The 67,016-nt window shown below is 58.4% G+C and overlaps 5 protein-coding genes across 10 annotated transcripts in view; 1 reads left to right on the top strand and 4 right to left on the bottom strand.

The window, feature by feature from the left end:
• The window catches only part of NSUN4 (NOP2/Sun RNA methyltransferase 4), a 6,473-nt gene extending 2,751 nt beyond the window's left edge, over positions 1-3,722 (bottom strand). For all 4 annotated transcript variants that reach the window (XM_039914693.1, XM_039914692.1, XM_039914694.1 and 1 more), the window contains exons 1-2: positions 3,580-3,722; positions 1,111-1,451 (exon numbers count right to left, since the gene is read on the bottom strand). In XM_039914693.1, coding sequence (XP_039770627.1) covers positions 1,111-1,451; positions 3,580-3,705 — 467 coding nt within the window. In that variant the 5' untranslated portion in view covers positions 3,706-3,722. The remainder of the gene's footprint in view (positions 1-1,110; positions 1,452-3,579) is intronic.
• A 2,698-nt stretch (positions 3,723-6,420) lies between these two features.
• On the bottom strand, positions 6,421-11,095 carry LOC114818207 (cytochrome b-c1 complex subunit 6, mitochondrial). Its single transcript, XM_029083020.2, has 4 exons — positions 10,951-11,095; positions 8,414-8,440; positions 7,532-7,693; positions 6,421-6,656 (listed from the first exon to the last, which is right to left on the bottom strand). Exons 1-4 carry the CDS (start codon positions 11,002-11,004, stop codon positions 6,624-6,626), a joined length of 276 nt encoding a protein of 91 aa, XP_028938853.1. The 5' UTR covers positions 11,005-11,095; the 3' UTR covers positions 6,421-6,623.
• A 3,800-nt stretch (positions 11,096-14,895) lies between these two features.
• On the top strand, positions 14,896-23,428 carry LRRC41 (leucine rich repeat containing 41). 2 transcript variants are annotated; one of them, XM_029083464.1, is made up of 10 exons: positions 14,896-15,160; positions 17,563-17,649; positions 17,772-17,842; positions 18,008-19,256; positions 19,526-19,783; positions 19,884-20,048; positions 20,611-20,709; positions 22,157-22,279; positions 22,548-22,623; positions 23,087-23,171. In XM_029083464.1, exons 1-10 carry the CDS (start codon positions 14,935-14,937, stop codon positions 23,112-23,114), a joined length of 2,382 nt encoding a protein of 793 aa, XP_028939297.1. In that variant the 5' UTR covers positions 14,896-14,934; the 3' UTR covers positions 23,115-23,171. The 2 variants fall into 2 exon arrangements, with proteins under 2 accessions (XP_028939297.1, XP_028939296.1); XM_029083463.2 differs by having other exon boundaries at positions 14,904-15,160; positions 23,134-23,428.
• A 575-nt stretch (positions 23,429-24,003) lies between these two features.
• Positions 24,004-39,959, bottom strand: RAD54L (RAD54 like). 2 transcript variants are annotated; one of them, XM_029083465.2, is made up of 18 exons: positions 39,850-39,959; positions 34,375-34,464; positions 33,009-33,128; positions 31,449-31,509; positions 30,704-30,839; positions 29,624-29,693; positions 29,252-29,540; positions 28,961-29,085; positions 28,103-28,253; positions 27,707-27,833; positions 27,332-27,406; positions 26,791-26,921; positions 26,432-26,542; positions 26,160-26,283; positions 25,358-25,436; positions 25,050-25,229; positions 24,801-24,964; positions 24,004-24,508 (listed from the first exon to the last, which is right to left on the bottom strand). In XM_029083465.2, exons 1-18 carry the CDS (start codon positions 39,877-39,879, stop codon positions 24,304-24,306), a joined length of 2,268 nt encoding a protein of 755 aa, XP_028939298.1. In that variant the 5' UTR covers positions 39,880-39,959; the 3' UTR covers positions 24,004-24,303. The 2 variants fall into 2 exon arrangements, with proteins under 2 accessions (XP_028939298.1, XP_028939299.1); XM_029083466.2 differs by lacking the exon at positions 39,850-39,959 and adding an exon at positions 35,431-35,452.
• A 15,449-nt stretch (positions 39,960-55,408) lies between these two features.
• LURAP1 (leucine rich adaptor protein 1) lies at positions 55,409-65,702 on the bottom strand. Its single transcript, XM_029046646.1, has 2 exons — positions 65,188-65,702; positions 55,409-57,605 (listed from the first exon to the last, which is right to left on the bottom strand). The coding sequence occupies exons 1-2, from the start codon at positions 65,398-65,400 to the stop codon at positions 56,997-56,999; spliced, it is 822 nt and encodes a 273-aa protein (XP_028902479.1). The 5' UTR covers positions 65,401-65,702; the 3' UTR covers positions 55,409-56,996.
• Positions 65,703-67,016: the final 1,314 nt, after the last annotated feature.

Here is a 67,016-nt window from a genome sequence, read left to right as displayed (position 1 = left end):
CGGTGGAAAGGCCGCTGCCCTGCTGGGTGGCCTTGGGCGAGTCATTCGACCTCTGCGGGCCTGAGTCCTCGGCTGCTTCTCCCCTACCCCGGCTCCAGTGGAGAAACCGATAGGGAAATGCTGGGAGAACATCATACAAACAAACCCAAGCACCTATTAAGGAGTCTGATCTGCTCAACATTACCCCGCTCCGGGGTGGGGATCGATAAGGCCCTTTGGGAGGGGCTCTAGCTCCCTCGGACCCCTTGGGGAAACTGTGGCCTTGGCCAAGTCACATTACCTTTCTGTGCCTCGGTTACCTCCTCTGCAAAATGGGGACGAAGGCCGTGAGCCCCACGGGGGACAGGGATTGGGTCCCATCCCATAAACTCGCCTCTGCCCCAGCTCTTCGAACGGTTCTGGACGTATGGCTTCAATACCGTTTTTTTAAAAAGTGGAGGCGCTGGAGGTTCATCAGGGAAGGCCTCCCGGAGGAGGTGTCATTCCGCATCCCGGGGAGTCCGATAACTTCTAGGCGGAGCAAGGAAGTCAGCGGGAGGGGTTACTGCTGCCAGAGAGAGACAGACCTGGAGCCCTGGCCATCATTCTGGTATTTAAGTGCCTACGCCGTGCCAAGCACTGGGCTGAGCGCTGGGGGAGACATAGGATCATCGGGTCCCACGAGGAGCACACGTTCTAAGTAATAATAATGTTGGTATCCGTTAAGCGCTCGCTACGTGCCGAGCACCGTTCTAAGCGCTGGGGTAGACACAGGGGAATCAGGTTGTCCCAGATGAGGCTCCCAGTCTTCATCCCCATTTTCCAGATGAGGTAACTTGAGGCCCAGAGAAGTGAAGTGACTCGCCCCCAGTCACACAGCTGACGAGCGGTAGAGCCGGGATCCGAACCCACGACCTCTGACTCCCAAGCCCGGGTTCTTTCCACCGAGCCCCGCTGCTTCTTTAGGAGGGAGGCCAGGTTTGGGACCCCCATTTTGCAGACGGGGGAGCCGACGGCCAGAGAAGGGACTCGTCCAAGGTCCCGGAGCGGACGGGTGGCGGAGCCGGGATCGGAACCCAGGTCCTCCGGACCCCGGCTCTCCCCACTAGGCCACCCCGCTTGGCTCCCGACCTGGCTGGAGGGAACCGGCTGACGTCTCCTCTGCGGAACGTGTAGCACAGGAGGTTGGGGAGGCCGGGACGGTCTGCCCCGACAGGGGAGACTTGGGGGTCGCCGGTTTCACGCTGGGCCGCGCGCTGGGCCTCGCCCACAAAGTCCTCGGCGTCGAGACGCTCCATCTGCAGGGCGACGCGGGCCCCGGAGGCAAAGGGGTTGACGAGCGCGCCGTACTTCTGCTCGGAGAGGAGGCCGACGCGGATGGAAGGCCACAGGTCCCCAAACTGGACGCTGTAATTCACGTCGAAGTTCTGGAGCGCCAGCTTGGTGGAGGGGAATCTGAAATCCGTCGTCGCCTGCGGAGAGGAGAGGGTTATCGAGGTCGGGGGGAGGTGCCGGGCACGACGACCTCCCCTTCCACTCAACGGTATCAGTGAGCGCTTACTATGTGCAGGACGCTTGGAATAGAATAATAATAACGTTGGTATTTGTTAAGCGCTCACTACGTGCCGAGCACCGTTCTAAGCGCTGGGGTCGACACAGGGGCATCAGGTTGTCCCACGTGGGGCTCCCAGTCTTCATCCCCATTTTCCAGATGAGGTCACTGAGGCCCAGAGAAGTGAAGTGACTCGGCCACAGTCACACAGCTAAGTGGCAGAGCCGGCATGCGAACTCATGACCCCTGACTCCAAAGCCCGTGCCCTTTCCACTGAGCCAGGCTGCTTCTCTATACGATTAGGCAACAGATAGAGACAGCGCCTGCCCACTGACGGGTTCACGGTCTAATCTAAGAGAAGCAGCGCGGCTCAGTGGAAGGAGCCCGGGCTTTGGAGTCAGAGGTCATGAGTTCGAATCCCGGCTCTGCCACTCGTCGGCTGGGGGACTGTGGGCGAGTCACTTCACTTCTCCGGGCCTCAGTTCCCTCCTCTGTAAAATGGGGATGAAGACTGGGAGCCCCACGTGGGACAACCTGATTCCCCTGTGTCGACCCCAGCGCTTAGAACGGTGCTCGGCACGTAGTGAGCGCTTAACAAATACCGACGTTATTATTAATCGGGGGACCTGGGCGGCGGCCGCCCTCCTCCCCCTCGCCTTGAGAAGTGGAAAGAGCCCGGGCCTAGGAGTCAGAGGTCATGGGTTCTAATCCCGGCTCGGCCCCTTGTCGGCTGTGTGACTGTGGGCGAGTCACTTCACTTCTCTGGGCTGCAGTTCCCTCCTCTGTAAAAGTGGATGAAGACTGTGAGCCTCACCCTGCATCTCCCCCAGCGCTCAGCACAGTGCTCAGCACGTAGTAAGCGCTTTACAAATACCAACATTATTATTATTCTCCGGGCCTCAGCTCCCTCCTCTGTAAAATGGGGATTTAGACTGTGAGCCTCACGTGGGACGACCTGATCACTCTGTGTCTACCCCAGCGCTTAGAACAGTGCTCTGCACATAGTAAACGCTTAACAAATACCAACTTTCTTCTTCTTTTCCGGGCCTCAGTTCCCTCCTCTGTAAAATGGGGATGTAGACTGTGAGCCTCACGTGGGACCACCTGATGACCCTGCATCTCCCCCAGCGCTTAGCACAGTGCTCGGCACGTAGTAAGCGCTTTACAAATACCAACATTATTATCATTCTCCGGGCCTCAAATCCCTCCTCCGTAAAATGGGGATAATAATAATAATAATAATGTTGGTATTTGTTAAGCGCTTACTATGTGCCGAGCACTGTTCTAAGCGCTGGGGTAGACACAGGGGAATCAGGTTGTCCCACGTGGGGCTCACAGTCTTAATCCCCATTTTACAGATGAGGTAACTGAGGCACCGAGAAGTTAAGTGACTTGCCCAAAGTCACTTTGTAGACTGTGAGCCTCCCGTGGGACAACCTGATGACCCTGTATCTGCCCCAGCGCTTAGAACAGTGCTCTGCACATAGTAAACGCTTAACAAATACCAACTTTCTTCTTCTTCTTCTCTGGGCCTCAGTTCCCTCCTCCGTAAAATGGGGATGTAGACTGTGAGCCTCACGTGGGACGACCTGATGACCTTGTGTCTCCCCCAGCGCTTAGCCCAGTGCTCAGCACATAGTAAACACTTAACAAATACCAACTTTACTATTATTACTCTTCTCTGGGCCTCAGTTCCCTCCTCTGTACAATGGGGATGTAGACTGTGAGCCTCACGTGGGACGACCTGATGACTCTGTGTCTACCCCAGCGCTTAGCACAGTGCTCTGCACATAGTAAACGCTTAACAAATACCAACTTTCTTCTTCTTCTTCTCCGGGCCTCAGTTCCCTCCTCCGTAAAATGGGGATGGAGACTGTGAGCCTCACGTGGGACGACCTGATGACTTTGTGTCTACCCCAGCGCTTAGCCCAGCGCTCTGCACCGAGTAAGCGCTTAACAAATACCAAGATGAGGATTATTATTGTGGGGAGGAGGAGGGTGGAGGGTGTCTCCTGGGGGAGGGGGAGGCCGGCGGGGCCGCTCCTCACCCACTTCTTCTTGTGCCGGAGCCTGCGCGGGGTCGGGGTCCGGCCCGGCCCCGCCGGCCTCAGCCAGGCCCGCGCTCGCCCCGTCCCGGCCGCCGCCATCGCCGCCATGGCCGCCATGGCCGCCATCGCCGCTCCTGGCGGAAGAGGACGGACCCAAGTCCGCCCGCCAGGAACGTCCGCCCCGGAAACCCCGCACCCACCCCGGACGTTCCGGCGCTCCGAGTTCCGGGGGGGGAAGGGTGAGGGCGACGGACCGGAAGGGGAGCGCAGGCCCACAGCGGGGGGCGGGGCCAAACCATCATTCATTCATTCATTCATTACTCACTCATTCACTCACTCTCATTCACTCACTCACTCCTCACTCCCTCTCACTCACTCACTCACTCATTCACTCACTCATTCACTCACTCCTCACTCACTCATTCATTCACTCACTCATTCACTCACTCACTCCTCACTCCCTCACTCACTCTCACTCCTCACTCACTCATTCACTCACTCCTCACTTATTCACTCACTCCTCACTCATTCATTCACTCATTCATTCACTCACTCCTCACTCCCTCACTCTCACTCCTCACTCACTCATTCACTCACTCATTCACTCACTCCTCACTCACTCATTCACCCACTCATTCACTCACTCATTCACCCACTCACCCCTCACTCACTCCTCACTCACTCACTCATTCATTCACTCACTCCTCACACATTCACTCACTCACTCCTCACTCATTCACTCACTCCTCACTCACACTCATTCACTCACTCCTCACTCACACTCATTCACTCACTCCTCACTCATTCACACACTCACTCCTCACTCACTCACTACTCACTCTCATTCACTCACTCATTCCCCACTCACTCCTCACTCACTCTCATTCATTCACTCATTCACTCATTCCTCACTCACTCTCATTCATTCACTCACTTCTCACTCATTCACTCCCTCACTCCTCACTCACTCATTCACTCCCTCCCTCACTCTTTCACTCACTCACTCCTCACTCATTCAGCCACATTTCTTGAGCGCTTTCTAATCATCATAATAACGGTGCCATTTCCGAAGGACTTACTGTGCGTTAGACTGTGAGCCCGTCATTGGGCAGGGATTAATGACGATAATAATAATAATGTTGGTATTAGTTAAGCTGGGCTCACAGTCATCATCCCCCATTTGACAGATGAGGTCACTGAGGCCCAGAGAAGTGATTAGCCCCAAGTCACACAGCTGATAAGTGGCACAGCCGGGATTAGAACTCACAACCTCTGAGTCCCAAGCCCGGGCTCTTTCCACCAGGCCACGCTCTGCGCAGAGCTCTGTACTAAGCGCTTGGAAAGTACAATTCGGCAACAAATAGACAATCCCTACCCCACAACGGGCTCACAGTCTAGAATAATAATCATAGTACTTGTTAAGCACTTACTATGCGCCAAACACTTTTCTAAGCACTGGGGTAGCTAGAAGGTAGTCAGGTTGGACCCAGTTCCCATCCCACATAGGGCTCAGTCTTGATCCCCATTTCGCAGATGAGGTAACCGAGGCCCAGAGAAGTGAAGTGGCTTGGTCGAGGTCACCCAGCAGACAAGTGGCGGGGCCGGGATTAGAACCCATGACCTTCCGGCTCCCAAGCCCATGCTCTATCCACTAAGTCACGCTGTTTCTCAACCCTGTTTCCCGTGTCCGGGGGGCTGTTTCTAATTCTAGCTCCACCACTTGACTCCTGTGTGACCTAGGGCCACTCACTTCACTTCTCTGGGCCTCAGTCGCCTCATCTGTAAAATGGGGATTGTGACTGTCAGTCCCAGGCGGCCCGGGGACTCTGCCCAACTTTAATAATAATAATAACAATGTTGGTATTTGTTAAGCGCTTACTATGTGCCGAGCACTCTTCTGAGCGCTGGGGTAGACACAGGGGAATCAGGATGTCCCACGTGGGGCTCACAGTCTTAATCCCCATTTTACAGATGAGGTAACTGAGGCACCGAGAAGTGAAGTGACTCGCCCACAGTCACACAGCTGACAAGTGGCAGAGCCGGGATCCGAACTCATGACCTCTGACTCCAAAGCCCGGGCTCTTTCCACTGAGCCACGCTGCTTCTTACCCCAGAACTTAGCACAGTGTCTGGCACATGGCAAGGACTTCAACAGCATAAAAAACAGATTAGACCGTAAGCCCGTCGTAGGGCGGGGACTGTCTCTATCTGTTACCGATTTGTCCATTCCAAGCGCTTAGTACAGTGCTCCGCACATAGTAAGCGCTCAATTAATACCATTGAAAGAATGAATGAATAAAAAAAGAAGTCTCCAGCTGCCCGCGTTGAGTCTGAATTCAAATTGGATTTTTGTGGGATGGGTGCAATCTCAGCCCTCCTCCTGCTGCTCCTCCCAGGTAGAGAAGCGGCGCGGCTCAGTGGAAAGAGCACGGGATTGGGAGTCAGGGGTCATGGGTTCGAATGCCGGCTCTGCCACTTGTCAGCTGTGTGACTGTGGGTGAGTCACTTCTCTGGGCCTCGGCGACCTCATCTGTAAAATGGGGATGAAGACTGTGAGCCTCACGTGGGACAACCTGATTCCCGTGTGTCTACCCCAGCGCTTAGAACGGTGCTGAACAAATACCAACATTATTGATCTTCTAGCCACCGCCCCCGGAGTTGAAAGTCACGCCCTTCCTCGCTCCCTGGCCCCCTCAACGCCGCCGAGGCTCGCCGTCTCTGGCCTCCCCGGCAAAAAGCTGCCTTTCTCTGGCTCCGAGGCGTCCCCCGAGCCCGCCCGTGCCCCCTGTTCTAAACATCCTCCCGCAGGTGCAACGAGAATCCAGACCAGCACACAAAACAGGCATTTCCACAGGCGGCTGAGCTTTATTAAGAGGCATCAGTTGCTGGAACACAAGTCACGCACGGGCCGGCCCCGAGGTCTTCACGGGTGGTAAGCGAATGGACGCGGAGCCCACGGAAGGCGCGGGGCGGGCGGGGGGGGGCTGCCCAATCCCGTGGGGGGGGGGGTGTCGTGGGGAGGGGGCTGGGACCCCGGACCTCCTCTATTTCACGCTGTTGAAGAGTTTGTGTGCCACCTGCAGAGGAAGCGGAGAACCCCAGCGGATCAGTACAACCTCTCGGGGACAGACGGGCCCTACTTCGACTCTACATTCAATCATCGATCGTGTTATTGAGCACTTGGTCCGTGCAGAGCACCGTCTGGGAGAGTACGATAATGCAACAATAAGCAGACACGTTCCCTGCCCACAGCGAGCTTGCAGTCCAGAGGGGGAGACGGACGTTAATGGAAATAAACGACGGATACGGACACGGTGCCGTGGGGACGAATGAAGGGAGCGAGTCAGGGCGACACAGGAGGGGGTGGGAGAAGAGGACGTGATGGCTCAGGGAAGACTTCCAATAAGGCTTTGAAGCCGGGGGGGGAGAGTCACTGTCTGGGAACCAAGGTTCGCGACGATTCCCGGGGGCCGAAACCCCAACGGCCCTGCCCCCTCCCCGACGTGCGACGGGACATCGGCCGCCCACCCCGTCCCGACAGAGCCGCGTCGCCCCCCTCTTCGACGACACCCCGGAACGAGCCGAAGGGAGGGATTTGGACCCTCTAGACTGTAAGCTCGCCGTGTCCGTTGCATTACTCTCCTAAGCCGTTAGTACGGTGCGCTACTCCCAGTAAGCGCTCAATAAATAGGACCGAATGACTAGTGTGCCCCTCCCAGACAGGAAGCTCCGCCAGGGCGGGAGGGAGCCTGGGCCCCACAGCACCCGCGTCCACATCTCTAATTTATTTATATTAATGGGTCTCCCCGCCCTTTAGACTGTAAACTCGCTGCGGGCGGGGAACGTGCCTGCCAACGGTGCTCTCTCAAGCGCTCGGTACAGTGCTCGGCACGCAGCAAGCGCTCGGTAAATACGAACGGCCGAGGGACGGATCGGGCCCACTCGGACTCACGCAGTGGTCCCGGGCGTGCAAGAAGTCGAAGAGCTCCTCGGTGCAGTCCTCCTCCGTGTGCGAGCGGGACGCCACGCGGGCGTCACACAGCTCCAGGCGCTCCCGGGCCTTCACGCATTTCTCCAGCTGCTCGCAGTGCTCCCGCACGGTCGTCAGAGGGTCCTGAGCGCGAAAGCCGAGACCCGGTTGGGCGGGGGGGGGCGGAACCACGGCTCCTCCCAACGGCTGAACGCCACACCGCTGCCCCCTCTAAGACTGTCGGCTCGTCGAGGGCAGGGAATGGCGGACCGTCCTCTCCCGAGCGCTCGGTACAGTGCTTGGCACACAGTGAGCGCTCCGTGAGTAAGACCGAATGGAGGGATGGATGTCCCAGGGGCGGGAGACCCCTCCCAGCCCCCGTCCCGCCCTCCTGCACCCTCGGCGATGCCGGTCCTCGGCCGCTCCGAGTCCTACGGAGTGGACCGTCACCCTGCCCCGCACGCAGCGAGCGCTCAATAGATACTATTGAACGAACCCCAGCGGCAGCTCTCCGGAGGGTCTCGGGGTCCCTCTGGGGTCAGACATCCCCACCCTGAGGGTGGGGGAAAACCGGGGGACCACGGGACGGGGCTGGGAGGGGCGGCCAGGGCACACGGACCCACGGTCCGGCTGAGGTCGGCTGCTCCCCCGAGCCTCTGGGGTCGGTCCTTTCGGATCCGAACCGGGAAAGAGACACTGGAATTCGCCGGGAATCTCCTCGTCCACCCTCCCCTTCCCGGGCCCCAGCTCCCCCGTCTTCCCGCCCTCCATCCTCCTCTAGCTCTCCCGGGGGAACCCGTGCGGCCGAGTGACTTTTGAGCGCGGATCGACCACGGCCCCGTCGCGGCAGAAATGGACTCTTACCACCATCTCCTCCTCCTCCTCTTCCTCCTGCCAAAAAATAAAAAACGGAGGCAGTGAGGGAAAGAGCCTTCGCTGACTTGCAGCACTCCCGCTCGCACGGACGTCACTTCGCCTACCAACGCTTGCACTGTGTGACTTTTAAGGCAAGTCACTTCACTTCTCTGGGCCTCAGTTACCTCATCTGCAAAATGGGGATGAAGATTGTGAGCCCCATGAGGGACAACCTGATCACCTTGTAATCCTCCCAGCGCTTAGAACAGTGCTTTGCACATAGTAAGCGCTTAACAAATACCAACATTATTATTTCATGTAGGCCCCGGCAGACTTTGAGAAGGTTTTCTCCCAGCCCAGTGGGGAGTGGGAACGCAGACTGGAAGCTCCTCGAGGGTGTGGATGGTGCCTACTTAGTAAGCGCTCACCAAACACCATCATCATTATTATTATTATCACCGTCCCCTGCCGAGCGCTCAGTACAATGCTCGGCACACACCGGGCGTTCAGTAAATACTCCTGATGGAGCCCCTACTCCAGCGGCAAGAAGATGGTGCCAAGCTCCTGGAGAGGTGCCCGGGTCCTCCATGTTGACTTCTCGAGCCGACGCCTCCCCGACCCCTCCGGGCCCCGCACACTACATATCAAACGCCAACTGGACGATCCCACCCTGGACCGGGAAAGGCCGCCGAAGCAGCTCCCCTCCCAACCCTTCCGGAGACGCGGCACGGCGTAGCGGACGGAGCACGGGTCTGGGAGTCGGAAAGTGGCGGATTCTAATTCCGGCTCCACTACTTGTCCGCTTGTCTTGGGCAAGTCGCTTGACCTTTCTGTGCCTCAGTTACCTCATCTGTAAACCGGGGCGTGAGCCCCACGTAGGACAGGGACTGTGTCCGCTCTGATAAGCGCTTAGTACAGTGTCCGGCACAAAGCGATTAACAGATAATAATTTTATTATTACAGGCTCACGGGGGGCGGGGGACGGAGGGGAGACCATCACTCCCTCTCCTCCAGAATTCAGGGCTCCAACCTCAGCGGAGCAGCTGCTTCACTGGGTCATTTTTATCGCCCTTGGAGGAAGCGAGGGATGGGGGGCTGGGGCGAACGCCTGACCGACCTGAGGATCAGGGAAGAGCCCCTGAGGTCTAACGCCGGGGTCCAACTGCCTTTGCATAAATGGTATTTATTAAGCCGCTCGCTATGTGCCCAACACTGTACTTCACGCTGAGGCGGACCCAAGCTAATAATAATAATGATGGTATTTGTTAAGCGCTTACTAAGTCCCGAGCACTGTTTTAAGCGCTGGGGTAATCAGGTCGTCCCACGGGGGGCTCCTACTTTTAATCCCCATTTTAGAGACGAGGTAAGTGCGGCACAGGGAAGTTAAGTGACTCACCCCAGGTCACCCAGCAGACAAACGACGGAGGCGGCATTAGGACCGACGTCCTCCGACTCCCAAGCCCTGGCTCTTTCCACTAATCAGGTTGGACACAGTCCCACACGGGGCTCCCCGGCTTCATCCCCGTTTTCCAGATGGGGCAACTGAGGCCCAGGGAAGCTCAGTGACTTGTCCAAGCAGACGGTCTCCCGAGCCCGGGCTGTTTCACCTAATCAGATGGGGCAAGTGAGGCCCAGGGAAGCTAAGTGACTTGTCCAAGGTCACCCGCAGACGAGTGACGGGCTCCCGACCCCGGGGGTGTCTCCCCTAGTCAGACTGGACCCAGTCCGTGCCCCCCATGGGGCTCCCAGTCTTCACCCCCGTTTTCCAGATGGGGCAACTGAGGCCCAGGGAAGCTAAATGACTTGTCCAAGCAGATAAGTGACGCACTCCCAAGCCCGGGCTCTTTCCACTAATCAGGTTGGACACAGTCCCACATGGGGGGGGGGGGTCCCAGTCTTCACCCCCGTTTTCCAGATGGGCCAACTGAGGCCCAGGGAAGCTAAGTGACTTGTCCAAGCAGACAAGTGATGACGGACTCCCAAGCCCGGGCTCTTTCCACTAATCAGGTTGGACACAGTCCCACATGGGGGGGGGGGTGTCCCAGTCTTCACCCCCGTTTTCCAGATGGGCCAACTGAGGCCCAGGGAAGCTAAGTGACTTGTCCAAGCAGACAAGTGATGACGGACTCCCAAGCCCGGGCTCTTTCCACTAATCAGGTTGGACACAGTCCCACATGGGGGGGGGGGGGGTCCCAGTCTTCACCCCCGTTTTCCAGATGGGCCAACTGAGGCCCAGGGAAGCTAAGTGTCTTGTCCAAGCAGACAAATGGGGCAACTGAGGTCCAGGGAAGCCAAGTGACCGAGCAGGCAAGTGACGGTGGGGCAACTGAGGCCCAAGGTCACAGGGCAGGCAGGTGGGGGGGGGGAGAGGGAAAAGGGGGTGCGGGGGGGGTGGCATGGGGCAGAGGAGGGGTCATGGGCTGCAGGGAGGGGTCGTGGGCTGCAGGACCCCCCTCTTCGGCCCCCGGGGGGGTTTGGGGGGGCTGTTCCTGGCTCGGCCTGGCCCTGCTCCACCTGGGGGGGGTCTCCTCCTCCTCCTCGCTCACCTCTTTGGGGTCCCCGGCCCCCGCCAGCATCCTCCTCTCGTCCTCCAGCCCCATGCCTCCTGCCCGGGGGAGAGGTGGCCCACCAGCACGACTTGCAAGGGTCACCCGCCGGATATCCGTCGGGGACACCGGGACGGTCGCCCCGCCCCAGGCGGGAACAGCCCAACTCGTCTCACTGGAGGGAGAAGTGGGAGGCGCCGTCCTCCTCCTCATCACCGGGGTATTTCTCAGACGCTCGCTGGGTGCCGGGCACTGTGCTAAGCGCTGGGGAAGAGCGGTAATAATGATGGCATCTGCTAAGCGCTTAACTACGTGCCAGGCACTGTGCTAAGCGCTGGGGAAGAGCGGTACTAATGATGGCATCTGCTACGTGCCAGGCACTGTGCTAAGCGCTGGGGAAGAGCGGTAATAATGATGGCATCTGTCGGCTGTGTGACTGTGGGCGAGTCACTTAACTTCTCTGTGCCTCAGTGACCTCATCTGGAAAATGGGGATGAAGACTGTGAGCCCCACGTGGAACAACCTGATCCACCTGTGTCTACCCCAGCGCTTAGAACAGTGCTCTGCGTATAGGAAGCGCTTAACAAATACCAACATTATTATTATTATTAAGCGCTTAACTACGTGCCAGGCCCTGTACGAAGCGCTGGGGAAGAGCGGTAATAATGATGGTATCTGTTAAGCGCTTAACTACGGGCCAGGCCCTGTACTAAGCGCTGGGGAAGATTGGTAATAATTATGGTGTTTGCTAAGCGCTTAACTACGTGCCAGGCCCTGTACTAAGCGCTGGGGAAGAGCGGTAATAATTATGGTGTTTGCTAAGCGCTTAACTACGTGCCAGGCACTGTACTAAGCGCTGGGGAAGAGCGGTAATAATGATGGCATCTGTTAAGCGCCTAACTACGTGCCAGGCCCTGTACTAAGCGCTGGGGAAGAGCGGTAATAATGATGGTATCTGCTAAGTGCTAAACTATGTGCCAGGCACTGTACTAAGCGCTGGGGTGGACGCAGCGTGGCTCAGTGGAAGGAGCCCGGGCTTGGGAGGCAGAGGTCGTGGGTTCTAATCCCTGCCCTGCCACTTGTCAGCTGTGTGACTTTGGGCAAGTCACCTCACCTCTCGGAGCCTCAGTGACCTCATCTGGAAAATGGGGATTAAAACCGTGAGCCCCACGTGGGACAAGCTGATCACCTCGTATCCCCCCCAGCGCTTAGGACGGTGCTTCGCACATAGTAAGCGCTTAACAAATACCATTATTATTATTATTACAAGCAGATCGGATCGGACACAGGCCCTGTCCCACCTGGGGCTCCCAGTCTCCACCCCCATTTTCCAGGTGAGGTGACCGAGGCCCAAAGAAATAAAGTGACTTGTCCAAAGTCACACAGCTGACAAGTGGTGGAGCAGGAATTAGAACCCACGACCTCTGACTCCCAGGCCCAGACTCTTTAATAATAATAATATTGATCGTATTTGTTAAGCGCTTATTATGTGCCAGGCACTGTTCTAAGCGGTGGGGGTAGATCCAAGGTCATCAGGTTGTCCCACAGTCTTCATCCCCATTTTCCAGATGAGGTGACTGAGGCCCAGAGAAGTGAAGTGACTTGCCCCAAGTCACACAGCCGGCAAGCGGCAGAGGCGGGATTAGAACCCACGTCCTCTGACTCCCAGGCCCCTTTCCACTAAGCCTCGCCGGTTCTCAGCCTCCTGGTGGCAATCATTCATTTGTTCGTATTTATTGAGCGCTTATTGTGTGCAGAGCACTGTACTAAGCGCTTGGAAAGTACAATTCAGCAGCAGAGAGAGACAATCCCTGCCCACGCTGGGTTTACATCTCTAAGGGGGAGGATGGACATCAAAACGAGTCAACAGGCATCAATATAAATAAATAGGATTATAGCTGTATTCACATCAAAACAGATTCATATGTAAATTGAATAATATATGATATAAAGTGATATAAATAAATAGAATTATAGGTATGTACATCTATACACAAGTGCTGTGGGGCAGGGAGAAGGGGTAGAGCAAAGGGAGGGAGTCGGGGTGACGGGGAAGGGAGTGGGAGCTGAGGAAACGGGGGGCTTAGTCTGGAAAGGCCTCCGAGGAAGGCTATGAATTTGTTTTCTCTCCTAGCAATAAAGAATAATAAAATGAACTTGATGAATATCCTGAAATGCACTGTCTTCTAACTGTAGCGTGGCTGAGCGGAAAGAGCATGGGTTTGGGAGTCCGAGGACGTGGGTTCTAATCCTGATTCTGCACTTGTCTGCTGGGTGACCTTGGGCAAAGCACTTCATTTCTCTGGGCCTCAGTTACCTCATCTATAAAATGGGGATTAATAATAATAATAATAATAATAATAATGATGATGACGGTATTTGTTAAGCGCCTATTATGGGCCAACGACTGTTCTGAGAGCTGGGGTAGGTAGAAGGTAATCAGGTTGTCCCACTTGGGGCTTCTAGTTTTCACTCCCATTTTACTTTCCACTACTCCAGGCTGCTTCTCGAGGTCCTGGGTTCTAATCCCCACTCTGCCACTTGTCAGCTGTGTGCCTTGGGGAAAGAACCTGGGCTTGGGAGTCAGAGGACATGGGTTCGAATCCCGGATCTGCCACTTGTCAGCTGGGTGACGGCGGGCGAGTCACTTCTCTGTGCCTCAGTGACCTCATCTGTCAAATGGGGATTAACTGGGAGCCCCACGTGGGACCACCTGATGACCCTGCATCTCCCCCAGCGCTTCGAACAGTGCTCTGCACATAGTAAGCGCTTAACAAATACCAACATTATTCCAAAGTCACTTCACTTTCCTGCCCCTCAGTTCCCTCATCTGCAAAACAGCGTGGCTCACTGGAAAGAGCCCGGGCTTGGGAGTCAGAGGTCATGGGTTCTAATCCCGCCTCCGCCACTTCTCAGCTGTGTGACCTTGAGCAAGTCACTTCACTTCTCTGTGCCCCAGTTCCCTCATCTGTAAAATGGGGATGAAGACTGTGGGCCCCACGTGGGACAACCTGATTACCTCGTATCTCCCCCAGCGCTTAGAACAGTGCTTGGCACATAGTAAGCGCTTAACAAATTCCAACAAAAAAAAATGGGGGTGAAGACTGGGAGCCCCAAGGGGGCCAAACTGGTGACCTTGGAGCCACCCCCAGATCTTAGAACAGTGCCTGGCCCCTAGGAGAAGTAGCGTGGCTCAGTGGAAAGAGCACGGGCTTTGGAGCCAGAGGTCATGGGTTTGAATCCCGGCTCGGCCACTTGTCATGACTATGGGCAAGTCACTTCACTTCTCGGTGCCTCAGTTACCTCGTCTGTAAAATGGGGATGAAGACTGTGAGCCTCACGTGGGACAACCTGATGACCCTGTATCTCCCCCAGCGCTTAGAACAGTGCTCTGCACATAGGAAACGCTTAACAAATATCAACATTATTATTGTCTGTGCCTCAGTGACCTCATCTGTCAAATGGGGATTAACTGGGAGCCCCACGTGGGACAACCTGGTGACCCTGCATCTCCCCCAGCGCTTCGAACAGTGCTCTGCACATAGGAAGCGCTTAACAAATACCACCATTATTCCCAAGTCACTGCACTTTCAAGTCACTTCACTTCTCGGTGCCTCAGTGACCTCATCTGTAAAATGGGGATTAACTGTGAGCCCCACGAGGGACAACCTGATTCCCCTGTGGCCACCCCAGCGCTCAGAACAGTGCCCTGCACATAGGAAGCGCTTAACAAATACCAACGCTGTTCACTTTCCTGCCCCTCAGTTCCCTCCTCTGCAAAATGAAGACTGGGAGCCCCAAGGGGGCCAACCTGCTGACCTTGGAGCCACCCCCAGATCTTAGGACAGCGCTTGGCCCATAGGAGGAGCTTAATAAACACCACGGCGATGCTGATTATTGTGATTTTTATTATTTTAGGGTGGGAAGGGAGACACCCCCTCGCGGATCAGTAATGGATCCGTCCCAACGGTCGACCTTCTCAAGATGGCGGCGGTTGGGGCCTCGCCTAAGATGGCGGCCATTGGGGCCTCCCCTAAGATGGCGGCCAGCGGGACCGGCCTCAGGGGGGGTTGTCGGCTCTGTGAGGCCAAGGAGGCGGCCTCGTCTGAGGGGGCGATGGCCACCAACGCCTGCGGGCCCCCCTCGTTGTCCTTGCTGTGCGGCCGGGCCGTCAGCGCCCACATGGGCGCCCTGGAGGACGAGGTGTGGGGTAAGTTTCCAGGGCCCAGGGACTGGAAGCTCCTCGCGGGCAGGAAACCATCACCATCATAATAATGTTGGTATTTATCAAGCGCTTACTATGTGCCGAGCACCGTTCTAAGCGCTGGGGGAGACCCAGGGGAATCAGGTGGTCCCACGTGGGGCTCCCGGGCTTCCTCCCCATTTTCCAGATGAAGTCACTGAGGCCCAGGGAAGTGAAGTGACTGGCCCCCAGTCACCCAGCTGACAAGGGGCAGAGCCGGGATTCGAACTCATGACCCCTGACTCCAAAGCCCGGGCTCTTTCCACTGAGCCACGCTGCTTCTCATCATCATGGTGCTTGCCAAGCGCTTACACTAGGCCAAGCACTGGTCTAAGCGCTGGGGGAGATGCAAGGTCAGCAGGTTGTCCCAAGTGGGGCTCTTAACTTCTCTGGGCCTCAGTTCCCTCATCTGTAAAATGGGGATTAACTGGGAGCCTCACGTGGGACACCCTGATGACCCTGTATCTCCCCCAGCGCTTAGAACCGTGCTCTGCACAGAGTAAGCGCTTAACAAATACCGACATTATTATCTTACAGAGGAGGGAACTGAGGCACAGAGAAGTTGAGTGACTTGCCCCAAGTCACACAGCTGAGAAGTGGGATCATAATGATGGTATTTGTTCAGCGCTTACAGGTGCCGAGCACTGTTGTAAGCGCTGGGGGAGATACAAGCTCAGCAGGTTGTCCCAAGTCGGGCTCCCAGGCTCCATCTTACAGAGGAGGGAACTGAGGCACAGAGGAGTTGAGTGACTTGCCCCAAGCCACACAGCTGAGAAGTGGGATAATAATAATAATGATGGTATTGGTTAAGCACTTACTATGTGCTGAGCACTGTTCTGAGCGCTGGGGGGGGATACAGGGTCAGCAGGTTGTCCCACATGGGACTCACAGTCGTCATCCCCATTTTACAGAGGAGGGAACTGAGGCACAGAGAAGATGAGTGACTTGCCCCAAGCCACACAGCTGAGAAGCGGGATAATAATAATGATGGTATTTGTTAAGCGCTTACTATGTGCCGGGAGCGAGTCACTCCCTTGGTTAATGTTTCATCTTATTTTCCACATCCGGTAGTAAATGTCTTATTTACTCCATCCATGAGTAAATGTTGGATTGGAAGAGCTGGGGGAGTGGGCTGCTCCTAATAATAATAATAATTGTGGTATTTGCTAAGCGCTATATACCAAGCACTGTGCTAAGCACCGGAGCGGATACAGATGAATCAGGCCGGACTCGGTCCCTGTCCCACGTGGGACTCGCAGTCTCAATTCCCGTTTTACGGATGAGATAATTGAGGCACAGAGGAGGGGAAGTGACTTAAGCAAGGCCACAAGACAAGTGGCGGAGCGGGGATTAGAACCCATGACCTTCTGACTCCCAGGCCTGGGCTCTGTCCACTACGCCGTGCCGCTCCTACCGGAAGAGCTGTGGGGGGCTACTGCTCAATCAGTGGTATCTGTTGAACGCTTACTAGGTGCAGAACACTGTACTAAACCATTAGGAGAGTACAGAACAACATCACTTGACTTCTCCGTGCCTCGCTCCCCTCATCTGTAAAATGGGGATCAAGAGTGTGAGACGGGGAACGAATCCAACGTGATTTGCCTGTATCTAGCGACTTGTCCTCTTTAAACAATCAGCGGTATCTATTGAACGCTCACTGTGGCCGGGAGCACTCTCCTAAGCCCTTGGGAAGGTATAAAACAACGGAGTCGAGATGCGTCTTCCGCCCACAGCCTACGGGGAAAGACTTCAGAGAGGGGAAATAGAGTAGCACGATATTGCCGTAAGTACTGGGGGGGGTTCCCAGGCTCTCCTCCCGGCTGCCCCCCACGCTCGACTCTCCCGCCTTCCCCCGCACTCCTCACTCACCGTGTCCCCCCCGAGCTGAGATCAGTGAATCTGGAGTCCCGCTGGGGCCCTCGGTGAAGCTTCTCTGCCACGTTGGGACTCTCCTGGGGAATCTCGGAGAAGCGGCGTGGCTCAGTGGAAAGAGCCTGGGCTTCGGGGTCAGAGGTCATGGGTTCGACTCCCGGCTCTGCCACTTGGCAGCCGTGTGACTGTGGGCGAGTCGCTTCACTTCTCTGGGCCTCAGTTACCTCATCTGTAAAATGGGGATTAAGTGCGAGCCTCCCGCGGGACGACCTGATGACCCTCTATCTACCCCAGCGCTTAGAACAGTGCTCTGCACACAGTAAGAGCTTAACAAATACCAACATTATTATTGTTATTATTATTATTGGTTATCTCGGTTTGCTAAGCCCGGCGGGCCGCCGGGAAAGATCCAGGATTCCGTGGAGCCGGGGGAGGCGTCCGCCCCGCGGCCTTTCCCGTTCCCGGCGTTGACCCGCGGCCCTCTCTCGTCCCTCCAGTTCTCCCCGGTCCCATTTTGCAAGGCATCTTGCCTCTGCTCAACATCTACTACCTGGAGAGGATCGAGGAGACTGCGGCGAAGAAAGGTGAGCGGAGCCCTCCGTCCCCTATTCCTCCCCCACCGTCCGCCCCCGCCCCCCGCCCCGGGGAGGGTCGGTCTCGGCGGCCGAGGGACCGGCGGGGGCTGACCGTTGTCTCTCCCCGTCAGGCCTCTCCACCCAGGCCATCTGGCACCGCCTCTGGGACGACGTGATGAAGACTCGGCCCACCGGCGCGGAGGTGAGCGAGGTGGGCGGGTAGCTCTGGGGTCGGCCCCGTCGGCGCGGGGCACCGGCTGCGGCCTCCAGCCCCGGGGGTCCGGCCGCCCGTTCCCGGGCTTGAGCGATCCCGGGGCACCTCCCGCGGCCCGGTGCGGCACGAGCCCCGTCGGTCCTTCCGTTTCAGAGCGTGGCATGCTGGCGGACCAAGTTCCTGGAGGCCTTCTTCGCCCACGTCCTGCGCGGGACCCTCGACCTGGCCTCGGACCGGCGCCTCCACGACAGGCGTTTCTCCCCGCTGCTGCTGGGCTCCCGCTACGTCACCCAGCTGACCGTGTGCAACATGCTGCAGGGCGTGGCCGAGCTGGTGGCCCCGTCCAACCGCAGGGTGCTGGACAACCTGGCCGGCTCCCTGCGCACCCTCAAGTTCCGCCACCTGCTCTTCTCCGACCTGGCGGCCCAGCGCGGCCTCCGCCTCCTGCTCCACCGGCTGATCCACCACGGCGCCGTCGGCCGGGTGGCCATGTACTCCTGGCCGGTGCCCGAGACCTCCCTCTTCCTGCTCATCCTGACCGTGAGCGCCGGCTTCTGGCAGCCGGAGCGGGGCCCCGGGGCCCCCGACGTCCCCTGCGGCCTCTGCGAGGCGAGCGCCCGGGCCGCCGCGGAGGGGGGCCCCGGCCCGACCGTCAGACCCGTGCCTCCCGGTGCCTGCCGGTATTCCCCGGGGAACTCGGACGGGCCCCCCGTCGGCGCCCGGCGGGACGGCGAGGACGGGAGGAACCCGGGCCTGTCCGGCGGCGCCTTCCCGGGCTCCTCCTTGGGCATCTTCCCGGGTACCTCGGGAGCCTCCTCCGTCGGCACCTCCACCGGCCCGCGGGCGTCCGGTGCCCGCGTTCTCCCGGGGCGGTCCGAGAGCCGAGAAGAACCCCCGCTGCCGGCCGGGAGAGACGCCGTGAGGGGCCCAGCCTCCGCCAGCGGGAGGAGCCCCCCGGCACCCCCCACCCAACCGCCCTCCTGCAAGAGGTCCTCGGCTGTCTCGGCCCTCCTGTCCAAGCCACGCAAGCGCTTCAAGCCGGCCTCCGGGCACGGGTGCCCGAGCCCGCGGGTGGACCCGGAGTCTAACGACCTGTACGACTTTGTCTTCATCGTCGGCAAGGAGGAGGAGGGGAGGAAAGAAAGGGAGGAAGAGAAGGGGGAGGAGGAAGAAGAAGAGGAGGAGGACTGTGTCCCGCTCGCCCCCGCGAGGGGCAAGGAGGGCCGGCCCGACCGGCCCCCGACCCGGCCGGCGGGGCCCGGCCTGGGGTCCCCGTGCTGTTTCCGCAGCGTGTCCGCCCTGGAGCTGTTCACGGTCCCTCTGTCCACCGAGTCCTCCCTGACGCTGTGCCGCCTGCTGGGCTCCTGGGTGACCCTGGAGACCCTGACCCTCTCTTACAACGGTGAGCGTCTGCTTCCCCTCCCGCTGGCCTCTCTGGCCTCCTTTCCTCATCCCCCGGAGGGACGGGCTGGCCACCCGTCCCACACCCGAGCCCGTCTGGGCAGAGGGGCGAGCTCGGGGACGGGCGTCGTGGGCGGGATCGGAGGGGGCGGCGGGCTTCAGAAAGCGAACGGGCCAGGAGGCCGGCAGCCTTGGTCGGAAACCTGGGGTGGGTCGGACCGGAGCGGGAGACCGGGTCTCTGCCTCACCTCCCCGCCCCCACCACGCCAGGCCTGGGCTCTAACATCTTCCACCTCCTGGACGGGCTCCGGGCCCTGTCGCGCCGGGCCGACTGTCGGCTCCACACCTTCCACCTGAGCGACCTGTTCTCGCCCCTTCCGGTCCTGGAGCTGGTGAGCTGCATCTTGCGGGTCCTCCCGCGGCTCCGCGCCCTCTCCGTCCGCGTCGACCACCCCAGCCAGTGGGACGGCCCCAGGGAGGAGGAGGAGGAGGACCCCGGCGTCCCGGCCCGGAAGGCGGAGACCCCAGGTAAGAGGAGGGGGCCCGGGGCAGGGAGGCGCGTGATTTGGGTGGGGAGGGGGCGCCCCCACGCCAGCCGGCTGACCCTCCCTCCTCCCGTCTACCACAGAGAACTCCTTGCAGCAGCTGGAAGTGGGGTTTCCGCGGGGGAGGCTGCAGGGCCCGCTCCTGCGCTCCGTGTTCAGAGTCTCCCGCTCCCTGCAGCGGCTCTCGCTCGACAGCGCCGTCTTCCAGTCGACTCAGGAGTTCCGGCTCACCCTGCAGACCCTCCGAGGTGCGGCCGCCCAGACGGGGCGGGCGGGCCGGGCGGAAACCGGCGGCGGCCGAGACGCTGGACGGACCCGACGGCGGGGGGGTGGCGGGCTCAGTCGGTGGTACTGGGCGCTCACTGTATGCAGAGCACCATACCGAGCGCTTGGGCGAGCACAGTACGACAGTATTCCCAGCCCACGGCGGACTTACGGTAGGGAATCCTGGGTGGGATCGCTTGGGTCCTCGTCCCCGTCTCGCCTCGACAGCGCTCCGGCTCCCAGGATCGAGGGAGCGGACCGTGGCGACTGGCTTGGGTCGACCCCAGTGTGTAGTACGGTGCCCGGCACAGAGTAGGCGCTTAACATATACCATCCTTATCGTGCCAGAGGGAGGGAGGAGTCGGGGGGGGTGGGGGGGAGGAGATCCCAGCCCTCCCGTTGGCCCCGGGTATCCGTGTCCCGTTCGATGCCTGGCCCCGCCGACCTTCCGTCTATCGTGTACTCTCCCGACCTCGTAGGATGGTGCTGGGCACACAGTGAGCGCTCGGTAGATACGACTGACTGGCTGCCTGTCCGTCCTTGCAGAGTGGAACCCCAGGCTGAAGTCACTGAGCCTTCATGACATGAACCTGTCCGACTGCCAGAAGGAAGTGCTCTTCCTGCTGCAGAATCCGGCCCTGCAAGGCGCGTGCCCACCCACGGCTAGCCCGGCCCTCCCTCCCTCTGCCAGCCGGGGGGCTGGGAGGGAGGGAGCCGACCAGGGGGCCGGGTGGGCGCTGGTGGGTCTCCCCGCCGTCGATCAGTGGAATTTATCCGACACCTCTTGCTGCGGAGCACTGTACCGAACGCACGGGAGAGTACAAGCGGCGAGGCCTAGTGGCAAGAGCACGGGCTCGGGAGTCGGAGGACGTGGGTTCCGATTCCAGCCCTGGCACTTGTCTGCTGTGTGCCCTTGGGCAAGACACTTAACTTCTCTGTGCCTCAGTTACCTCATCTGAAAAATGGGGATTAAGACTGTGAGCCCCACGCGGGACCACCTGATGACTCTGTGTCTACCCCAGTGCTTGGCACGTAGTAAGGTCTTAACAAATATTATCATCATTACAAGTCACTTCATTTTTGTGTACCTTGGTTCCCTCATCTGTAAACTGGGGATTAAGGCTGTGAGCGCCTTGTGGGTGACCAACCTGATTAGCTTGTGTCTTCCCCGTGTCTTAGTCCAGCTCCCGGTGCATAGTAAGCGCTTAACTAGTACCATTTAAATAATTTTTAAAAAGTACATCATTTGGTAGACATGTTCCCTGCCCACAAGAAGCTTACAGTCTACAGGGGGAGACGGACATTAAAATAAATTATCGCCGTGCCCCCCTCTTTTATGGTATTTAAGTGCTTACTATCTGCTAGACCCTGAACTAAGCGCTGGGGTAGGTAGAAGTTAATCAGTTTGGACACGGTCCCTGTCCCACAGAGGGTTCACAGTCTTAATCCCCATTTTACAGATGAGGTAACTGAGGCGCAGAGAAGTGAAGTGACTTGCCCAAGGTCACACAGCAGACAAGGGGTGGAGTTGGGATTAGAACCCGGGTCCTCCTGACTCCCAGGCCCGTGCTCTATCCACTGAGCCATGTGCTTCTCTCTCAGGTGCCGAGGGTGGGGTGAAAATCAACCGATGTGCTCGTTGAGTAGAATTTATTGGACGCTTATTGCATACGGAGCACTTTACTAGGCACAAAAGCTCTCCCGAAGGCTTGGTCTTCCCCATCCTTCCCTGCTCCCGTGCGCCTTGCACTCCTACCCTGCCCACTGAACCGAAACGGAGGACTACAACACGACCGGAGGCGGTCGTGAGCCGCCGCCGCTGACGAGCAGCCATGCCGCCGCGGGCAGGGTGCGGCTCGGCGCCTCTGCCACTGGTTTTTGCCGCGTGTGTCCCGGCGGCTCACTTAACTTCCCCGCCCGCACCGAGTACAGGGAGGCGGGGGCGAGAGAGGTCCGGGAAGCCCTCTGCGCTCTTCCCCGAACGGGCCGGGCCAGACCCGGTGATGGGGGGGGGGAGCAGGCAGGAGCTCAGACCAGCGGAGAGGCGGGAGAGCAGCCGTCTCGATGCCCTCATCCTCTCCCTCCTCCGCAGAAGTCACGTTTGCTTTCTGCCGACTTCTGGAGAAGCACGCCAGCCAGTTTCTGCAAGAGTTCGTGGCCGTGCTGAAGGCCAACTCCACGCTCAAGGGGCTCCGGTTGCCAGGGAACAGGCTCGGTACGGTGGGCAACGGAGGGAGGGGTAGCCCCCCCCCGGGCGGGCAGCGAGCCCCCATCCGGGGGCGGAGGTGACCGTGTAGGAGGCGGGTCCCGAGGGAAGGGCCTGGCCACCCGCGCTGTCGTCGCAACAGGCCAGCGGCGACGGGCCTCAAGCAGGCTTCCCAGAATCCCTGGGAATGGTGGCCTTCTCCCCCTCGAACCTGAGGCGGATCCAGTCCCCGCCCCCTCCCACGCCGACCCGGCCCGGACCTCTTCTTCCTCCCCAGGTAACTCCGGCCTCCTCGCCCTGGCCGACGTCTTCAACGAAGACTCTCGTTCGACCCTCTGCCAACTGGACATCAGGTACCTCCCTCTGAGGCCGCCGGCCGCTCCCCCACCCCGAGAGCGGCCGGAGAGCCCCTGCCCTGCTCCGCCCCGGGCCGGAGGGGGTTCTGGGAGGGGGGATGTCCCGTCCTCTCCCCGAGCGGGCTGCGTCCGAGGACTCCTTGAGCGACGCCTCCCAGGGCGGCACGGCCCGGCCACAATGGGGGCGGAAGTTTCCGGGCTCACGGGGGCCGCCGGATACCAGCTGTCGATGGCGCTTGCGTGCTCGCTGCGTGCAGAGCACCGTACCGCGCACGTGGACCGGTCCAAGGGGCCTGGCCTTCCCCCACGTCCCCGTGACTCAGCCTTGTGCACCCAACTGGAGCGGGAGGCAGTGGTCCGGTTCAGCGGGAATCATCTCACCGAGGCTGCCGGGGTCGGGGCATAGTCGGAAGGCCGAACGCAGAAACGAGCCTGTCCTCCCCCGCCCCCCAAATTACAGCACGCTGTCTCCCCTGGCCCCCGCGTGACCGACCCTCTCCTCTCCAGCTCTAACTGCATCAAGCCGGACGCACTCCTGAGCTTTGCCAAGAGGCTGGAGGCCAGCAGCTCACGGCGGGGAGGCCAGCCCATCTTAAGCTACCTCTGCCTCTTCCAGAACTGGTTGGACCAGGACCCGGCCCTGGCCCAGGAGGCCACGCGCCGGCTCCGGGCCACCTGCGTGGCCATCGGCGACGTGTGGACCACCACCCGGGCCTTCACCGAGTACATCGGGGCCACGTGAGCGCCGCCCCGGGCCACGGGGCTTGTCCCGCCTCATAAAAGCGGCCCACGTTTCTCAGGCGCGAGGGTGTCTGTGTTCTCTGTGCCCGGGATGGGGTGGCAAGGGTACCCGGTTCACGGCCCCGGGCTTGGGCCCGTCCTCACCTCGTCCCCAGGCAGATGAGGGAGGGGTGGAGAAGACTGTCCCGGAGCCCTGCTGCCGTGCAGCTGGAGTTCTCCCGTAGCTCCCTGGGGAGGTGGTGGGGGGCAGAGGGAGGCCTTCCCACGCTACAGGCCTCCGGGAAGTCAGAGGCGGAATCAGAATGGGGTGGCTGGGAGTCTAGGTGCTGTGTTCCAGCTCCTGGGGGGGAGAATCGGGGTGGTGGGTGGTCCAGCTGCGCGGCGGTCACTGCCAAACCAGAGCCCGGGCAGGCAGACCTAGACGTTAGACAGCTGCGGGCCAACGCTCACGTCCGGCAGCAGAGCCCGGGCCGGGCGCTGCATCTGCTTTCAGCGACGGAACTGTGCCAGGCGTCCGGGCGGCAGAGCCCCAGATCCAGGCTGCTTCCGCAGACGGCTGGACCAACGGGACCTAACCTTGGGCTGGACTCAGCCGTCCCGGGCCCGAACACTTCAACTCATTCATTCGTAGAAAAGTCATTCGTCCACTTGTTTATTCCTAGAAGAGCCACCACCCTAACCGCCCTCCCCGAAGCGGGCAGGGCGGACCAGTTCTTGGATAGGCCTCACCGAGCGGCCCTTTGCCCCCGCACACAGTCCGGGGCCTTCTCGGGCCTGGGGGCGGGGGCTGAGCAGTGAACCGCAGTTTCTCGGCATCCTCTGGGGCCGGGGCCCGCCGCCAAGGCCGCTCCCTCTCCACGCCCCGAACGGGAATGCTGCCGCCGTGCCTCGGCCCCTACCGTGGTCCGGCCGGCGAGAGCCGGGCCCCGGCCCGGGTCAGAGGAGCCCGCGCTGCTCTTCGTGGGACTGCTGGTGGAAGACGAAGCTGATGGCGGCGGGGACCCAGGCGGCCTGCAGCGCCGCGTCCCGCAGCCCGCGCTTGTCGGCACAGTGGTGCCACTGGGACAGGTCCGAGGTGCAGTCGGTGCCCGCGGGCGGGGGCCTCGCCTGGTGGCCGTTGACGCAGCGGCAGCATTTCAGCCTGGGGCGGCGGGGAGAGGGCCACGGGTGAGCCGACAGCAGGTCCCGCCCCCCCCCCCCCGCCCCCCGTTCCGCATCCCTCCCCTCCCTCGTCCATTGGTGGACCTGTCGGGGGTCTCTACGCCTCTGGTGACTCCTACCTACCCCCTCCCCTCCCCCCAGACGGGCCCCAAGTGCCAGGCGCCGTTAACCCTGCAACCCCCCCATCCCCCCACTCCCCATCCGAGGTGGCACCCGCCGCGATCCATGCCCGCGCTCATCCCCCCGACCCGGAGGGCAGCGCCCGCCCCTACTTGTCATGGGTGTCGCTGGCGGTGGCCTGGTTCAGGGCGAACAGCTCCCTCAGCTCCCCCAGGGAGAAATGGCGGGCTACGTCCTGCTCCTCATCCACCACGCAGCTGCTGAGGGCCTTCTTGTGCGTCTGGCGCTGGAAGATCTTCTCCTCGATGGTGCCAGTCTGCCAGGGGGGCGGGAAGGGTCACCAGCCGCCCGACCGCCCCGCCTCCTCCTCCCGCAGGCCCCCGGCGGGGCCCCCAACTCACAGAGAGGAGGCGGTAGATGTAGCAGGTCTTGCGCTGCCCGTCTCGCCACACCCGCGCCATGGCCTGCTCGTCGTTGGCCGGGTTCCAGTCCGGGTCGAACATGACCAGCCGGTTGGCCCCGATCAGGTTCAGGCCGCAGCCCCCGGCCTTGCTGCTCAGCATGAAGATGAAGTCGGGGCTCTGGCGAGGAACGGGGCGGTGGGGAGGGGGGGTCACGGGCGGCCCCAGGAAACCCCTCTTCCCCCGGGACCGGCCGGCGACGGCCGGGAGGGCCCCGGGGGTCGCTCGCGCTGGCCAGCGGGACTCACCGTGGGGTCGTTGAAGCGCTCCACCACCTTGGCTCGCTTCTTAATGGACATGGTGCCGTCCAGTCTGACGTAGGGGTACCTGGAACAGGATGCCAAAGCGGGCCCCCTCACCTAGCGGCAAACGCCGCCCCTTGGGGGAAGCACCTGGGAGAGGGCTGGGCCAATACAAAATGCTCCCTGCCCCCGGGGCAGGGGGAAGGGGCTACAAACACCGGCATCCCCTCTAGACTCTGAGCTCGTCGTGGGCAGGGAACGCGTCTGCTCGGCCCCGCGGAAATTGCTCCGCACACAGTGAGCGCTCGCTAGATACTGATTCAACACTCAGCAGGAGGAGACGTGGTGATCACACACCATCGGGCCGGCGGGGTAGGGACCGGCTCTCGGTCAGTGAGAGACGTAAGCGGGCCTTCCAAAGGGTATCCGGTCCCGGGGCAATACGATGAGCGTGAAGAGAGAGGGAGCGGAGGAAAAGAGAGAAGTGGAGGGGGAAGTCGGAGAGACCATTACAATGGGCAAAGCAGAGGCCCTCTGGGCACCCCCCATCCCTCAGCCCGCTTTCGGCCAGGGGTTGGCTTGCGTAAAGGTCTGTGCCGGACTCCCGTGTCAGAGGACGAGCAGGGAAAGGGCCCGGTGTGCCTGTTTTCTGTCCTCCGGGACTCAGCACCCGTCGGTTGCTCACCCAAAGCCATCTCTGCCGCTACTGCTCCGGCTTGAGGGCGTGAGGCCCACGAGTGGGCCAGTCCTGGGTTTGTGGCCCGCTCCCTCCCCGCCCCCCCGGGTCGGGATACGGGCCGGCCCGTACCTCCTCAGCCGGCAGAGCCTCTCGAACAGGTCCAGGGTCTGTGTGTAGTTGGACACCAGGACCACCTTGTCACTGCTGGAGCTACGCGTCACGGCCAGAAGGCAGTCCAGGACCAGCATCTTGCCTGAGAGGAGACGGGGGGAAGGGGAAGGTGGGGAACGGGGGCCCCTCTGGTGGCCCGGAAGACCCCGCCCCGGGGCACAGCGGCACCAGACCGAGACACTCGGGACATCGGGCCACCCCTTGTGCCGGCGAGGGGCGGTGACGGTCACCTGAGAGCTGCGGCTCTGGAGATTTGGAGTTGAAACCCGCGGGGAACAGGCCCAGGGCGCCCTCGAAGCCTTCCTCCTCCTCCACACACTTGTCATGGATCAGGGCTGGGTCTGCCGAGCCAAAAGATTGAGGCACAGCTATCGGTCCGGCGGGCTCCCTCTCCGGGGCGGTCACCGGCTTCGAGAGCCGGCCGGCGGCCCACCCGGCCGGGTGACGGGTCCCCCGGGCCGGATGGGCAGCAGACGGGCCGACCGGGCAATCGGCGGCGATACCGAACGAGCGCTCCACGTGCTCGATGCGGTCGGACGGGGTCTTTGGCCTTGCCCCGCCCGGTTCCCGCCAGGGGCCGGGGACTCACGGTTACAGAGCTTCTTGAGGGTGGTGATGGACGACAGGGAAGACACGCTCCCGGGCCCCTCCCTCGGCTCCTCGGCCGGCCTGGCCTGGTTCAGAAAACGCTGGTACAGCTCCGCCTGCAGCGGCACCAACCTGGAACGGAGCGTGATGCCCGCGCTGAACGCCCGGTCCTCACCACCCACGACCCTGTGGCTCTCGGGACGCCCCGCGGTTGGGGGGAGGAGGCCCGACCCTGGAGCCCCACGGCAGAGGTCGGGGTGGGATGACCTCTTGGGAGAATCTGTTGCTCTCCACGCCCGCGAAGGGTGTAACCCCAAGTTTCCCGCGTCACCCCAGGCTAGACGGAAGAGACCGTCACTCCGGACAGGGAGGACCAGGGCGGCGGGTTGGGCCGGAGGGGTGGCTCGACACCGTGAGGGCCCCCTTATCCTTTAGCCCGTCCCAGCGCGGGTGGGGACGGGGAATGTGATGGCGCCCACGGGGGGAGGAGGGGGTGGGGCCGGGGGAGAGGGGGCGGTCGGGAAGGTTCGCTGTCTGAGCACCTGCAGCACACCACCTGCTCCACCTTGACAGGCAGGTATTTGGAGAGGATGTCAGATGTCCTCCGGATCAGACATCTGGAAAGGGAGGACCGCGGGGCGTCACCTGTGGCTGGGGGATAGGTTGTCATCCCTCCTGCCCCCGACCTCGCGGGGCGGCCCCTTTGGAGCAGAAGGTTTTGCAGACTACACCGCCCCCCCCCCCCACCCGCCCATCGACAGTGTTCGCCGAGTGCCCATCTGGTCCCAGCTCCCGGACACGGGTCACTCCCAGAGGGGCTGTCGCCCCAGACCTCCCTTCCCCCGCCGGGACCACCGTCCCCGTCCCCCTCCGCCCCCCGCACGGCCCCGCCGAGGGACCCAGGAGCCGGGATGAACCTATTCACGATGCCAATCAGTTCTTTCAGCTGCTCTTCGCCTTTCAGCCTGTCCGTCTCGCTGGCCGCGGCGTCTCTGCCCTTTAGGATGGGCAGCTCAAAACGCTTCTTGAACTCCTGGGCCGTCCCTGCCCGGGGGGCAGAGGAGGAGGATGCAATCCGCGAGGAAGGCCGGGCACGGCGGCTCAGACCGCGAGAGGCCACTTGGCTTTCCCGCCCCCTCAGATCCCAGGGTCACTCAGACACGAGGCGGGCGAAGTCGGGTGGGGGGGTTCGGAGCCGGCTCTCCCAGGGAAGGAGGCGAATCCACCATCTCCTGCCACCGAGGACTAATTCTCTCCCTGCCCACAGCCCCCGGGGCCGGCGGGCGGCGGGGGACGCCCACCGGGAAGCTCACCGAGGATGCCCGCGTTGACGAAGTGCACCAGGCTGAAGTATTCGAGCAGGTCGTTCTGGATGGGCGTCCCGGAGATCAGGACCCGGCGGCTGGCGTCCAGGCTGTCCAGGGCCTGGTACGTCTGGTTCTCCGAATTCTTGAGCCGGTGGCCCTGGGGGCGGGGGCGGCCCCGTCAGCCGCCCCGGGACCCAGTCCGGCTCTCCGGCTGCCCGGGAGGGCCCGGGAGGCTGGTCCCGGCTTGCCCCCACCCGTGTGGGCTGAGGGAGACGCGGCTGCCAGTCGGGTGCCACCCCGGCCGGCCGCGAGACCTGGGGCAGGTCGTTTCACCTCTCCGGGCCTTGTTGAGGTCGGGGGAGGAGGTTCCCGCCCCTGTTCCCCTCCCGAAAATGTTGGGAATGAGATCCCAGAGGTGGAAGCGCTCAGGGAGAAGAGAGGCACGTTCAATCGCCCCTATCTCGGCCTGGGCCGAGTGGGAGGGGTCCACCCTCCTACATGCCCCCATCCCTAGTCCCCGGCCCCCCTCTCTATCCATCTCCGGGGCAGTACCCACCTGCCCGAGCCTCTGTCTGGCAGAGCCAAGGATCACAAGGCACAGAATCCACCAATCCCTCCAGGTGCTCAGCACAGCGCACCACACCCCGGTGGGCATTCAATAAAGCACACCGCACCCTGATAGACGCTCCATACACTCAGTACAGCACGCGGAGGGGAGAGACGCTCAGAACATACTCTCACCGCTCCAGGAGGGGCTCGCTCACCTTGGCCCCCAGCTCCTCAGAAGCGGCGGGGAAGATGGGGAGGGGGAGAGGTGGCGGGGCCGTGGTCCCGGCCGCCCCCGGGGCCCGGGACGGGACTCACCTCGTCGCAGATGATCAGCCCGACGCTGCCTCTCCGCAGAACGTCGGCGTGAAGGCGAAACGTCTCGTAGGAGATGATCAGGATGGGCGTGGGCACCCTTGGGCCGCGCTGGCTCATAAACCCAGCTGGGGACGGAGACGGGAGTCCCGGAACCAACTGGTCGGGGACCGGCCGTTCCCCCGGCCCCCCTAGATCCGCCGGACCGCAACGCTCTCCCCCCGCGGCCTCTCCGTCCCTCGACTGGCACCACCTGCCGCCTGCCCCCGCCGGGCCCAGCACGTGCCCCCTCACCCAGCTTGCGGTCGATCTCCTCCTTGGAGCCTCCGTCGATGGCCAGGGGCTGGATCCTGCCCCCGAGCCACTTCCCCACCTCGCCGGCCCAGTTCTTCACCAGGCTGGACGGGGAGACCACGACGGCCTTGTCGATCTCCGGCCGCCAGTCGGGGCTCTGGCGCAGCAGGGTCCACATCAGCGTGATGCACTGCAGGGTCTTGCCCAGCCCCATCTCGTCCGCCATGATGCAGCCGTGGCTGCCGGGGAGCCGGCGTCCGGTCACGCACTCCCACAGGAACTTCACGCCCTGCGGCGACGGAGGCCGGGGGTGGGGGACCGGCGTCACGGGGCCGCCGGGGTCGCCACCCTCCCCCGGCTTCCCGGACTCACTTCTCGCTGATGCGGCCGCAGGACCTTGCCGAGGATGGGATCCACCACCACGTGAACCGGGAGCTTCTCCCTGTGGGAGGAGTCGGGGCAGCTCAGAGGCCCGCGGCCGGTAGGATCCGGACGTTCTACCCCTACTCGGGCTCCGCAGGCACCCGGGACCGGACTACGGCGGGGCTCTCAGCTCTAGAGTCTGCTGTTCTAGGGCCGCGCGTGGTACAGTTCGAATCCCAGCTCTGCCACTTGTCAGCTGTGTGACTGTGGGCAAGCCACTTAGCTTCTCTGTGCCTCGGTCACCTCATCTGTAAAATGGGGATTAAGACCGTGAGCCCCACGTGGGACAGCCTGATTCCCCTGTGTCTACCCCAGCGCGTACGACAGTGCTCTGCACATAGTAAGCGCTTAACAAATACCAACATTATTATTATTATTATTATTACAGTTGCAGCATGGTCTTGTGCACAGAGCATGGGCCTGGGAGTCAGAAGGACCTGGCTTCTCATCCTGCCTCTGCCACTCGCCTGCTCTTGACCTTGAGCAAGTCGCTTCACTTCTCTGGGCCTCAGTTACCTCATCTGTAAAATGGCAACTTCAACTGTGAGCCCCGTTCGGGCAGGAACTGTGCCCAACTCGATGACCTGTACCTATGTCGGTGTTTGGAACAGTGCTTGGCACATAGTAAGCGCTTCACAAACACCGTTATTATTATTGTTGTTGACGGTGGTGTTATTATTAGCGTTACAGAGTGCCAGGGACCAGGCTGGGGCAGGGCCCGAGGTTCTAGAGCCGCTGCCGTTCTAGAGCCACACTGGTACAGAGGGCCCGGGACCTGAGGTTCTCGAGCTGCTGGGCACCCGGAACCAGGGTGGATCGGAGCCCTCGGCCCCGGGTTCCCCCGTGTCATGGAAAAACCAAGCAAAAAACCTGCGAGACCCTGAGCCCGCTCTACGGGGGGCACCTCACTAACGAGCCAAGCCCGCCACTGGGCCGGTAAGTCGACGGACCCCCACCCCCCCCCCGTCCCGAGACCGCGATGAGAGCCCAGGCTTTGACCCGGCAGCTGCCCAAGACGGTGTGACTCACTTGTCCAACTTGAGCTGGTCATGGGCGCTCAGGGCCGGGGGCTCATACAGAACCAAGGCTCCTTCCTCGAAGGGGTCGTGAAGGGGTTGCCTCCCGCCAGCCCGCCGGATGCCCAACGCCCGCAGGCCCAGAGAACCTGGAAGATGCACCGCCGGTCACCCCGGGTCACCCCACAACTCCCGCCGCTCTAGCCCCGTCTGTCACCGTCCTTGCCGTTCACGCTTTGGGACGCCCGGTCTGGTGGGTGGGCCGAAAAGGCCGGTCCCAGCCCAGCCCCGAGCCCGCGGTGTGGCCTCGGGCAGGTCGCTTAACCTCTCCGGCCCCTCATCGGAAAATCGACAGCTCGGCCGACCCCCGCGGGATTCTGTGGGAGAGCCGCCTCGAGGGGCTCGGCACAAGCATCGATCAGAGGCCCTGACGGTCAACGGGGCAAGGGCCGACCCAGTCCGGGGATTCTGAATGCCCACGCTATCGATTCTCCTCCATCAGACCTCTCCAGAGCTTAGTATAGTTCCTGGCACCCAGGAGGCATTTGACAGAGACCGCCGGGTGACAGATCGATCACCGGGGCCCCCCGGCACCTGCTACATCCGGGCTCAGCCCACGGCACCCGTCGTTAATCTCCAGCTGCTCGCGGTCCCACAGAGATGGGATGGATTTTATTCCCTCCACGCCAACCCCGAGCCAGTGCACCACCACCCCCGGGCCCTCCTCAGCTCAGTGGCAGCGCCCGCAAGGGTCTTACCTTGATAATTCGGGATGGGGACGCGGAAGGGTCTGGACAAGACGTTGCGGATGAATGCCTCCTACGCAGAGGGAAGGGGAGAGACCGCGGGGGTTAGGCCCGCACCTCGCCCGCACGAAGACATCTGGCCCATGACCGGGGCAGGATCGATCGAGGTCTGGGAACGTGCCCACCCCGCCCCCCCGGCCAAAACGGAATGTTTTCACCCACAGGGTCTTGCTCAGCCAATATGGTGAGAGGGGAATAAAAAGAGAATTTGGTTTTCCCTGCGTCTGGCAGACTTGGAGGGGACCACCCAGGGCGCACCCCAAAATAACCAACACTCACCCCCCTGAAGAGCACTCAAAAGGCCTTTGTAGGAGAACACAAGGAGAAGAGTGGGGAAGGGTTTTGGGGCTTAAACAACTGGCCACTCGGGATGTACTCCCGGCACCTTGATGACCCAATCAATCAATGCTATTTATGGTTTGATTGACTTATTAGCCCCCGATCTCCAGGAAGCAGCCACGTTTTAAAATGCTCTTTATTTGCCTCATGGTGATGGGAGGGGGTCGGGGAGCAACCGACTTCGTTGTGATAATTGCAGGCCTGAAGGGGAGGGGGCAGGGGGACAGGGAACGAAGAGGAGGGACTAGAATCCCTCTTGTCTTCCTGCCAGGATTGCTTTGCCCTGCCTTTCCACAAAAGGCTCTTTTGTGCTTTTCAGATGAGGAGGATTACTATTATTATGAAAACCAATAATACTTTCTAATCTCACATGAAAAACGCTTAAAAAAAAACCCAACAAAAAACCCACCACCCCCACAATCCTGGGGGAGGAAGGGGTTGGAGAGAGCGGCCTATTGGCAACTTGGCGGTCAGCGCCGTCCTGAGCTCAGAAAACAGCATTTTTGTTGTCCACAGAACTGCTGAAGAGGACCAGCTTTTGTCGCCCCGATATTTTGGATTTCAAGCTCGGGAACGGATGTACGGCTGGACCCACGCAGACCCCTCGGCTCGCTCCTCTTCTCCTTCCCCGGCCCCTTCTCGTATATTCATTCATTTATTCATTATCTCTCTCTCTCCTCGACTCCTACCCTTCATAGCTGCCCAAACCCAGCCTCGTGGTCGCCCCCGCCCCACTTAACAACCTCCTCCCCGCCGCTCGGGACGATGACTGGCGGTCCCAGGGTGTCGGGTTAATTTTGTCACCAGAGCAGGTGACCCCCGCCTCCTCCCCATCCCTCGAGGAGGGCTCTGTTGATACTACGAAGCGCCACGAGCAGACGGACAGATCCCGGGCCTGGGAGTCTGATGACCTGGGTTCTAATCCAGGCTCCGCCGCTTGCCAGCTGTGTGACCACGGGCAAGTCACTTCCCTGGGCCTCGGTTTCCCCACCTATAAATTGCACATCAACACCCTATTTAGACCAGGAGCTCCACGTAGGGGGGGAACTGTGTCTTACCTGAATACCCTATATCTACCCCCAGCACCTAGTATTCAGTGCTTGGCACCTAAAAGGTGTTTAACAAATACCCTCCTTATTATTAGTAGTATCAGTAAATACACTATTAACTCACATGTTGGTTGCCATCGAGGAAGAGGGGTCGATTGCTTAGCTGGGACAGGGGTCTCCGGAAGGGGGAAAGGAAGGTTTCGGGGCTCTCCGACTCACTGCCGGATTTCCGCCTCTTGGTAATCTAGAATGGAGAATCAAGAGGGCCTGAGTCGCTAGAGAATAAATCAATTACTAGGATTTACTGGGCGTCCTCTACGAATGCTGCCCCGGGCACTTACTAGGTGTGGAGCACTTTACTGGACACCTAGACTATAAGCTCGTCTCTAGACTGTAAGCTCAGCGTGGGCAGGGAATGTGTCTGTTTATTGTTATTTTCTACTCTCCCAAACGCTTAGTACAGTGTTCTGCGCACAGTAAGTACAAGTGGAGAAGCAGCGTGGCTCAGTGGAAAGAGCCTGGGCTTCGGAGTCAGAGGTCATGGGTTCGACTCCCGGCTCTGCCACTTGTCAGCTGTGTGACTGTGGGCATGTCACTTAACTTCTCTGCGCCTCAGTTCCCTCATCTGTAAAATGGGGATTAAAAGTGAGCCTCACGTGGGACAACCTGATGACCCTGTATCTCCCCCGGCGCTTAGAACAGTGCTCGGCACCTAGTTAGCGTTTAACAAATACCAACATTATTATTATTACTATTACAAGTGACTGATTTACTGTGGGTAGAGCACTGTGCTGGGCGTGCTTACCGTGTGCTGAGCATCATAGTAGGCACCTACCTTGTGCAGAGTGTTATACTGATTGACTACTATCGATCAGTTGTATTTATTGAGCACTTACTGGGTATAGAACACCGTACTAAGTGCTTGGGAGACTTCAACACGACTAATCTAGCAGACACATCCCCAGCCCACAGTGAGCTTACAGTCTAAAATCGAGGGACAGATACTATAAATTGCAGATATCGAGGGGCCGAGGGAGTGGTGAATAAAGGGGGCAAACTCAAGTGCACGGGTGAAGCAGAAGGGAGTGGGAGAAGAGGAAATGAGGGCTTAGTTGCGGAGGGCTTCCTGGAGGAATGCTCCTTCACGAAAGCTTTGAAGGAGGGGAGAGTAACTGCCTGTAGGATACGAAGGGGGAGAGCGTTCGAGGCCAGAGGCAGGACGCGTATTGTGTACAGAGGGCTGTCCTGAGCCCCTTCTGTGTGTAGATGGCTGGACTGAGCATGTACTGTGGGCAGAGCACTGTACTGGGCACCTTCTAGGTACGGAGCGCTTCTCCTGGATCCCCGGCCTCTCTGCTGGCGCTCTAAGCAGCCGCCTTCGGCGTGGCAATACTCAAGGCCCAGGACTTGGAGGGGGAAGTGGTTCTGAACGGAGACCCTCCCTCCGGCGGAGGAGCGAGACGGGGAGGGGGTCTCACTCCATCACTCACTGATGCATCTGGGTGCCAGTCTTCGTCGTCGGAAGAACCACAGCCCTCGGGCCTCCTCTTGGCCAGCTGGCTGGGAGCCTGGCTTCTCCTCTACAAGATGGGGAAGAGGAGAGGATGGGGAGGGAGGGCAGGGGGATGTGGCGGGGAGATGGGACGGAGGATGACAGGTGATTGGGGTGGGAAGGGAGGAGTGGGTAATGGGGAGAGGGGAGGAGATGGAGGGAAGAAAACGTTGGGGGAAGAACAGAGTGGTGGGGATGAGACCGTGTGGTGGGGGGGAAGGTAGAGAGGGGGTGGGGGAGACAAGGAGAGAAGGAAAGGGAAATGGGGAGAGAGGGGAAAGGAGGGAAGAGGGAAGGAGAGAGGAGGAGGGGAGGGGGAAAGACACGAGGGCGGAGGGGGGAAAGGAGGAAAGGGAAGGAAGGGGGGGGAAGACATGAGGGTGGAGGGGAAGAGGAGGGGGACTGGGGGAAGGAAGGGGGGATGGGGGAGGGGAGGGGGGAGGATATGGGACGGGAGAGGGAAAGGGAAGGAGGAGGGAAGGAAAGGGGGGAGAGGGATAGAGGGAGAGGAAGAGAAGGGGAAGGAGAGGGGGGAGGGAAGGAAAGGGAGGACCGCGAGAGGAGGAAGGGAGGGGAGGGGAGAGGAGGAGGGAAGGGAGGAGGAGGAAAGGGGGAAGGAAGGGAGGGGAGAGGAGGAGGAAAGGGGGAAAGAGGGGAGGGAAAAAGAAGGAGGAAAGGGGGAAGGAAGGGAGGGAGAGGAGGAGGAAAGGGGGAAGGAGGAAAGGGGAGAGAAGAGGAGGGAGGAGGGAAGGGAGAAGGAGGGGAGGGGAAAGAAGGAGGAGGGGGGAAGGAGGGGAGGGAAAAGAAGGAGGAAAGAGGGAAGGAAGGGAGGGGAGAGGAGGAGGAAAGGGGAGAGAAAAAGGAAAGGGGGAAGGACGGGAAGAGAAGGAGAAAAGGGGGAAGGAAGGGGGAAGGAGGGGAGAGAAGGAGGGAAGGGGGGAGAGGAGGAGGAAGAGGAGAAGGGGAGAGATGGGGGAGCGGCGGGAGCACTCACCATGTCGGGCGGGGCGGGGGGGGTCGGGGGTGAGGGGTCAGGGGTCGAGGGGTGCGGGGGCGGGGGGTGCGGGGCTCCCGGGGTCCACCCTCAGGCGCCGCCAATCGAGCGTCCCGCGCCGCCCCGCAACGAGCGGCCCATTGGCTCCCATCGATGCGCTCGGCGCTCAGGCGCTCGGCGGGGGCGGGGCCGGCGCGTAGCTATGGAGACCCGGCCCGCCCGCGCCCCCAAGTGGCCGAAGGCGAGACGGCCCCAAACCCACCGAGCGGCGGGAGCCCGAGGCCTGCCCTCAGTCCGCCGTGCGTTCATGCTTCGTTCGTTCGTTCGTTCGTTCGTTCAGTCACTCATTCGTTCATTCCTTCGTACGTTCATTCAATAGTATTGTTTGCCCACTTACTATGTGCAGAGCACTGGACTAAGCGCTTGGAATATACAGTTCGGCCACAGACAGAGACCATCCCTGCCCATCGACGGGCTCACAGTCTAATCGGGGGAGACGGATGGACAAAAACAAGACAACTTAAACACGATAAATAGAATCAAGGGGATGGACACCTCATGAATAAAATAAATAGGGTCTCATCCGTTCCTTCCTTTCTATTTAACAATAATAATCATTAATAAGAATAATAATGTTGGTATCTGTTAAGCGCTTACTAGGTGCAGAGCACTGTTCTAAGCGCTGGGGGAGAGACAGGGTCATCGGGTTGTCCCACGGGAGGCTCACAAGTTAATCCCCATTTGACGGATGAGGGAACTGAGGCACGGAGAAGCGAAGTGACTCGCCCACGGTCACACAGCTGACAAGCGGCGGAGCCGGGAGTCGAACCCTTGACCTCTGACTCCGAAGCCCAGGCTCTTTCCACTGAGCCGCGCTGCTTCCCCTGAGGCATTGAATCATTGCTATTCAATAATAGTATTGATCGAAGCGCCTTACTCTGTGCCGAGCACTGGACTAAGCGCTTGGAATGGACAGTTCGGCAACAGAGAGAGACCATCCCTGCCCATCGACGGGCTCACAGTCTATTCGGGGGAGACGGGCAGACAAAAACAAGACAACTTAATCCCAATAAATAGCATCAAAGGGATGGACACCTCATTAATAAAATAAATAGGGTATCATCCGTTCCTTCCTTCCTTTTTTACAGTAATAATCATTCGTTTAGTAGTATTGATTGAGCACTTGCTCTGTGCAGAGCACTGGACTACGCGCTTGGAATGGACAGTTCGGCAACAGATAGAGACCATCCCTGCCCAAGATGGGTTCACAGTTTTATGGTCCTTGTTAAACGCTTACTATTTCCCAAGCACTGCTCTAAGCACTGAGAAGCAGCAGTGGAAAGATCAGGGCCTTAGGCGTCATTCATTCATTTGATCGTATTTACTGAGCACTTACTATGTGCAGAGCACTGGACTAAGCGCCTGGAATGGACAATTCGACAACAGCGAGAGACTATCCCTGCCCGGTGACGGGCTCACAGTCTAAATGGGGGGGGAGGGTCAAAGGCCATGGGTTCTAATCCCAGCTCTGCCACCTGTCAGCTGTGTGACTTTGGGCAAGTCACTTGTCTTCTCGGTGCCTCGTTGACCTCATCTGGAAAACAGGGATTAAGACTGTGAGCTTCACGTGGGACAACCTGATTATCCCGTATCTACCTCAGCGTTAGAACAGTGCACATAGTAAGCACTTAACAAATACCAACATTATTATGATTAATCCCCAATCCGCCACTTGTCAGCTGTGTGACTTTGGGTACTTCTCTGGGCCTCAGTTACCTCATCTGTAAAATAGGGATTAAGACCGGAAGCCCCACAAGGGACAACCTGATTACCTTGTAACCCCCCTACCCCCAGTGCTTAGAACAGTGCTTGATACATAGTAGGCCCTTAACAAATGCCGTTATCATTATTATTATTAGGATAGACACAAGTCATTCATTCAAACATATTTATAGAGCGCTTCCCGTGTGCGGAGCATTGTACTAAGCGCTTGGAAAGTACAATTCAGCAACAGAGACACTCCCCACCCAACAAGGGGCTCACAGTGTAGAAGACCGTCTGGAAGTTTTCAGGTCGGACACAGTCCCTGTCCCACAAGGGGCTCGGGCTGTTAACCCCCCATTTTACAGATGAGGTTCAGAGAAGTGAAGTGACCTGCCTAAGGTTATACAGCAGCCATGTGGCTGAGAAGGGATTAGAATTCAGGCCCTTTTATATAAATAAATAAAATTACAGATGTGTACGTAAGTGCTGCGGGACTGGGAGGGGGGAGGAATAAAAGGAGAAAATAAAGGGAGGTGGACGGGAGCGGGAAAAGAGGAAAGGAGGGTTTAGTCGGGGAAGACCTCTTGGAGGAGATGGGCCTTTTCTCTGCCTGTTTTTTCATTCTGACTCTGGGTCCTCCCTGCTAGGGAATCATCGGAAGCCGTTCACTTGACAGAGTCCCCACCCCTTCCCTCTCCCTTGGTCCCACCCAAGAGGGAGGGAGAAAAAAAGGAAATAGCAACAATAATAACAGTAATAATCCAGTTCATTATCCCCTCGGGCCGAACACGATAAACCATTCACCCCAGACACAGTTAATCAGGCCTAACAGCGACGCCGGGGACATTTTGGACCCGTGAAAGGGTAATGGAAGTGGAATAAGGGTAATTTTCCAGCTTCATTAATACGGGACAGCGAGTGTGTGTCTGAGCAAAGGATAAAAGGCTTGCCGGGCCCGTTAACGGTGCTGGGAGCGTTATCCGGCTGGATCTTGTGGGCTGTAAGGTGTCTAACAAACTCCGTGGTGGTGTCCTCTCCCAAGCGCTTAGTACAGTGCTCAGCATACTGAAAACATTCAATGAATTTGTTCGACTGATTCATTCCCTTGGCTCCTACCCTGCTCGGATGGAAAGGAGCTGGGAAGTGAGGATGGGGGGAACCAATACAGAAGGGGTGTGGCCTAGTGGCTAAAGCGCGAACCTGGGAGTCAGAAGGACCTGGGTTCTAATCCCGGCTCTGACGCTTGCCTGCTGTGTGACTTGGACAAGTCACTTCACTTCTCTGGGCCTCATTACCTCATCTGTTATCTGGGGATTAAGACTGTGAGCCCCACGTGGGACAGGAAATGTGTCCAACCTGATTTGTTTGTATCCAACCCAGTGCCTGGCACAAAGTAAGTGCTTAACAAGTTCCACAATTATTACTATTATTATTATTAATAAGATAATAATAGGTGGTGCTTTTTTTCCATGGTAATTGTTAAGCACTTATTACGTGCCCGGCACTGTACTAAATGCTGGGGTAGATGCAAGATAATTGGGATGGACACAGCCCCTATCCCACACAGGGTTCACAATTCTGGGCCCGCCACTTGCCTGCCCTGTGACCTTGGGCAAGATGTAAACTTTTTCATATAAATTACTTATTTATTCATATTAATGTCATCTCCCCTTCTAGACGGTAAACTCGTTGTGGGCAGGAAACCAATCTACTAATTCTGTTGTACTCACCCAAGCATTTAGTACTGTGCTCTGCATCTAGTAAGTGCACAGTAAATACCTCTGATTGATTGGAGGTATTTATTAAATGCTTACTATGTGCCAGGCTCTGAACTAAGCACTGAGGTAGACACAAGTTAATCAGGCTGGACACAGTCCCTGCCCACATGGGGCTCACAGTTTTAATCCTCATTTTACAGATGAGGTAACTGAGGCACAGAGAAGTTAAGTGACCTGCCCGAGGTCCCATAGCAAACAAGTGGTGGAGCCAGGATTAGAACCCAAGTTCCTCTGACTCCCGGGTCTCTGCTCTACCCACTAGACAACAACACGCTCTCTGTGCTTCCATCTAATCATCTGTAAAATAGGGATTTAATACCTGTTCGCCCTCCTACTTAAACTGTGAGCCGTTTGGGGGATCTGATTAGCTTGTATCTACCGTAGCACTTAATATAGTGCTTGCTCCATAATAAGCACTTAGCCAACAATAATAATAACGTTGGTATTTGTTAAAGCGCTTCCTACGTGCAGAGCACTGTTCTAAGCTCTGGGGTAGATACAGGGTCATCAGGTTGCCCCACGTGAGGCTCACAGTTAATCCCCATTTTACAGATGAGATAACTGCGGCACAGAGAAGTGTCTTGCCCATAGTCACCCAGCTGACAAGTGGCAGAGCCGGGATTCGAACCCATGACCTCTGACTCCCGAGCTCGGGCTCTTTCCACTGAGCCACGCTGCTTCTCAGTGCGAATAATAATAATAATAATAAAAACTGTGCCTCGGTTTTCTCACCTGTAGAAATGAGGATTCCCTACCTGTTCTTCTTCCTACTTTGACCATGAGCCCCATGTGGGGCAGTGACTGCTTCCAACCTGATGATCTTTCTATCCCAGCGTTAACTACGATGCTCGACCCAGAGTAAGAGCTTAAAACGTACCACTTTTTTTCCAAACCGAATCTCCTTCATAGAGTGAGTTCTTCCTTTCCCTAGCCCCAAAGCCTCCAGCCTCACTGTTCTCCTCTCTCCCCATCTCTGGCCCGGGGGGACTCCAGAAGAGGGGGCCGGGGAAGGGTCTCCATGGATACGATGTGAGCTATCCCCATGGCAACGGGGGCGGAGGGGAGATGACCCTCTGAGAAGATGGGGATTGAAGGAGGAATTCGTGGGCGAGGATTCGTGGGCTGGGAGACGCGCGAGGAAGAGGAAACGGTATGGATAGGGGCAGGAAGAGGAGAGATCTCTGTTCTCAGAGACATTTCCACCTTCATCTCCACCCTGAATCGTCTCATGGGCCCGTTTACCGTCTGGAACCCGGTGTCGGACGGGAACTGTGTCCAACATTATTATCGTGTATCCACCCCAGCGTTTAGTACATAGTAACCACTTAATAAATATTATTATTATTTATATGAACATCTATCTCCCCTTCTAGACTGTCAGCTCGCTGTGGGCAGGGAACGTGTCTGTGTGTTGTTGTAGCGTGCTCTCCCAAGCACTTAGTACAGTGCTTGGCACACAGTAAGAGGGAAATAGATATGATAGAATAAATGTTTCAAATCATGAAACACCCCAGGGGGGTGCCTGCATTGAGCTCAGCCCCATCTGACCTGAGCTGTGGCTTGGAGGGTCGCAGAGAGCACTGTGGAAGGGGGCAGAGAGCCCTGGGAAAGGAGGCAAGGGCCGAGAGAACTGAAATAATGATAGTGTTGGTATTTGTTAAGCGCTTACTATGTGCAGAGCACTGTGCTAAGCGCTGGGGTAGATACAGGGTCATCAGGTTGTCCCACGAGGCTCAGAAGGGCAAGGAGCACTGGGAGAAAAGGGCAAGGGCTTGGAGCACTTGGGGTTGAGGGGAAAGAGCCTGGAAGCTTTAGGAGAGAAGGGCAGGAGTTGGGAGCACTAAAGGGAGAGACGTGAGTGGGAAGCAGCATGGCATAGTGGATAAATCACGGGCCTGGGAATCGGAGGGTCATGGGTTCTAATCCCGGCTCTGTCACTTTGCTGTGTGGCGTTGGGCAAGTCACTCGACTTCTCTGTCCCTCGGTTACCCCATCTGCAAAATGGGGATCGAGACCGCGAGGACTGGGAGCCCCAGGTGGGACAGGGACTGGGTCCAACCCGATTTGCCTGTGTCCACCCCAGTGCGTAGTAGAGTTCCTCACACGTAGTAAGCGTCTAACAAATACCTATTATTATTATTAGGAATTTCACTGATACGTTTTTAGATCCTCGGGGTCCGTGGAAATGAGAAGTTGAATCCCTGGGTTAATGCATCGAATGGGGCTGAAGAGAGCGCCTGGGGAGGAGAGGCAGAGCTGGGATATTGGATCCCAAACCCCATTTTCTGGGGAGATGAAGAAGGGACCTCCAAGGGACCCGGGGCCAGACTGCATGCCCCTTCTCTCCCGAAGAGACGTGAGCAGCAGAGGACAAGACCCTCCACAAACTCTCTTTTTTTAAAAAAAAAAAAAGGTATTCGTTAAGCACTTACTATGTGTCAGACACTGTACTAAGCACTGGGGTAGATACAAGCTAATCAGGAGGGGCACGGTCATGTCCCGTACGATACAAATAATTATGGTATCCTTTAAACGCTTACTGCGTATCAGGCACTGTCCTGAGCACTGGGGTGGATACAAGTAAATGGGATGGACACTGTCCCTGTCCCACGTGGGGCTCACATTCTCAATTGCCATTTTACAGATGAGGCAGCTGAGGCCCAGAGAAGTGAAGTGACTTGCCCACAGTCACACAGCAGAGTGGTAATGATTAATAATTAATCATTAATAATAGTAATAATAATGATTATTTTCGTGGCATTTGTGAAGTGCTCACTATGTGCTTAGCTTGGGGGTAGATATAACCCAATCGGGTGGATACAGTCCCTGACCCACATAGGGCTCACAGTCTTAATTCCTATCTTGCAGATGAGGTAAGTCAAGCCCAGAGAAGTGAAGTGACTCGCCTGAGGTCACAAAGCAGACAAGTGACAGAGCCGGGATTAGAACCCAGGTCCTTCGGACTCCCAGGCCCGGGCTTTGTCCACAAGGCCATGCCGCTTCCCTCGGAGGCCCAGTCCATGGGGTAAATCCCCTCCCGTCCCCCTCACCTACCCAGACCCCTCGATCCCCACTCCCCAGATTGGGGGCAGAGCCTGGGAGGGCTGGGGGTGGGCGGGGGGCTTCCGGAGCATTTCCTAGAGCCGGGTCACTCTGCAGTGACGACCCTCCCCCTTCCCAACCACTTCACACACTCACCCAACACAAACTCAGAGATCCCTGCCAACACACACACACACGCTCACACACGCATCCTTTCATCCACAGACACACACACACACATCTTTTCATCCATGGACACGCACACATACGCATCCTTTCATCCATGGACACACACACACACACACACACAAACACACATCTTTTCATCCATGGACACACACACACACACGCATCCTTTCATCCACGGACACACACACACGCATCCTTTCATCCATGAACACACACACGCATCCTTTCCTCCAAGGACACACACACACATCCTCGCATCCGTGGACACGTACACACACGCTCTCACACACCCAGACACACACAGAGACACAATCACTCCTTCACTTAGAGCCCGGGGGACAGAGATAGAGTCGGAGACAGAAAGACGGAAAGACCCAGAGACAGAGCCCAGCGGGGGCCCACAGAGACAGAGAGGCGGAACTCTCCAGAGAGACAGAGAGATAGGGCTCCCCCCCCCCCCCCAGTTGTCCCTGCGACCCCCAGGTCGGGAGCAGAGAGGCGAAACTCTCCAGAGAGACAGAGAGATAGGACTGCTCTCCCCCAGAGTTGTCTCTGCGACCCCCAGGTCGGGAACGACGACAGGACAAGGGACAGCGACCCCTCCCACCCACCTGCCCAGGTCTCTCTCTCTCCTTCCCACTTTTCCCCTCCCTTTTGGGGGGTCGCGGGAGGGTGGGGGGGCCAGCGGGGAGATGGACGTGGAGGTGGGGGCGGGAAAGGGGCTGTTGGGGGGGCGTGTGAGTGTGTGCGACCACCCTCTCTCCCGTCCCTCCCCCCGCCCCTCCCCAGGCGCCGCCCCCTCCTCCCTTTTCCCTGCCGGTCCCCCCCTCCCCTGGCCCTCCCCGTCCCCGTCGGGGGTCGCAGAGCCCCGGGAGCTTCGGAAGGAGCGGCCCGAGGCCCGGGGGGGGGGGGTCGGTGAGGAGGGGGGCCGGAGAGCCCCCCCCTCCCCAATCTGGGCTGGCCGCGGGGGGCGGGGTGGACACCTCCCCCTTTTGGGCTGCTGAGCTCTCCATCCTCCTGGTCCAGAGATGCCAGGCTGGGGTGCCCACCGTAGCCCCCCGGAGGCTCCCACCTTTCGGGACACCATGTGAGGCGGCCCCCTCCCTTCGGGAGCAGGTGTCCCGTCCCCCCCCCACACCCCCATCCCGGGGGAGGGGGTCTGGGGGTCAGAGGGCACGGCTCTGCCCCCTTCCCCTCCCGCCCCTCCTTCGGCCCCGATGATGCTCTTCTGCAACCTGAGCGCCATCCGGGATTGGGGAGCCTTCCTCTCCCAGATCCTCCCCGGCGTGGACCTGAGCTCCTTGCCCGGGGGCATGGGCCCGGTGGGGGGCACGGGCACGGTGGCGGGCACCCCCCCCGGCCGCCTCGCTGCTGGAGGTTCTGCCCCCCTCCGCCGGCTACCCGACCCTCCGGCCCAGCCCAGGGGGGCTGGGGGCTCTGCCGCCCTCCCCCCCCGGCCCCCCGCCGCCCCCCTCCCCCGGCCCGGGACCCCCAGACCCGGGACCCCGGACGGGACCTCCCCTCGCCCCCCCGCTCCCCACCCGGGACCCCCCTCCCCTGCCCCAGGCCGTCTTCTACCTGCTCACGGCCGGGCTGGTGCTGGTGGCCGTGGCCTATGGCATCGTAGGGCATCTGCTCAAGGACCTGGTGCAAGGACTCATCGGTGAGTCAGAGGGGAGGGGGGCATCAGTCGGGGAGGGGGGCTGGGGGTCGGAAGCATCAGCGTGGGAGGGGGAGGGCGAAGACACAGGGGGAGGAACCGGTCTGGGGGGAGAAGTGGGCGAGGGGGGTGTCCGATTAAGGGGAGGGGGAGGGAAGGGTCTGCTGTGGGTGCTCACCTGAGGATGGATAACTGGGGGGGGGGGGGTCCTAATCCTCAGAAGAAGCTGCCGAAGGATACCCCTCACTCCCCTTCCCCCAGAATCTCGTGACCCCCAGAAAAGTCAGGGAGAGATCATTGTTTTCCAGAAGGGCTGAAGGGCAGGTCTTCTGGGGACAAGGGTCACTCATCCTCAAAGTCTCAGTTCCCCCACCTCCAACCGGTCAAATGGGTGTGATGAAGTTAGTGGGACCCCCTATCTGCCAGGGGGAAGGGGCTGGGGGACGGGCCTCGGCCTTCGAAGCAGTGGGCGATGGTGGAGGCAGGGGCCTGGAAGAATTGACCTCCGTAAGACTCCTCCTCTCCAGCTCTCCTGACCAGCAAGAAGCTGGAAGGACGTCCCCGGGTGACGGTGGGGTCCACAGGTACTCGGTGGTCGGACGGGGTCTCCGCACCCTGCTTGATGGGGGAGATTCGTTCGTGCAATAATGATAATGTCGGTATTTGTTAAGCGCTTACTATGTGCAGAGCACTGTTCTGAGCGCTGGGGTAGACACAGGGGAATCAGGTTGTCCCACGTGGGGCTCCCGGTCTTCCTCCCCATTTTACAGATGAGGTAACTGAGGCACGGAGAAGTGAAGTGACTTGCCCACGGTCACACAGCTGCCAAGCGGCCGAGCCGGGATTCGAACCCATGACCTCTGACTCCCAAGCCCGGGCTCTTTCCACTGAGCCACGCTGCTTCTCAGCAGCCCCCTGTGGGTCAGGAACTGTCTTACCCGATTACCCTGTTTTCACCCCAGCGCTTAGTACAGTCCTGGGAACATAGTAAATGTTTAACAAATAACACAGTTATTATTACCACTACTGGTAGTAGTCATTCATTCACTAAATTTACCTCATCTGTAAAATGGGGATTAACTGTGAGCCTCACGTGGGACAATCTGATTACCCTGTATCTACCCCAGCGCTCAGAACAGTGCTCCGCACATAGTAAGCGCTTAACAAATACCAACATTATCATGATTAAATCATACTTCTTGAGCGCTTACCGTGTGCAGAGCACTCTTCTAAGCGCTCGGGAAGTACAATTCGGCGACAGAGACAATCCCTGCCCACATCGGGCTCACAGTCTGGAAGGGGGGAGAGAGACAGCGAAACGAGTAAACGGGCCGCGGTAGCATCATTATAAATAAATAGAATTATAGATATCTACGCAGCTTTAATAAAGAAAATAGAATTTTAATTATAGGTTTAATTATACAAGTGCAAAGGGAGCCAGTTAGGGTGATGGAGGAGCAGAGGAAAAGGGGGGCTGTGTTCGGGAAGGCCTCTTGGAGAAGGTGAGATTTCAGTAGGGCTTTGAAGGGGGAAAATGGGCTCGTTTGGCCGATTTGAGGAAGGAGGGCATTCCAGGCCAGAGGTAGGATAGTAATACTACCAGTAGTAACATTTATTGAGCGCCCACTTGGTGTGGGGTACCGTACTAGGTGTTTAGGAAGTTCAGAATAGCCAAGTGACACATTCCCTACCCACCAGGTGTTTCCACTCCTAAGCGGGAAGACACTGGAAGCCCTGGGAGACGGGAGTTGCCAGTGCAGGAAACAGATGGCGGAGGAAGGGGTAAAAATCGGATCTCGTGGCAGGGAGGGCTTCTGATGAGGAGGGTGAATAGCAATCCTTCAGTTTCCCCCCCACTGCCCGTACGAAAGGTTTTCCGTGCAGCCAGAGAGATTTAGGTGAAAACCAAGGAAGAACTTCCGGACAGGAAGGGTTGAGAAATCACCTTTGCTGGTGTCAGCTCCTAAGGCGGGAGCCGTGAAGGGTGAGGGTGGACTCTAAAAAGGAAGGTGGAGTGGGGAGGGAGGGGAATTCGAGGGCATGAGATGATTGAAGTCTAGAGACGGGAGGGGATCACACAGCAGGTCGGCGACCACGACCCAAATTAGAAATAATAACGATAATAATAATTGCGGTATTTGTGATGTGCCAGGCACTGTACTAAGCGCTGGGGCCGAGGCGAGCGAATCGGGTTGGACACAGTCCCTGTCCCACGTGGAGCTCACGGTCTTAACCCCCGCTTTACAGATGAGGTAACTGAGACACAGAGAAGCGAAGTGACTTGCCCGAGGCCGCACAGCAGATACGTGACAAAGGCAAGATTAGAACCCAGGTCCTCCCGACTCCCAGGCCCGTGTTCCACCCAGTAAGCCAGGCTGCTTCTCCGAGGCTACAGTTCTACGAAATCAGTGGAAACGTTCCTTACCCTTAACGAATTTACAGTCTAGAGACTGTGTCCAACCCAATTTGCTTGGATTCACCCCAGCGCTTAGCACAGTAAGCGCTTAACAAATACCATAATACCAGAGAGAAGCAACACGGCCTAGTGGCAAGAGCCCGGGCTCGGGAGTCAGAGGCCGCGGGTTCTAATCCCGGCTCCGCCACCTGTCTGCTGTGTGACCTTGAGCAAGTCATTCATTCTTGCATTAGTATATATTGAATACTATGTGCAGAGCGCTGTACTAAGCGCTTGGAATGTACAATTCGGCCACAGAGACAAGTCCTGCCCATTGACGGGCTTACGGTCACTTCACTTATCTGGGCCTCGGTTATCTCATCTGTAAAAAGGGGATTGAGACTGTCCCATTTGGGACAACCCGATTCCCTTGGATCCACCCCAGCGTTTGAAACAGGGCTTGGCACACAGTAAGCGCATAACAAGTACCATTATTATTGTTAGAGGGAGAGACAGGAGAAGCGTCTTCACCCATCCGTCGGTGGGCCCGTCCCTTGGATGTGGCCAGGGGGATGGGATGGTTGGGGGAGGAGGTGGTCTAGAGCGGAGGGGTGGGGGTCCACGGGTCACCCTGAGGTCACTCAGGGGGTCTGCGCCCCAGCGGGCAATATCCACTTTCCAGATGGCTCTCAGGAGGCCCCTTCGGCCGCGGCGGTGGTCGACTGTCTCCCCCTTCCCCTCCGACCGGGACCCGAAGGGATGCTCGGCCCGGTGCCGTCCGACCGGGACCCCGCGGCCCAACTGCCCGAGGACGTCTCCGTTTCCATCGAGGGTGGCGAAGGCCCCTTGCCCCTGCACACGTGATCCATCCACCCACCGGCCCTATTTACTGAGCACTTACTGCGTGCCAAGCGCTGGACTGAGCGCTTGGGAGAGTACGGTCCGACGGAATCTGTGAACACCTACCCGGCCCGCGACGTGATGGACGGAATTATCAAGCGCTTACTACGTGCCAAGCACTGCCCTAAGCGCTGGGGGTGGACACGGGTTAATCCGGTTGGACCCAGTCCCGGTCCCACACGGGGCTCACGCTTTTCATCCCCGTTTGACAGCTGGAGTAAACCGAGGCCCAGAGGATTGAAGGGACTTGGCCAAGGTCTCGCAGCCGACGGAGTCGGGATTCGAACTCGGGTCCTTCTGACTACCAGGCCCGGGCTCTAGCCACTGAGCTGGGGCTGGGGCAGAGGACCAGTGACTCGCAAGATCTCGTGGCTACAAGAACTGGATTTGGGGGTCCCAAGCCCCCCCCCCGGAAGGAGGGGACCGTGTTTCCCAAGCCGGCAAGCGGAGGGTGGTGGGTGGGGCGGGGTAGGGGGTGGGGAGCTTCGTTGACTGGTGTTTCCCTTCCCCCCAAAACACCGACCAAGCCCCCCCGGACCCTGGGGGCCGAGAGACAGAGTCCTGCCGTCCTCGCCCCCGTCTGGTCCCGGCTTGAGAGCAGAACCCTTTTCCCCCTCTCTAAGGGGCGGCTCCTGAAGCGCAAAGGGACCGGACTTTAGGGTGGGCTTCTCTGTGAAAGCGTTTAAAGCTTTGTTACCCCTCCGTCGCTCTGAGCTGTCTCTGGTAGCCTTGGGGGGGAGGGAGGTTCAAAAAAGGGGCCAGAAGGGAGGGGTCCCCCAAACCCGCGCAGTCCCGTAGCCCCCACTCCCCGGCCTGCTCTGGTGATCCCGCTCCACCTCCCTACCCCCCTACCCGGTTCTCCCCCGAGATTCCCAGCTTCCAGACTTCTTCCTTTTCCCCCTCCAAACCCCATCCCGTAGCCCCCCATGCTTCAGTTCCTGGCTTCACTTCCAGTTCCTCGTGGGGGGCCCCCCATGCTTCAGTTCCAGGCCAGACCCTCGTGGTGGGGTGGACTGGAAATCAATCCCCTGAAATGGTGGCCTACTTGTTTCCAGGAAGAGAGACAGAAACAGAGACACGCTGGGCGGGGGAATCTCAGCTCAGGGCAGCGAGAGGGGAGGGAGGGATGGGGAGGGGGACTAAGCCCCTTACCAGCCCCCCATGCTCTCTCTAAAGCCCCTCTGGACCGCCCTCGTCCCTCCATTTCCTCCCCCTATGCCATCCCTCCTGCAACCTCTTTTTCCAGCACCCACGGGTCTGGTACCCACCCTCGCTCCTGACCCTTTCCACCATGACCTCATCCGTCCCCGGTGGGTAAGACTGAGTCACCAGGGACCTGGGAGCCAGTCAGGTGTCGTGCGTGGGGGGTGAGAGAGAGACACAGAGAGAGAGAGAAAGAGAGGGTGTGGGCTGGAGGTGTGAGGTGACAGGTCGATTGGCCTGCGGGCAGATTCATCACCTCTGCGGTTTCCTTCTGCTCTGCATGGCATTGTCCCTCTGGGGTTTGCTTTTTAATGAGCGCCACCATACCCGCCCTCACCCCCTTCCCACCCTTCTCTTCCCCCTCGCTGCCTTGATCTGTGCCACCCCCCGCCCCCCCAAAACACACACCGTCTCTGTTTCCCGGGAACAACCTGGTGACCGTTTCAGAGGAATGAACTCTAGTCCTCGCGGCCCTCCCCGTGACACACTTTGAGATTTGGGCCTGGAACGAAGCATGATCAATCGTATTTGCTGAACGCTTCCTGTACTAAACGCGAGGGACAAAGGGTAGATTCCAGAAGCACCGTTCAGACTGGTCAGGTTCGAGAGGGGCCTGGGACGGGCTGCTGAGGGTGGGGGTCGTCTCCCTCTCCGAGCCCCGTTTAGTAAAGGGATCATGCCTGAGTTCCTGACCGTTAAAGGGCCTACTTAGTAATCAGTCAATCAATCAATCAATCAATCGTATTTATAGGGCTTTTACTGTGTGCAGAGCACTGTACAGTAGACTAGTGTTGGTAGACACGCTCCCTGCCCACTACAAGTTTACCGTCTCGGGATAAGCAAAAGATGATGGAAGCCTCAAGCATTTTTGTTTTTTGCTGAAGAATTGCCTTGAGGTGGTTAGAAGGGACAATAATAATAATAACGATAATATTTATTAAGCACTTACTATGTGCCAAGCACTGTTCTAAGCGCTGGGGTAGATACAAGGTAATCAGCTTGTCCCACATGGGGCTCACGGTCTTAATTCTCATTTTACAGTTGAGGTAACTGAGGCACAAAGAAGTTAGGTGGTTTACTCAAGGTCACACAGCGGACAAGTGGCAGAGCCGGGATTAGAACCCATATCCTCCGACTCCCAAGCCCACGCTCCTTCCATTAAACGACGCTGCCCGTCTGATTTAAATCCAGATTAGTCTCTACTAGCTCTTCCTGCGGCCCTGGGTGTGCCTCAGTTTCCCCACTATGGGTCCTGTCCTACTGGGGAACATTGAGAACATTGATATTCACTCGGAGAGGGATTCAACTACAGCCAGACCTCAAAATTTGTGGGTCTAGCCCAGAGACCACCCGGCATTCCAGGCCCAAAATTCTAACACCCAAATCCCCACTGAACCGAGACCTCTAGGATGAGGAGGGAGAGAGGAAAAAAGATGGGGCGGGAAAGATGGGGAAGACAGGAAGAGGATTAGAAAAGAGTGAGGTGGGGGAATGTCCTGAAGGAGTGTGAGTGGGAGCGAGTAGTTATGGGTGTGTGTATCTCTGTGAGCGTACGTGGATGTGTGCCTGGATTTGTGTGTGCACATATCTGTGTGCATATATATAATAATAATAATTGTGGTATTTGTTAAGCACTAACTATGTGCCAGGCACTGTGCTAAGCGCTGGGGTGGATACGAGCCAACAGGTTGGACACAGTCCCTGTCCCGCGCGGGGCTCACAGTCTCAATCCCCATTTTACAGGTGAGGTAATTGAGGCATAGAAAAGTGAAGTGACTTGCCCCAGGTCACACAGCAGACAAGTGGCGACAGCCGGGATTAGAAACCATGACCTTCTGACCGTAATAATAATTATGGTACTTGTTAAACACTTACTATGTGCCAAGCACTCTTTTAAACACCGGAGCACAGTTCGTTGGTTACTGTTCACTCAATTGTATTTATTGCTCTTTGTAGACAGGAATGTGTCTACTGCTATATTGTACTCTCTCAAGCGCTTAGTACAAATGCTTTGCACACTGTAAGCGCTCGATAAATACGATTGAATGAATTGAGTGCTTGCAGAGCACTGTACTAAACGCTTGGAAAAGTACAATACAACAACAGACACATTCCCTGCCCACAACGAGCAATGTGCACTGGGGTAGGTTCAGGTTAATCAGGTTGGATACAGTCCCTGTCCCACGCGGGACTCACATTTTATAGATGAAGTAACTGAGGCACAGAGAAGTGAAGTGACTTGCCAAGGTCACACGGCAGACAAGTGGCAGAGCCGGGATTTGAATCCAGTTCCTTCTGACTCCCAGACCTGTGCTCTATCCACTAAAGCCACGCTGCTTTCCGGCAGTTAGCGCTCACTATGTGCAGAGCACTGTTCTAAGCGCTGGGGTAGATACCCCACGTGAGGCTCACAGTCTTAATCCCCATTTTTACAGATGAGGGAACTGAGGCACAGACAAGTTAATAATAATGTTGGTATTTGTTAAGCGCTTACTATGTGCAGAGCACTGTTCTAAGCGCTGGGGTAGATACAAGGGAATCAGGTTGTCCCACGTGAGGCTCACAGTTAATCCCCATTTTACAGATGAGGGAACTGAGGCACAGAGAAGTTAAGTGACTTGCCCACAGTCACACAGTTGCCAAGAGAGAGGGAGGGAGAAAGAAAGTGAGAGGGAGAATGAGAGAGGGAAAGAGAAGGAGAGGGAAAAATAGAGAAAGAGGGGAGAGAAAGAAAGAGAAAGAGGGGAGAGAGGGAAAGAGAGGGAGAGAAAGAAAGAGGGGAGAGAGGGGAAGAGAGGAAAAGAGAAAGGGATGGAGAGAGAAAGAGAGAGAGGGAAAGAGAAGGAGAGAAAGGGAGGGAAAGAAAGAGAGGGAAATAAAGAGAAAAAGAGAGAAAAAAGTTCTTCGGCCCCTTGCGTCGTGCTCGAGGACAAGGAACATCCCCCCACCCCCTGCCCCCCTCCTCCCCTCATAACGCGCATCCGAGTGAATCAGCTTCCCACGCGGTCACGACGGCGGCCAGTCCTCTCCCTGCCCGGGATCAGACTTAGGCTTCCTTGCCTTTCGCCCACGGAAAGGCCTGCGAGATGCATCACCATCTCTGCTCCCCCTCTCCCTTCCCCCTGTCCGGCTCCGACCCCGCCGCCCGCCCACTGCCCACGGCCCACCCACCCGGCTCTCCGCTCCAAATTCTCTGGGCAGGGGGGAGATTCATCCTTCTCCTCCCCCGCCCACCCTACCCTGGGCATCCTTGTGGAGACGGGGGCGGGGGGCTGCCCCAAGCCTCTAGCTTCCTATGGGAATCTGGACTCAAGCCACCAGGGGTCTCGACCCCTCTCCAGTGGGCTGCGGAAGCTCTCGCTTTTGACTTTTTCCCCTAGGGAGAAGGGGGGAGGTCCTGGGGGGCGTGGAGGAAGGGGATCTGACATTGGGTGTGGCTGGGAATTCAGAGAAGGAACGTGGGAAGAAGCCAAACCCTCCACCCTGGAGACGTTCACAGAGATTCCTCTGGGATCTCGTTTTCTCGTTCCCCCGCCTCCCCTCAGACTATTAATCATCTGGTATTCGTGAAGCCCTTACTATGTACCTAGCGCTGTTCAAAGCGCTGGGGTAGGTACGGAGTAAGCAGATCGTCCCACTTGGGGCTCACGGTTTTAATCCCCGTTTTACAGCTGAGGTAACTGAGGCACAGAGAAGTCAAGTGACTTGTCCAAGGTCGCGCAACGGACAAGTGGATTAGAACCCGGGTCCTCTGACACCCAAGCCCGTGCTCTTTCCACTAAGCCACGCTGCTTCTCTGGTCCTTTCCTGCCACCTCCCCACCCGCCGCTATCACAATACCCCACATGCCCCGGTTGGGTGGAGGCTTTAGGGAAATGAAATCCAATGATTGGAATATCTTCCGTTGTATGACCTGAAAGCATCCGGAGGGAGATCTCTTTCTCTCCTTTCTACAGAACGGGGCTGTGGTGGAGGCTGGGGTGAGTAGAGCCCAGAGTGGATGGGTTTTCAGGAAAGGCTAGGCCAAGTCGGCAGGGCAGAGGTCGGAAGCCCTGGCGGAGACGGGAAAGGGGCTGGGAGCACTGGGGAGAGGGATGGGAGCCCGGAGCACTGGGACAGGGTCCGGGAACGCTGGGGGAGTGAGCACACCCAGCTTCTCTCCTCCCAGCCCAGGCCAGGTACATGCCCCGCAACTCAGCAGAGGAGCAGCTGGGCCGCCCAGCATTCCCGTCCCCCCTGGGGGAGACCCACGCCCCGCCCGCCCACCCATGGGGCTAAGAGGAAGGGGATTTCCATTCCGTTAAACACACTTGGAGCTGAGCCGGGTCTCCCAGCCTCCCTCAGGCCTCTGGCATTGCTGCCCTCCCACCAGAAGAGCGCCTTCCCATCCACCCCAATAATAATTAAAATAATCGTGGTGATAACAATAATCACAATGGTATTTGATAAGCGCTTACTATGTGCCAGGAACTGTACAAAGCGCTGGGGTGGATACAAGCAAATCGAGTTGGACACACTCCCCGTCCCCTGTGGGGCTCACAGTCTCAATCCCCACTTTACAGATGAGGAAACCGAGACCCAGAGGGTAATGAGGCTTGCCCAACGTCACACCCACAGACATGTGGCGGAGCCGGGATTAGAACCTATGACCTCCTGACTCCCAGGCCCGTGCTGTAGCCGCTGCGCAGTGTTGTCTATGGCCCCTTTCCTTACTTTTGGGGAGGTGCTGGAGGACCCAGATATCTAGGATATCTAGTGCCTTTCCCTTCTCCTCCCATTCCCCATCCCCTCCACTCTTCCTCCTCCGTGGCCCCCTCTCTCCTCCCAGCTTCTCCAGTCTTGGGGGGCCACATCCCTGCCGGGGACCCCCCTCCCCAGGAGGATGGCGGTAGGTGGGAGCGTGCAGAGTAGAGCAGAGGGATCTCAAGTCGGCTGTCCTGCCACTCTCTGGGAACAAATGTGCAGGGAGGAAGGGGGAGAGGGAGGCAGGATGGGGAAGAAGTGGAAAAGATTGGCTGAAACGGTCAGACTCTCCCTTGCGTCAGAACACAAGCAACTAAAAACTGGTTGTCTGCACACCCATGCCCACATACACACGCATGCATGCACAACATAATAATTATAATAATGCTGTTAGGTGCTTATTATGTGTCAAGCGCTGTTCTAAGCTTTAAGATAGATAGCAGCTTATCAGGTTGGACACGGTCCCTGTCCCGCAAGGGGCTCACGGTCTTAATCCCCATTTTACAGACGAGGTAACTGGGGCCCGGAGAAGGGAAGTGACTTGCCCAAGATCACAGAGCAGACAAGCAGAGGAACTAGGATTAGAACCCAGGTCCTATGGACTCCCAGGCCCGTGCTCTATCCACTAGGCCATGCTGCTTACCCTAACGCAAATATATGCACTTGAGCAAATGTACACAGACACCACCTCCCTCAGAAATGCAAAAACAAAAATGCACCCAAGTCCACACAAACGTGAACCCATCTATTCAGGCAAAAGTGCTTCTATACAGTTCAGTTGGATTTACTGAGCCCTTACCGTGTGCAGAGCACTGTACTTGGGAAAGTACAATATAAAAATAAACGCATTCCCTGCCCACATCGAGCACGTGCACAGCACGCACACACACGGGCAGTGTGGACAGGCTCGCACAGACACACACAGAGCCACACACACACACACCTGTTGGTTGGCCCGGATCCACAGGCCCTGAGCTGAGGAGCGACAGCTGCTCAAAGGCCTGGGCCTGGCTTGGTTTGTGTTCCAGCGGTGGGCAGTGGGCAGAACAGTGGTCCCTGTGTGCGCCCCTGCCAGCTGCGTCACGAGGCCCTCGTCTGCCCCGCGGGGGGCACGGGGCCGGGAGGCCCGGTTGGGGCCCGGAGATGGCCATTGTGCACAGACACGCAGCCGCCTGGCCTTCTGCGGCCTCCCCCACCCCCGGCTGGCCCGCCGGGCCGGTTGGAAGAGCAACCTCCGGGAGAGGCTTTGGGGGCGAGGAGCGGGGAGGGCAGACTCGGACCTGGGACCCTTCTTCCCTTGCTTCCTTCCGGAAGAGGGAGGGGAACGGAGCCTCTTTCAACCACTAGGACAAGGGACTTCTGTCTGTTTCCCCCTCCCACCCTTCCTGGCCTATCGTGCCCCAACAACACCCCCTTTCACACTGGCGGCCTGGCAGCGGCTGAGGGGTTGCGGGGGATGAGGCAGGGGCCCCTCCACTCCTTCCCCACCGACCTGTCACGCTCCTCCACCCCCTTCTCCACCCTCCTGGCTTCAGGGCTCAGGTGGGAGGTGGACGGAGCCCTGGGCTGAGAGTCAGGACTCCTGCATTCCAGTTCCGACTCTGCTGGGTATCTCGGGACAAGTCATTACCCACTCTGGTCCCCAGTCTTCCCATCCATAAAATGGAGAAAACCATCTCTATTGCTCCTTGTCTGCTCCTGGCTCCCCTTCTTTCCTCTTCCTTCTCCACAACCCGAGTTCCCGGAGCTGTCCCCTTCCTCCCCTTACTGGGGAGGAGGGGCGGGGAATGAGGGGATGAGATAGCAGGAAGGGATTCAGTCCCCCCAAGGACAACTGGAGATGCCCCCTCCAGCCCCCAAAGGAGAGGGTGGGATGGGGTGGGGGGCAACCAGTGGAGAGGGAAGGAGGCTGAGGAGAAAGGTTAGGAGAGGAGGACCACTGTGAAGACTAGGGAAGGGCTTGAGGAGTGGGGGAGGTCAGGACTCCACCCCACCTTTCTGGAACCCTCAATCCCTCTCCGGTCACTCTCCATTCAGACCCAGGAACGATCCTGTCCCGTGCTCTGTGCTCCATCCAGAACCGAGGGGCCTCCTGGACCCCGACCTCTGCCCAACCCCCATCCTCACCGCGGGAAAGTACCCACCCTGGCGTCGGAGGCAAACAGCAAACAAAGGAGAGGCAGAGGGGGCGGGGAGAGAGAGACCCCCGAGATCAAGAGGGGACAGAGAGAAAGGAAGTGGGTCAGGGACCGAGAGACAAAGGGAGATGATGCCCGGGTGTTCTTGTTGGCAAACAGAGATGGCTCAGGCGGCAAAGAGGTTTATTGAACCGTGTCCCTGGCCCCCTGTGTGCCCTCCAACTCCCCCAACCTGGCAGCGCCCCTCCTCCCCAAGGGCTCAAACGCATGCACTGGGACGGGGAGGGAGAGGGAGCGGTCACGGCAAGGCGTGAGGACCTCTGACCCCAAGGTGCGGTCAGGGGAACAACTGGAGACCGAGGAGGGGAGGAGGTGGGCCGGGTCCGACTGGGCAGTCGAGCCAGAGACTACCGGGTTCTCCTCTAGCTTAGACTCAGGAGTCCGGGCACCTGTCTAGGAAAGGAGAGGATGGAAAGCAGGAGGACCCCGCTCCGTGCAAGGGCCAAAATTAAGTGAGGTCACCACCAATGGGAGGCGAGGTCCCTGCCAACAGGAAGCGAAGCCCCACCAACAGAAGTGAAGGCCCAACAACATGAAGTGAGGTCATTATCAACAGGAGGTGAGGTCATTACCAAGAGGCAGTGAAGACCCACCAAAAAGAGTAATAATAATAACGATGATGATGATGGTATTTGTTAAGCGCTTACTATGTACCACAGCGAGGTTCCCGGCCAGCAGGAAATGAAATCCCATCATAGGTAGTAAGGTCACTGCCAAGAGGAAGTGAGGCCACTGCTGATGGGAAGTGAGGGTCACTGCCAATGGGAAATAAGACCCAAATTATCTTTTTGCCTGTCGCCAGCTCCTCTCTTGTCTCGGGGAACCGGCCCCCTAGTTCTGGCTGTCCCTACAAGTACCAAGGCCCTTGGGTTTCATGACCCTTAGTGGCCCACCATCTTGCTCTCCCTCTCTGAGGAGAGACTCGATCTGAGCTCCCGTTTCAATCAACCGAGTCCTCCCTCACTTCTCCCCTGTTGCCCCAGCCCCTCTGGAAGCCAGGCACAATGGAATGAACGGGGGCAGAGGTGGAGGTAGGAGGGAGCCCAAGTCTTGGGGGGGGGGGGCATCCCGTGGCCTGCTCCCCACAGCCCAGCCTGGAGTTGGCTCCGCTGGGATGATTCCCACTCCTGAAGCTGTCGTCCTGCGTCTCTCTCCCAAGGAAAAGGCCAGCTCTACCAGAGGAGCTGGGAGTGTCACACAGGACTCCCGGCTTCCTGTTGCTTGAATGGATCAAGAGCTGAGAGAAAAGCAATGGGGACTGTGCCATTGCTGGGGACCCTCCAGCCTCCAGACCGCCTCTCAAGACCCCCTCCCCCAAATATGGGTGAGGCAATGAGGCAAGAGGATGGAATCCCCAAACACCCAGCTTCCCCCCACAAGAGGGGAGAGAAGGTCAAGCATGGTGGGGAACGAAATGTAGGGGAAGCTGGATGTTTGGGAAGCAAGGCATGAAGGACCCTGAATTCTTTTCAGGGCTCGGACCCTGTTCTGAGCGGATCCTAGGGGCCGGGGGGCATTGGGGAAGACCTAGGGGGCAGATGCGGGAGGGAAGTGGGGAGGGGGGGGATTCCATGCATCCTGGGGAGTCCTGACCCCCCTACACTGATCCCCAGGGCCGAGGCACGCACCGGGCGGCCTGCGTAACGAGCTGGGGATAGGGTCCCGGGAACCCCAGCCCTCCACCTCAGGGTCTATTACAAGAAGGTCACATCGTCCTGAGACTGGACCCAGTACAGATGGGCATCGAACCCCAGCCTCACCCTCCCGTGCTCGGGCTCCCCCCTGCGGCCCCCCAGATGGGCCTTCTCCCCCCGGGGGGTCTCCCCCGTCACCTCCAGCCCCGTCGCCCCGTGGCCCGCCCTGCCCGGGCCTACCGGGCTGGTCCTGAGCCGCACGGGCTCTGCCTTCTCCGGCTCGGCCCGGGGCCCCCTCCCGAGCGGGGCCCAGTCCAGCTGGGCCCGGGGAGGGGACAGGGAGGAGGACAGGGGTGGCCCCGGCCGGCAGGGCGTGGAGGACAGGAGGGGTTCTTGGGGCCGCTCGTCGTCCGGCTCGCTGGCCAGGGTGTCCAGGTAGCTGCCGATGGAGACACTGTCCAGCCTGTCGGTGGGGTCCTGGGCGCTGTCCCAGCTGCCCCGACGGGAGGCCTCCTGGCTTCCCGAGAGGCTGTACTGACTGCTGGCCAGGCTACTGCAGTGGCTGGTCAGGGTCCCCTTCTCCTCCAGCAACCAGCGCACCGCCTCGATGCCCTCGTTGACCGCCAGCAGCTGCTGCAGAATTTTCACATCCGTAGCCCGCAGGTAGGCCTGAGGCGGGGTCGAGAAGGGAGAGACAAGAAGGAAGAACTAATACCCGGGCCGGGGGTGGGGGTGGGGGGTGTCCCCCAAACCCAAGGATACAAATCATAATAATAATAATGGTACTTACTATGTGCCGAGTTACAAGATCGTCAGGTTGGACACAGTCCCTGTCCCCCTTGGGGCTTCCACTCCTAATCCCCATTTTACAGATGAGGGAACTGAGGCCCAGAGAAATTAAGAGACTGGCCCAAAGTCACACAGCAGATAGGTGGGGGAGCTGGGAGTAGGACCCAGGTCCTTCTGATTCCCAGGTCTATGCTCTAGCCACTAAGCCATGCTTCTCCTGTAAATCTCTAAACTCTGAGCTTGTTTCGGGCAGCGATTGTGTCTGTTGTTGTATTCTTCCAAGCACTTAGTACAATGCTTTGCACACCGTAGGCGCTCAATAAATATGATTGAATGAAATCCCGGAACTCCCCTTGCACCTTCAAAGTCTTCCAACCTTCTTTTTAATGGTATTTGTTAAACACTTACTATGTGCCAGCCACAGTACTAAGCTTGAGGTAGATACAAACTTATTAGCCCTGATGCAGTCCCCATCCTACCCGGGGTCACGGTCTTCATCCTCATTTTTCAGATGAAGGAACTGAGGCACAGAGAAGTGAAGTGACTTGCCCAAGGTCACACAGCAGACGCCTGGCAGAGCAGGGATTAGAACCCAAGTCCTTCTGACTCCCAAGCCCAGTCTGCATCCAAAAGACCACGCTACTTCTTCAGAAAGCTTTTCCCGATTTATTCCCGGAACCCCAGTCGTATCACTCCGATGCCACCCTTAACGCTGGTGTGTTTATTTCCACCCTCCGCCCTTCCGTGATGCGTATACCCAATTGTACATTCAATTCTGAACATAGCTCCTGCACGTGTGTGCTATTCGGTTACAACCCGGTTCTTTCCCCTCCTTCTACCCTTTGTAAATCACTGAGAAGCAGAAAGAGCACGGGACTGGGATTCAGAGGACCTGGGTCCTAATCCCTCCTCTGCCAAATGTCTACTGTGTGATCTTGGGCAAGTGACTTAGCATCTCTGTGCCTCAGTTCTCCTGTTCTCCCTCCTACTTAGACTGTGAGCTCCATGTGGGACAGGGACTTGGTCCAAACCTAATTAACTTGTATCTAAACCCGGTGCTCAGAACACTGTTTGATACATAGGAGGCGCTTAACAAATACCATTAAGAACACTATGACTCTCCTCCCCCTCCTCCTCTCCTTCTTCTTCCTCCTCCTCTTCCCGAAGACAGGGCTCACAGGGGGCCGGGATGTGCTGGGCATCACTGACTGGTAAAGGGTATTAGGTCTGACTGTGAGACAATAATAATAATAATTGTGGTCAAAGATACTTGTCCATTGCTCTTTCCTTTGGTGGAATGGTGATGTTTAACTACTGGGGAGAGTCAAGAATAGCAGCAACCCTGGAGAATTCCCCCGAGAGGGTCCACCCGGTGCCAGGGACCCCAAAATCTCTAGGCAACGGGTGACACATTTTAGTGAGTTGGTGAGTGGACTCTCAGGGATCCCGGGATTGTGGGGACCCCGGCGTCCTGGCTGGTTTAGTCCTAGCCCTGGAAGATAATGTCTTCCACCCCTCCCTTCTCCCCAGGGAACAGCCCTTTCTCCCCCACCCCCACCCCAGTTCTCACTCCCGAACAGGGCCGGGCAGCTGTTTTAACAGCTGGCGGGCTCCACCCCAGAAGTAGTTCCTTTCTGGCCAGGATCGGAGAGCGAAGGGGCAGGGGCCCTCTCCCCTCCGGGAGGCTTGGGAAGGGCAAGAGGGATGGGCGAGACGAAGGGGGGTGAAATCCAACCATAGTGGTTTCCAGAGGCTGTCGTGCTGCTTGGAACAGGCCGACATTTACTCTCTCCCCCTTCAAAGCCTTATTGAAAGCACTCCTCCTCCAAGAGGCCTTCCCTGACTAAGCTCTCCTTTTCTCCCTTCTGCCTCGCCCCGACTGGCTCCCTTCGTTCATCACCCCCTCCCAACCCCACAGCTCTTATGTCCCTATCTGCCATTTATTTATTCCCATTAATGTCTGTCCTCCAGACTGTAAGCTCGTTGGGGGCAGGGAACGAGACTATTTATTGTTCCATTGTACTCTCCCAAGCGCCTGGTACAGTGCTCTGCAGGCAATAAGCGCTCGATAAATACTTCTTGGGAGGAATGAATGTCTCTTGGGAAGCTGGGCAGGGGGCAGAGGACGTAGAGGAAGGTGAAGGGTCTTGAACCGAGGGATCCGGACACCCTGCCCGCCGCCTTGCTCCATCCCGCTGGTCACCCATCCCTTCCACACCTGCCAGGCGGGATAAGGCAGGCCTCGGCCCGCTCCTCCGGGAGCCCTCCTAATCCCTTAATAGCTGTTCCCACCCTCCTCCCCTTTCCCGGTGGAGGCAAGTGGGTTGCCATGGTAACGGCTGCGGGGGCGGGCGGCGGCAGGTGGAGCTTCCCACGGATGGGAAGGAGAGGGGCAGGGATGGGAAAGAATTCCCGCAGACGTCCCGCCCCCTCCCCGGGTGGACCGTAAAGACCCCCCCTCCCCCCCCGGAGGGAGAGAGGTTAAACCACCGCCGCTAAGCGAGCGGGACTCGAACTCGGAACCGGGACCGATAGGGATGATGGGGAGGGCTGGGCCTGGGGGGGTCCTCGCCCCGCAGAGAGGAGACTCCGCACGGCAGATGGACACCCCACGTGGGGCCGGGCACGGAAGAGCGTCCAGACCGCTCCACCCACCGAGGGGAGGGGGCTTTAAAGAACCAGTGCACTCAGCAGCATGGTGTAGTGGCTAGAGCCCGGGCCTGGGAGTCAGAAGGTCATGGGTTCTAATCCCGCTCCTCCACTTGTCTGCTGTATGACCTTGGATGAGTCACTTCACTGGGCCTCAGTCACCTCATCTGTAAAATGGGGATCGAGACTGAGAGCCCCATATGGGACAGGGACTGTGTCCAATTCGTTTTGCTTGTATCCACCCCAGCGCTTGGTACAGTGCCTGGTACATAGCAAATACCATTATTAGAGCCGTGCCCCTGCTCCTCCCGTTCTTCTGTCACCCTGACCCAGCGTGGGTTAGTGGATAGAGCGCGGGCCTGGGAGGCAGAGGGACCTGGGTTCTAATCCCCACTCTGCCACTTGTCTGCCGTGTGACCTCGGGTAAGTCGCTTCATTTCTCTGTGCTTTAGTTATCTCATCTATGAAAGGGGGATTAAGACGGCAAACCCCACGGGGGACGGGGATCGTGTCCAACCTGATAAGCTTGAATCTATCCCAGGGGTTAGTAAAGTGCCTGGCACTTAGTAAGGCCTTAACAAGCGCTTAGCATAGTGCCTGGCACACGGTAAGCCTTTAACAAATACCATAAAAATAAAGAAAAAGGCAGAGTGCCTTCCCCCGCCTCCGCTACAATCAATCCATCCACCTGACATCACATCTCCTGTAGATGGTCCTCCCCTTTTAATCTCTCTTCTCCCCATCCCGTTTCCAATCTAGGTCTACCGACTCTGTCGTACTCTCCCAAGCAGTTAGTACAGTGCTCTGCACAGCGTTGGCATTCAGTTAGTACTGTTGATTTAGTATTGATTGAGCACCTACCGCAAGCTGGATTGGGCTCCTAATGCTCTCGCTGTACCTTGATCTCATCTATCTCACCGCCGACCTCTAAGTCCACGTCCTGCCTCTGGCCTGGAACGTCCTCCCTCCTCACATCCGACAGACGGTGATTCTCCCCAAGTTCAAAGCCTTATCGAAGGCGCACCTCCTCCAAGAGGCCTTCCCTGCAGCCCTCTTCTCCTTTTCTTCCACTCCCTTCTGCACGGCCCTGACTTGCTCCCCTTATTCATCCCCCCGCTTCCAGCCCCACAGCACTTATGTCCATATCTCTCATTTATTTCTATTAATGGTTCTCCCCCTTTAGACCGAAAGCTCGTCGTGGGCAGGGAATGTGTGTGTTCTATTATTATATTGTTCTCCCGAGAGCTTAGTACAGTGCTCTGCACACAGTAAGTGCTCAATAAACATGACTGATTGAGTGGGGCAACCACGCCTCAAGATTCACGCATACCCAACCCACTCGACAGCCCCAGTTCTCAACTGTGCTCCCATCAGATGTACGGCTGAGCATGTGAGGGGATACCGCTGAGCATGTGCGAGTGCTAAATTCTCCCTTGCCCACCGAAGTTAAGAAAATACCAGGGAGCGGTAGCTCACAGATGCCCATCTGGGGAGGCCGAGCCCAGAGAAAGTGACGGAATTTCCCAAGGCCTCACCGAGAATCAGGGACACGGCCTGTCCGGCCCTCTCTCCCTCAGACCAGCCGGCCCCTCCTCCCCCTTCTCCCTGAAGCAGAGGGTCAGCTTCTCCATTCCCAGACCTCAAAGGGCCAGGGCAGTCCTCAGAAAAGAGGCTCCAGATCATCGGATTTTCCCACGCCAGAAACTGGAGCTTGGGAGACCGGCCGTGGGGCCACGTGGGACCGTGAGAATGGGGTGTGGACGCTGCGAGGTGATTTCCAGATGTTTTCCAAATGCTTCCTCCGAGGGAGAAGGAAGAAAAAGCTCCCTGTGGGCAGGGATCGCATCTTCTACCTTTTTTTATGGTTCCCCCAAGCGCTTAGCACAGTGCTCGGTACACATTACTCAGCGTGGCCTAATGGTTAGAGGGAGTCAGAAGGACCTAAGTTCTAGTCCCGGCTCCTCCACTTGTTTGCTGTGTGACTTTGGGCAAATCACTATACTACCCTGAGGCCTCAGTTACTTCATCTGTAAAATGGGGATTAAGACTGTGAGCCCCGTGTGGGACATGGCCCGTGCCCAACCTGATTAGGGCAGGGACTGTCTCTGTTACCGATTTGTCCATTCCAAGCGCTTAGTACAGTGCTCTGCACATAGTCAGCGCTCAATAAATACTATTGAATGAATGAATGAATATCTATCCCAGCTCTTAGTAGGCATCATATTTATTGAGCGCTGACTGTGTGCAGAGCACTGTATTAAGCGCTTGGGAGAGTACAAACAGTGCCTGGCAAATAACATTTTTAAAAATAGAACAAATAAATAAAAAGAAATGACCCATGGGGCAGGGAGGTGGGGACGGTGATAGACCCTCCTGCCCTGGACCCAGCAGCACTGTCCCCTGGTTTGGGGGGGGGGGATAGGGGACCCCAGAAATCATGCTCCCCACACCCCACAGAGGGGTTACAGCTACTAAGCAGCTCCTCCCCAGAGGTGGCTGCCTCGTTGGCAACCCGCCAAACACCAGGACAGGCTCGCCTTCTGGGCCGGGGTCTCCCTGGAGAGATTGAGCCAAAGCCAGAGCCCCAGGACCTTCTTGGGTGGGGGAAGAGAGAGAGAAAGAGAGTCTGTCTCCCGGGGGTCAGGAGAGGGAGGGAAACGCCAAGAAACTAAGGAACAGAGAGGGTAGGGGTATTCTTCACTGCCGCCCAGCGGGATGGGGCAGGGTCTTTATAGCTCCTCAGACCGCCCCCGGGCCCGGGCGGCCAGGCTCGGGTCTGGAAAGGGGAGGAAGAGGAGGGGGTGGGGAGAGGGGAGAGAATCATTCTGTAACGCCCTTGACATGTTCAAAATGCTGAAGGCGTGGGGAGCACAAATTGCTGGGGCGGAGGCGGTGTGTGTGTGTCTGTGATTCCATGTGTCGGGCTGGGTGTGGGGGAGCCAGGACACCCCCTGGGTGGAGGTTGGCTGACCCCCCTGGCTGGGGGAAGTCGGGGGGCCCAAACCCTTTTCTGTTTCGCTTTAAATAGGAATAATGGAAAAGTCCATGACCGAAACAGCTTTCGCCAGTCTCCTTGCCTGAGGACCCCTCTCCAGACCCCCCGTTCGCCTCCCCTTACCTCAGGACCCCTCTCCAGACCCCCCAGCTCACCTCCCCTTACCTCAGGACCTCTGTCCAGACCCCCAGATCACCTCCTCTTGCCCTTAGATCCCTCCCTCAGATTCCCAACTCGGACCCCTCCTCCAGATCTCCAACTCAGAGACCTCTCAGCTCAGCTGCCCCTGGCCCGGGACCCCTTTCCCAGTCCCCTAGCTCAACTCCCTCTGCCCGCCCCCAGGCCCCCAAGTCAGACCCCCTCCCCTCCTGGCCCAGGACCCCTCCCCTGACCTTCAGCTCAGCTTCTCTTGCTCCAAGACCCCTCAGTTCAGATCCTCTGGGCCCGAAACCCTTCTCCCAGCCCCCTAACTCAGCCTCGCCTGCCCCTGGACAGCTCCCCAGACCCCCAACTCAGCTTCCACTTGCTCTTCCTCAATTTAGGAGAAACAGTTTGGCTTAGGGAAAAGAGCACGGGCTTGGGTTCAGAGGACGTGGGTTCTAATCCCGGCTCCGTCACTTGGTCTGCTGGGTGACCTTGGGCAAGTCACTTAACTTCTCTATGACTCAGTTACCTGATCCGTAAAATGGGGATGTAGACCGTGAGCCCCACGTGGGACAACCTGATTACCTCTTATCTACCCCAGAGTTTAGAACAGTGCTTGAAACACAGTAGGCGCTTAACAAATACCATCATCATCATCATTATTATTGTTATTACTATTTCTCTGTCTCTGGACCCCCTGCTCAGCTCCGCTCTGCCCCTGGACCGCCCCCCAGACCCTCCAGCTCAGCACCCCTTGCTCGCTCCGGGATCCCTTTTCCCACCCCCTACCTGAACTCAGAACCCAGACCCCCAAGTCAGCTCCCCCTGCCCCAGGACCCTTCTTTAATAACAATAATAATAATTATTTTTATGGTATTTGTTTAGTGCTTGCTATGTGCCAGGCACTGTTCTAAGCGCTGGGGTAGATACGACGTAATCAGGTTGTCAGAATCAGGTGCTCACGGTTCTTCACCCCTGCATTTTATAGAGGAGGGAACTGAGGCACAGAGAAGTTAAGCGGTTTACCCGAAGTCACACAGCAGACAAGTGGCGGAGCCGGGATCAGAACCCGCGTTCTTTGACTCCCACGCCCGTGTCCTTGCCACTAAACCACGCTGCTTCTCTTAACTCCCTCTGAACCCAGACCCCCAAGTCACCTCCTCCTGCCTCAGGACCCTTCGCCAGACCTTCAGTTCGGCTCCCCCAGCCTCTGGACTCCCCCTCTCAGCTCCCCCTGCCCCTGGCCAGCTCCCCAGATCCAGCTTCCTCTGCCCCTGGACTCCTTGCTCAGCTCCCCCTGCCCCTGGATTTCCCCTCTCAGCTCCCCCTGCCCCTGGCCAGCTGCCCAGACCCCCCAACCCAGCTTTTTCTGTCCCTGGACTCCTTGCTCAGCTTCCCCTGCCCCTGGATTCCCCCTCTCAGCTCCCCCTGCCCCTGGCCAGCCGCCCAGACCCCCCCAAACCAGCTTCTTCTGTCCCTGGACCCCCTGTTCAGCTCCCCCTGCCCCTGGCCAGCCACCCAGACCCCCAAGCCAGCTCCCCCTGCCCCCGGACAGCTCCCCAGACGCCCCCGGCTCAGCACCCTGGTCGGGGGGCGAGAGGTTTCCCGGGAGAAGGACCGGCCGGGATTGGGTCTGGGGTTCAGGGAATGTGTTGGGGGTGGGGGGTCACTCACCAACTCCAGTTTGAGCGCGTCGATTTTGTCCCCCAGCCCGGGGGCGGGAGCCGTCCCTCCCCCCGGGCCCCGGCTCTCCCCGCAGCTCCGGAGGGGCGGAGGGGCGGGATCCGGCTCCCGCAGCCCCCTCAGCAGCCCCTCGGGCATCTTCCTGCCCACCTTGCCCTCCACGTCCCGCAGGTCGGGGGCCGCGGGCTCCGCCGGCCCCTCCATGGGAGCTGGGGAGGGGGGCTCCGGCCGGAGGCAAGTCGGAAGAGAGTGGGGGGAGCTGGGGGACGACCCCGGCCCACCTGGAGGCCGAGGAGGGGGTGGGGGGAGGTGGGCCCGGGGTCCCCAGTGCCCTCCCAGGGGGGCCGGGGTGGGGAGGAGGGGGGGGTCTCCCTCCCGGGGACAGACAACTCCCGTCCGGTCCTGCCCAGGTGTGGGGAGGGGGCTTGGAGCTGTGTCAGAGGCCGGAGCCCCCCACCTGGCCGTGCCGGTGTCACTGCGGAGGAGCGGAGCCCCGGCCCCGCCGAGGGGAGGGGAGGGGAGGGGAGGGGAGGGCAGGGGGCGGGAGGGGGAGGGGGCGGGCTGGGGGGAGGGGGGAGGGGGGCAGCCGTAATACACCGAGCAGCCGCGCGGCTCCCGTATGTCTCCGAGCCGAGCGTCCGCCTCTCCCCAAACCCGGGCCCCGAGTCGGAATCCAGAAGCTCCCTTGGGTCCGGAGGGGAAGAGGAAGTGTGGCCCAGTGGAAGGATCCGGGTTCTAATCCCGGGCTCCCCCGCCCCCGTGTCTGCGGCGTGACCTTGGGCCGGCCGCTTCCCTCTTCTGGGCCTCATCTCTCTATAATGATGTCGGTATTTGTTCAGGGCTTACTAGGTGCCAAGCACTGTTCTGAGGGCTGGGGTAGATATAGGGTCATTAGGTTGTCCCACGTGGGGCTCACAGTCTCCATCCCCATTTGACAGATGAGGGAACTGAGGCACAAAGTGAAGGGACCGGCCCAAGGTCACAGAGCTGGCAAGCGGCGGGGCTGGGATGAGAAGCCGTGACCTCTGACTCCCAAGCCCGGGCTGTGTCCACTGAGCCAGGGGATGAAGATTAAATGGGTACTGTATACACCCCCATTTGCTTGTATCCACCCCAGCGCTTAGGACAAGTGCCTGGCACATGGTAAGCGCTTAATAAATACCATAATTTATTATTATTATCCCGAGATGAGACGATCTCGGGATGGGGCGGGGGGAGTGAGAGAGCTTGGAGCAAGGCCAGAGTGAGCCCCTGACCCACGATAGGACCCCGGCCAAAACCCTTCGCAGAGATGCTGCGACCTGAACCCACCTTCAAAAGCATGACTGAGCCCCCCGAAAACCAGCTCCTTGCCGGATCCCACCAGAGCCAAGGTTGGAGGCGGGTCGCTCCCACAGAATAAGCACCTAATAATGATAATGGTATTTGTTAAGCGCTTACTGTGTGCCAAGCAATAACAATAATAATAACTGTGGCATTTTTAAGCACTTACTATGTACTAAACGCTGGGGTGGATACAAGCAAATCGGGTTGGACACATTCCCTGTCCCACATGGGGCTCACAATCATAATCCCCATTTTACGGCTGAGGTAACTAAGGCGCAGAGAAGTGAAGTGATTTGTCCAAGGTCACACAGCAGACAAGTGGCAGAGCTGAGATTAGAACCCAGGTCCTTCGGAATCAGTTACCCCCTCTGTAAAATGGGGATTCAAACTGCGAGCCCCACGTGGGACGTGGATCGTGTCCAACCGAATTACCTTGTATCTACCCCCGTGCTTAGAACAGTAAGTGTTCAATAAATGCAATAAATAAGTGCCTG

This window comes from Ornithorhynchus anatinus, chromosome 18 (assembly GCF_004115215.2).
Source record: "Ornithorhynchus anatinus isolate Pmale09 chromosome 18, mOrnAna1.pri.v4, whole genome shotgun sequence".
Taxonomy (NCBI): domain Eukaryota; kingdom Metazoa; phylum Chordata; class Mammalia; order Monotremata; family Ornithorhynchidae; genus Ornithorhynchus; species Ornithorhynchus anatinus.
This window is presented reverse-complemented; position numbering and strand designations above follow the sequence as displayed.

What these genes read in the sequence shown, in the direction of transcription:
- RAD54L (XM_029083465.2), bottom strand. Translation starts at nt 39,879, where the DNA reads ATGAAGGAGATTCGGTTTGGAAAAAAAGTG. An exon ending in CCCCATCCCGAATTATCAAG is followed by an intron (nt 30,840 to 31,448) that starts GTAAGACCCTTG and finishes TGCATCTTCCAG; the next exon opens with GTTCTCTGGGCCTGCGGGCG. An exon ending in TCCAGAGCCGCAGCTCTCAG is followed by an intron (nt 26,284 to 26,431) that starts GTGACCGTCACC and finishes GTCTCCTCTCAG; the next exon opens with GCAAGATGCTGGTCCTGGAC.
- LRRC41 (XM_029083463.2), top strand. Translation starts at nt 14,935, where the DNA reads ATGGCGGCGGTTGGGGCCTCGCCTAAGATGGCGGCCATTGGGGCCTCC. An exon ending in GGAGACTGCGGCGAAGAAAG is followed by an intron (nt 17,650 to 17,771) that starts GTGAGCGGAGCC and finishes TCTCCCCGTCAG; the next exon opens with GCCTCTCCACCCAGGCCATC. An exon ending in CCGGAAGGCGGAGACCCCAG is followed by an intron (nt 19,784 to 19,883) that starts GTAAGAGGAGGG and finishes CGTCTACCACAG; the next exon opens with AGAACTCCTTGCAGCAGCTG.
- LOC114818207 (XM_029083020.2), bottom strand. Translation starts at nt 11,004, where the DNA reads ATGGGGCTGGAGGACGAGAGGAGGATGCTGGCGGGGGCCGGGGACCCC. An exon ending in GGGCCGGGGACCCCAAAGAG is followed by an intron (nt 8,441 to 10,950) that starts GTGAGCGAGGAG and finishes ATTTTTTGGCAG; the next exon opens with GAGGAAGAGGAGGAGGAGGA. An exon ending in AGGAGGAGGAGGAGATGGTG is followed by an intron (nt 7,694 to 8,413) that starts GTAAGAGTCCAT and finishes TTTCGCGCTCAG; the next exon opens with GACCCTCTGACGACCGTGCG.
- LURAP1 (XM_029046646.1), bottom strand. Translation starts at nt 65,400, where the DNA reads ATGGAGGGGCCGGCGGAGCCCGCGGCCCCCGACCTGCGGGACGTGGAG. An exon ending in ACGCGCTCAAACTGGAGTTG is followed by an intron (nt 57,606 to 65,187) that starts GTGAGTGACCCC and finishes ACCCCGCCTCAG; the next exon opens with GCCTACCTGCGGGCTACGGA.